Source organism: Cajanus cajan, chromosome 9 (genome assembly GCF_000230855.2).
Source record: "Cajanus cajan strain Asha chromosome 9, NIPB_CcT2T_4, whole genome shotgun sequence".
Taxonomy (NCBI): Eukaryota; Viridiplantae; Streptophyta; class Magnoliopsida; order Fabales; family Fabaceae; genus Cajanus; species Cajanus cajan.
In genome coordinates, this window is record NC_138525.1 from 34,200,892 (window position 1) to 34,262,632 (window position 61,741).

The 61,741-nt window shown below is 37.3% G+C and overlaps 1 protein-coding gene across 1 annotated transcript; it reads left to right on the plus strand.

The window, feature by feature from the left end:
• Positions 1-30,318: 30,318 nt before the first annotated feature.
• LOC109792566 (amino acid permease 8) lies at positions 30,319-38,927 on the plus strand. Its single transcript, XM_020351988.3, has 7 exons — positions 30,319-30,519; positions 31,553-31,786; positions 32,470-32,563; positions 32,856-33,073; positions 36,353-36,480; positions 36,605-36,826; positions 38,366-38,927. Exons 1-7 carry the CDS (start codon positions 30,456-30,458, stop codon positions 38,786-38,788), a joined length of 1,383 nt encoding a protein of 460 aa, XP_020207577.1. The 5' UTR covers positions 30,319-30,455; the 3' UTR covers positions 38,789-38,927.
• The last annotated feature ends 22,814 nt before the right edge of the window (positions 38,928-61,741 follow it).

The window sequence follows — 61,741 nt, forward strand, 5'->3', positions numbered from 1 at the left end:
ATTTGAATATCGTCCATACCCATAGGAGAACACACGAAGTCATTGAAATTGTGAGAAGACAATAAGAAAGAAAGAAAGTAAGCATAAACCGTCAAATCTCGAGTGTGTTAGAAACAGGACACCTACTTTTCTAATAAAGATAACGTCTCTACAACTAATCCCTAGGATTCTTTGAAAGTTAGAATCTGCAGATTCAGAACAATATACACATTGTTCATAAATAGGAAGCAACATTTAATGCAAGATCAAGTGCATTAAATAAAAGGATCAAACTAGTCATGAACGATCATATATATATATCACTACTTTAAACCTTGAAAGGTTGGCTTGTCGAATACAAACAAAAAAAGTGATATCAAGCCCATAAAGCAACGAAGGCAAAGACAGAGCATATAGAGTCAAATGTACCTTAGTGTATTCGTCTCTGTAAACTAATAAAACCTTAGTGAGTGTACCAACTTATGTATCCTCTCCATGAGAGTAAACTAAACACTCAATCGTTGTAAGACTAAGGTAGTGAAACCTTAGAAAGTGTAGATCATATATGTATCCTCTCTGTGAGAGTAACTCAAACACTCAAACTTGGTTATACGTCTATCATTTGTAAAGCTTGAAGAGGCTAGGGAAAGAATACTTGTAAAGCCTGAAGAGGCTAGGGAAAGAATACTTGTAAAGCCTCGAGAGGCTAGTCAAAGAATACTCACTATTAGCCAAAAGTGGCTGATAAGAATATACTAGCATCGACAAGTGAAGTCGACGGGCCAGGAGGTGGTCGAGAATAGTCACTACTAGCCAGAAGTGGCTGATAAGAAAATACTAGCACTGGTGAGTGAAGTTGGCGGGCCAGGAATGGTCGAGAATACTTGGGGAACCAAAAATGGTTTGAGAATACTAGAGCTGGTAAGTGAAGCTAGCCAACTAGGAGTGGTTGAGAATACTCGTGACTAGGAGTGGTCATGACCGGGATGGTATATAATACTCATGGCCTGAAGAGGTCGAGAATACTTGGACCAAGAGTGTTTCTAAGCTGGATGGTCCATAATACTCATTGCTAGCTTGAAGAGGCTGATAAGAAGATACTAGCGTTGACGAGTGAAGTCAATGGGCCAAAAGTGGTCGATAATACTTTCGTACTTGATTGCATATTTAGTGGAACCCTTTAGTTGAAGGAGACTGGACGTTGCTCAGTTGAGCGAACCAGTATAAAAATGATTGCATTATTTTATTTATATTTCAGATGCAAACTCTTCTTAATTGAAAAATCATGTTAAAAACTTCGTCTACTATCCACTCTTCATTAAAACCACTTTTCAGACGAAGACGCAAATTTTGTTTAACAAATATATTACACTGAAAAGTTTTATCTACTGCTTATCCTTAAATGAAACTATCTTGAAAAGGAGATGCAAGAACTTTAATCATTATTTTCATATGAAACATTTTCCTTTAGTAGATAAATCCTTCAGACGCAATGACCTTGTGTTAAGCACACTCTACATAACCGTCTGGTATCTAAAAGAGCATTGGTCGAAGAACATTACTTTTGGCAATATGGCTTTAAAAATACCTTTGGTCACACACACACATATTCAACCCCCCTTCTATGTGTTTTTCCGCTAACTTCAATTGGTATCAGAGCTTGACCCCTTGGGTTGAGCATCTAACAATTTAGGGGAATACAATCATCCATGGAAGAACAAGGATGAAGGAAAGCTGAAGAGCAAGGAAGACGAATGACTGGTATAGGTAAAACATGTATAATCTTATCTACTCAAATAAATTATGTTGTATATGATATAAGAGTATATCACATTTGATTCATTATAATACTTATACATGTACCACTTCGTATAACTAGAAACACAGTAGGAAAGTAAACGCAGTAAACCACTGCGTCTTAATATCTCTCAAAACACTGTAAGAAATGACAGCATCTGAAACTCTTCGTCCTATGAAGAATGTAAATTCTTTTTACATCTGAACATTCAGTTTGTCATTGTAACAACCTGTCGTGGCCGTCACACTACGAAAAAACACTACACACTACTAAAATATATATACTAAAATAGTATAATAAAATATTTACAACACAAGTTGTTAATCAAGCAACCAACAGCAACTAGTTATATACAACAAAATATGCTAGTATAAGGTAGCCTACAAAAAAAAATATCCATCTCCAGGCACCTCCTGTGGCCTCTAGCAGCTATCTCCCAGCCTATCCCTACCCTGCTCCCATACAACATATGATCATCGCAGTCCAAACCACATGGAAACATGCAAAGGTAAGCTAGAGACAATAAACAACTCATAAATATCAAATATGAAACACAACTACATAATCATCTTCACATCTGACACAAAAGATAAACAACACATGTATTATACATCTTAACATCATTTCAACTTGATTCCACATATCATCGCTGTATCAACACTTCAACGTAACTACTGTACAAACCATTGAAATAGTTATCATATTCATCATAACAACAAGCAACACATGTGTTACACACCTCTCAACAACACATGTTTAAAACAACTTACAACACAGGTAATCTAGCGACACTAGCATCATCATCAACTTGGATACAATTAAGCAACTTACAACATAACAACTGTAATACCCATTTTTTTTTATTATTATTTATTAATGGCATTTTCGTAATTTTTATAAAGGTATAAGGTGTTTTGGTAATTTGGAACGGGCTATTCCAAAAGCGGAACGGGTCGTTCCAAGCACCAAAAATGAACTAGTTAAGAAGTTGAGAACGGGCCTAGAACGGGCTGTTCCAAAAGGAGAATGGGCCGTTCTGATTTTGGAACGGGCCGTTCTGCAAGGAGTACGGGCCGTTCTGGAAGGAGAATGAGCCGTTCTGGATGAGTCCCAGAACAGGCCATTTTGGTTTTGGAACGGGTCGTTCCAGTTCAAAAATTTGCGTAGATTTAAAGGGCCCAGAACGGGCGTTCCACTTTTGGAACGGGCCGTTCCGGGTTAGGTCGGCAGAAGTCTATAAATAGGGGCCTGGGGGTGGAGAAATTGAGAATCTGAGAGAAGGACATCCTAGAGAGAGAAAGAGGAGAGAGAGAGAGAGAGAAAGAAAGAGAGAGGAGGAGAAAGAAAATAGGAGAGAGAGGAAGAGAAATCCAGAGAAGGAGGTTCTGCTAGGGGAAAGAAAAGAGAAGGGAGAGGGGGTGGTTCTGCCCTAGTTTCGATTCCTGTTTATCCAAGTAAGGGTAGTACTTATAAGACTTAATCTAGTATGTATGAGCATGATAAGGGGGTAATATAACTTTTACTATGCTATTTTGTTTATATGAAGATTGTCATTTGTTTAAGTTGATGGTTGTTTTAGATGTTTAATTATTTATGTTATTATATTGAATGATTTGGCATGGTTATGGAAAAGTTTGTATGTAATTATGGAATATGTTATGTGTGTGTGGTTTGGAAAGCTAATAGAACTTAGAGGAGTAAGGTTATGGTATGGATTAGATCTCTTGGTGAGATCAGGATATAATCTTTGAAAAATATGGAATTTGGGAATCCCATGGTGAGGATTCCAATATGGAACTTTTTCAAAGGTTATATAATAAACCACTTCAGATGTTAGGTGGATTCTGAAGTACTCCTCTAAGTATTCTATTTGCTACCGGTATGGGGGCAAGGCCGAGTCATACCAATGGATGAAGTGGCCACGATCACCAGGGTTACGTGACGACGTAATCCAACTGTATATTTTCCATGAGAGGTTAGGTGAGTGACATGGGTTGATGACATGTTTCACCGAATCAACACTTGGTTTGGATGTGTTGAGGCCAACATTTGGTTTGGATGTGTTGGTTACATCATGGGATTATATAGTGGTGTGACTTTGTTTTGGATGTGGAATATGTATACATATGGTATGGATTGTATACATTGGATTATGGATTCTTTATTATCATAAAATATGTATGCATTGGCATGGATGTGTATACATTAGATTTTGGATTGGTTTATATTTGGCATGGAAATGACTTGTTATAATGTTGTCATTCTCTTGGTATGGATACATATTGATGAATATCTAGTTTAATGATATTCTATTTTATTGTACTATGGTTGGTTTTATATGTGCTAACCCTTATATTTCCATGATGTGGACTGTGATGATCTCACTTGTAGACCCCTAAAATTGTCCGGGTCGGAAATAAGACTCGAAGACTCTCGAAGACTGAAGGAAAGTCAGCCAAAAGGACTCCTAGAAGACCCTGGAAGACTTTAGGATGATTGTCTGTAGGTTTAGAGGTCTTAGAGTAGCTTAAAATAAGAATGTGGGAGGATTGAAGATCAATACGGCCTCCTAGAGGTTCAGTACGGCCGTACTGAACATTTTGAACTACAATACGGCCGTACTGAACTCAATACGGCCGTATTGAAGTTTTTGAACTTCAGTACGGCCGTACCAAATTCAATACGGCCGTACCGTAGTTCAAAATTTTGGTACGGGCCGTATTGATGTCAGAGGCCGTATTGCGCCTCACTCCTATATATAGGACGTCATTTGGACGTTCCTCCACACTTTTTCACTCAGTTTTGACTCCCTCCTTGAGTATTCTGGGGTTTTTGAGCAGTGTTCTGCCCTAGAAATCTCTCTGGGAGTCGATCCGACAAAGTTCTTGAGCCCCGAGCCATTTTGCTTGAGGATCGAACCTAGTCGAGGGGAAATCTTTTTGATTCCCTTAGTTAAAATTTTGTTCTAGGAGAGCGAGGAACGGGCTTGTAGAGCGAGGGAACGCCAAAACGCTTCCCAGTTCTTTGCAATATATAAAAGCACGCTTCAAGAGGTTTCCCTTCAATCCTTCCTTTTACTGCTTTCTGTGTGCATATTTAAACTGTCATCATGTAGATAGTCAATTTATAATCGCTTAGAATAAATAGGGGTAATTTAGTAATTTTATACTGTTCTTTTAAAAATAATCTGTCATAGGGAACCCGAAAGGGGCGCCGTGGGGTGCTAACACCTTCCCCACGCGTAACCGACTCCCTTACCCAACTCTGGTTGTAATGGCCAAAGTTGATTTATAAAATCAATTGCCTTATCCCTTTTTCCAATGTTTTGAGTAAAACATTGGTGGCGACTCCACGAACCCCTCCTTTTGCGAAAACCACTAATCCATGGAGGGTCCCGCTTGGGATTAATATGGATTGGTGAGACGTTTTAATAAATAAATTGGATAGGATCGACAAGGTCTCAGTTTGAGAACAAGTCGTTCTAATAATCCAATACATTTTCGAAACTAAAATAAAAGCGAGCTCGACCGTCTTCGCGAATGCCGAAAGCCCGTTTGGGCCGGTGGCGACAGATGGCGACTCCGCTGGGGATGCCTCGAGAGTCAGTCCCATTTAGTGACAGATTATTTTTAACAAATAATAGTTAAAAATTACTTTATTACCCCTTCACTTGTATGATAACATGTTTATCTATTTGGCTTTAATAACTGTTGTTTGTTTAAATTCCGCAATTGTTTGAAATACAAACTGTACACAAACCTTTGCACACAACAGTTCCCTCTATACCCGGGGGCATGAGTGGTAATCCATAGGGAGTGGATGTTAGTACGGCCGGTTGATGGGTTTATAGGAGCCTATGAGACCGTTGTCGGAAAAACATCACTCAAGGTGATAACCATGAACTTGAGTCCGACGGTGCGTTGGAGCCTTCCATCGACCTACGACAAGAGGAATTGGGTCCCTATAATGGGGGCACCTTGGGGGCCTTTGACCAAGTGAGAACAGTTAGATCCTCCTTGAATATGCACTTTTCTGCAGGAGACCCCTACCTCGTAATTTGCTCGTGACTGTTCGTGGATGAGTGAATTGTTTGTGCATTGCTTATGTGACATTGTATGAGCATACATTGCATTTTTTTTAAACATACAACATTCCTATTCTTTTAAAATAAAAATAAATAGGAATAAGGATCTTCCATTGCATGGTGTTAACATCTACCTTCATCACATTCATATAGGTAGTTTCCCTTTTCACCCAAAAAATACAAAAAATATATAAAATAAAAAATACCCAAAAAAGAAAAAAGGGTCATTTATCCAAACCAAGCAATATCATGCATCATCTTAGGGACATCCTAAAAACATGATAATGCTTAGTTGAACAAACATAATGCATGCATATTCAACGTCATCATCTCATATCATGCATTCTTATCAAAAAATCATGGAGAGATCTAGGAGTCATTCATACATCTCTCCATTAATAAACATTAATAAAAAGAAAGAAATAATCGATGCGTATGTTCAAAGAATGGATCGCACGCCGTTCGTTATCAAGTGTAAGCCAACAACCGCGCCAAGCGAGCGCACATCAACTCCGTTGTTGGTAATCAAGACGAATAAAGGGGAAGGTCCGACACCATTAAGGATCACAGTTCCAAGGCCTTTCCCTTACAAATCAAATAAGGCTGTGCCGTGGATATACGACATCCACTCTTCTGCCGACAGCGATATCTCCAACATCGCTGGACTTGGGGGCATGACTAGGAGTGGCAGGATCTACACTCCCGAAGATCTTCATGACAAAACTCCCAGGAATAAAGGGAAAGAAAAAGAGGAAAAAACCGAGGAAAATAAGGAATCCGAGGAGGAGACAGACAAGCTGTTAAAATATATCCGACAGAGCGAGTATTCCATCATGGATCAACTTCATAAGACGCCAGCAAAGATTACTCTGTTGTCGTTGATCCTATGCTCCGAACCGCATCGGCAAGCTCTGTTGAAAGTCTTGAACGAGGCATATATGTCGCACACTATCTCCCAAGACGAGTTTGAGGGGATTGTTAGTCACATCAAGGCTAATGATCACCTCACCTTCATCGATGAAGAAATCCCCGCCGAGGGATCAAACCACAACAAGCCCTTGCACATCTCTATAAAGTGCAAGGAGTATCACATCACTAAAGTCTTGGTAGATAATGGATCTTCCTTGAACGTAATGCCAAAAAGAACGCTCAAGCAATTGGCAATCAAGGGAGTCCAAATGCGCCCGAGCAACATGATCGTTCGAGCCTTCGATGGCTCTAAAAGAGAAGTGGTGGGAGAGATCAATCTTCCAATCCAAATTGGACCCACTATCTTTAATGTCGAATTCCAAGTGATGGACATTACTCCCGCATACAGCTGTCTCCTCGGCCGACCTTGGATTCATGATGCGAAAGCTATTCCTTCTACGCTCCACCAGAAAGTCAAGTTCATAGTGGGTGACAAACTGGTGACCGTACAAGCTAAAGATGACATACTCATCAGCAAGCCATCCAACATACTTTATGTGGATGCAGCAGAGGAAGCTTTAGAAACCGCCTTCCAAGCATTGGAGATCGCCAATGTTGAAACATTTCCCCGAAAAATGAAGAAGGTAGCTCATACGCTCACAAAGAAAGGATACTTGCCAAGACAAGAATTAGGCAAGGACTCCCAAGGAATCCCGGAGCTACCCATTATCAAAGACAATCCAGGGAAACAAGGGTTAAGATACAACCCTAACAAAGATCAAAGGACGAAAAGGAACCAAGATCCTTCTCAACGTTCTTTAAGCCAGATCTTTAGGAAGGCTGGTTCACAAACGTCAAGGCCAGCTGTTGTCATCAAGTATCCTTCTCCTTCCGATAGGGATGTATAGACTCAGTGACTATTAGAGATCACTCCTCGGGGACAGCCCGACCCCCGAGCCTCGATAGGGCACATGTTCCCATTATGATTATAATAAAATCATTCTTCATTAATTCTTTATTGCTTCTTTTCTCGCTTGCAATAAAATTCTAGACCACATTATTTTAACCCTGTTTGAATAAACATGAATGAGGTTAAAATCATCTTAATAATAATAAACCCACATCATTTTTATGTGGAAGTGTGTGTGTCAACTTGGAGCACCTTTTCTTGGCCTCAATAAGTGCCATCATGGATAAAGAAATCCTAAAGAGCAAAAGACCCGCTAGGAATCCCACAAAAGGGTGACCTAGGCAAAAGTTAGGGTTACAAAATAAGACCAAAAGACCCGCTAGGAATCCCACAAAAGGGTGACCTAGGCAAAAGTTAGGGTTACAAAATAAGACCAAAAGACCCGCTAGGAATCCCACAAAAGGGTGACCTAGGCAAAAATTAGGGTTACAAAAATAATGAATAAAAACAAAAGCCCGCTAAGACATCACAAATGGGTGTTTTAGGCAAAAGTAAGGGTCATCAAAAAGAAAAAGAATAATAATAAATCCATGATGGTACCATCAACAAGGGGCTCAAGAAAAGCTATCCAAGTTGTCAAAGCACAATCATTAATAACAAAGATGTGCTTAACCTCATAAGTGTTTAATCGAACAAGCCTAAACACATAAGCCTACCATGGCCAGCCATTCTTACAAAAACCATTTTTTAAAAAAATAAAATAATCCCCTCTAAAACACAAACCTTTGAAAATATATCCTTTCCTTCTTTTCTCTCTTGTCCCAAACGATTTTTGAATAATCTTGTGGAAACATGGAGATATAGTGGTCAATAGGAGGGTTGACACATCTTCTAAAGAAAGGGAAGAATCATTTGGTTGATGACACCAAAATCAAATATGCATCATTCCTCGGTAACAGAAATCGGCAGAGCACAGTCCGTCTGGAGGAATGGCAAAATCCAAACACAAAAACGCATCGGTTAATTCTTTTGAAAAAAGAATCAAATAGAATTAGGTGCATCATACTGCATACATGCATACAGATGATAGGTGTACTGGAAGATCACTTATTCTCTGTTTATTGAAAAAACAAAAAAATAATAAAAAATATAAATTTCAGAAAAATGCGCCCGTACCATGTTCAGTACACCCATACTAAAATCAGGGTTATGAACAAAATTTCAACTCAACATGGGCGTACTGAAATGAATGCGGCCGTATTGGCCATAAAGAAATTTTCAAAGACCTCGTCACGAGGCAATTGCATAAAAATAGAAAAAAAATAGAAAATTGCTTGTGTATGACAGCAGTCAACAAAAGCCGAAAATGAAAAAAGGCACGGATATAGAAAATCCAACAAACAAGATTGCACAGAATAACTGAGCCTGGAGAGGCTTGCCGAAAGAATACTCTCAGAATAACTGAGCCTGGAGAGGCTTGCCGAAAGAATACTCTCAGAATAACTGGGCCTGGAGAGGCTTGCCGAAAGAATACTCTCAGAATAACTGAGCCTGGAGAGGCTTGCCGAAAGAATACTCTCAGAATAACTGAGCCTGGAGAGGCTTGCCGAAACAATACTCTCACAGAATAACTGAGCCTGGAGAGGCTTGTCGAAATAATACTCTCTCAAAATAACTGAGCCTGGAGAGGCTTGCCGAAATAATACTCTTTCAGAATAACTGAGCCTGGAGAGGCTCGCCGAAATAATACTCTCTCAAAATAATTGAGCCTGGAGAGGCTCGCCGAAATAATACTCTCTCATAATAACTGAGACATTTCTGTACAGAAAAAGCCAAAACCAATAAAGAAAAGGCAAAACATAGAAAAATCCGAAAACGAAAAAGGCAAAAATACAGAAAATCCAACAAATAGCTTGTACAGAATAATCGAGCCTGGAGAGGCTCGCAGAAATAATACTCCCCAAAGGGAACCTCAGCTCATGAAGCCAATATCCAACAAGAGCTTTCAAAGCAAGATCGTCAAAATCTCCCAAAGGAAGTACGATCATCCAAGTAATATATCCAAGTCAAAGGACTTCAGACTTCCTCAGTGGAAAGTAGCTCTCCGACTCAGGCATTGAGTGAGGCTAAGCCTGTAGAGGCTTCCTAAATAATACTCTCCCGATCCTTCAGAATAATCGAGCCTGGAGAGGCTCGCAGAAAGAATACTCCCTTCAGAATAATTGAGCCTGGAGAGGCTCGCAGAAATAATACTCCTTCAGAATAATTGAGCCTGGAGAGGCTCGCAGAAAGAATACTCCCTTTAGAATAACTGAGCCTGGAGAGGCTCGCAGAAAGAATACTCCCTCAGAATAATTGAGCCTGGAGAGGCTCGCAGAAAGAATACTCCCTTCAGAATAATTGAGCCTGGAGAGGCTCGCAGAAATAATACTCCTTCAGAATAATTGAGCCTGGAGAGGCTCGCAGAAAGAATACTCCCTCAGAATAATTGAGCCTGGAGAGGCTCGCAGAAACAATACTCTTCCTTCAGAATAGTTGAGCCTAGAAAGGCTCGATTCCCCAGAGATATCTCAAGCTTACACTCACGGGCCAAATTCCCCAGTGAAAGCTATCAAAATGCGATCAGCGAAATCCCCAAAGGAGGCCTGATCATCCAAGAAAAATGTCTAAAGGACTTTAAACTTCCCCAATGGAGGATAGCTTTCCAACTCAAAAGCGATGAGTGAAGCTAAGCCTGAAGAGGCTTTCTAAATAATACTCTGGGATGAATAAAAACTTCAAATCCCCAATCGCCTACTAAAGAAGCATCTCTTCAAAAGGAAGACCAATAAACTATTCCCCAAGAGGAATTTGGCTCTCAGCCTAACAAATGAACGTCAAGATGATCTGCCTAACAAAAGAGGCCAATCAACATCAATCCCCAGTGGATGATCGCCTATCCAAGAGGCATCCCCACAAAAGGGGAAGAAAATCAAAAAGATTAATAAAATTCCCCAAGCGGAATTTGGCATCCCGCCAAAACATCGAACATCAAGACTATCTGCCTAACAGAAGAGGCCAGTCAAAAAAATCAACATGTCAACATCCCTAGCGGATAACAGCCTACACAGAGGCTACAAAACCAGAAAAGTCAAAAAGAGTCACCCGAATAAGGATAACCGGGATACTCCACCAACGTCGACAGGACGTCAGCCAAACATAAGGCATCGCTCATTTCAAAAAGAGCATCTTTGTGTCTACACCCCAAGGAAACAGAAATTCCTCAATGGGCACCAACCATACAATGCAAAGTTGGGACACAAGAACCTATGAGTAACTGCATATCCCCGAGACGGATCCCTGCGTTATCCAGCCCTCAGCGGCATCAAAATCAAAATCAAACCGTCGAAACAGCATCGTGGACTGTGGAGACAAATCAATCACAGATCCCTGGAGAGGGCAAACTCGCCATGCCGAAGTGATCAGAAACACGGAGGCAGACCCTGGAGAGGGCAAACTCGCCATGCTGAAGTGAACAGAAACACGGAGGCAGACCCTGGAGAGGGCAAACTCACTTTGCCAAAGTGATCAGAAACACGGAGGCAGACCCTGGAGAGGGCAAACTCAGTACCGAAGTGTTCAGAAAGCACGGAGGTATGCAACTTTCGGCTCGGGCGGCGAGTAAAGTTGTATCTGGAGAGACAGTACTCACAGCTTCCGGCTAGGGCGTCTAGTGAAGCTACCCTGGAGAGGGCAAACTCAGTACCGAAGTGTTCAGAAAGCACGGAGGTATGCAACTTTCGGCTCGGGCGGCGAGTAAAGTTGTATCTGGAGAGACGGTACTCACCCTGGAGAGGGCAAACTCAGTACCAAAGTGTTCAGAAAGCACGGAGGTATGCAACTTTCGGCTCGGGCGGCGAGTAAAGTTGTATCTGGAGAGACGGTACTCACCCTGGAGAGGGCAAACTCAGTACCAAAGTGTTCAGAAAGCACGGAGGTATGCAACTTTCGGCTCGGGCGGCGAGTAAAGTTGTATCTGGAGAGACGGTACTCACCCTGGAGAGGGCAAACTCAGTACCGAAGTGTTCAGAAAGCACGGAGGTATGCAACTTTCGGCTCGGGCGGCGAGTAAAGTTGTATCTGGAGAGACGGTACTCGCCCTGGAGAGGGCAAACTCTGTACCAAAGTGTTCAGAAAACACGGAGGTACGCAACTTCCGACTCGGGCAGCGAGTGAAGTTGTACTCACAGCTTCCAGCTAGGGCGTCTAGCGAGGCTAACCTGGAGAGGCTACTCAACCAATTTTCCACCGGAAGACGCTACAAGTCAGAAGGTTGGCATATCACCCGGACAATTGGGTCAACTCCTTTACTTGTCAACCGGTAAACTAAAAGGCCGTTTGACCAAGTAAAGGGGGGGGGCAGCTGTAGACCCCTAAAATTGTCCGGGTCGGAAATAAGACTCGAAGACTCTCGAAGACTGAAGGAAAGTCAGCCAAAAGGACTCCTAGAAGACCCTGGAAGACTTTAGGATGATTGTCTGTAGGTTTAGAGGTCTTAGAGTAGCTTAAAATAAGAATGTGGGAGGATTGAAGATCAATACGGCCTCCTAGAGGTTCAGTACGGCCGTACTGAACATTTTGAACTACAATACGGCCGTACTGAACTCAATACGGCCGTATTGAAGTTTTTGAACTTCAGTACGGCCGTACCAAATTCAATACGGCCGTACCGTAGTTCAAAATTTTGGTACGGGCCGTATTGATGTCAGAGGCCGTATTGCGCCTCACTCCTATATATAGGACGTCATTTGGACGTTCCTCCACACTTTTTCACTCAGTTTTGACTCCCTCCTTGAGTATTCTGGGGTTTTTGAGCAGTGTTCTGCCCTAGAAATCTCTCTGGGAGTCGATCCGACGAAGTTCTTGAGCCCCGAGCCATTTTGCTTGAGGATCGAACCTAGTCGAGGGGAAATCTTTTTGATTCCCTTAGTTAAAATTTTGTTCTAGGAGAGCGAGGAGCGGGCTTGTAGAGCGAGGGAACGCCAAAACGCTTCCCAGTTCTTTGCAATATATAAAAGCACGCTTCAAGAGGTTTCCCTTCAATCCTTCCTTTTACTGCTTTCTGTGTGCATATTTAAACTGTCATCATGTAGATAGTCAATTTATAATCGCTTAGAATAAATAGGGGTAATTTAGTAATTTTATACTGTTCTTTTAAAAATAATCTGTCATAGGGAACCCGAAAGGGGCGCCGTGGGGTGCTAACACCTTCCCCACGCGTAACCGACTCCCTTACCCAACTCTGGTTGTAATGGCCAAAGTTGATTTATAAAATCAATTGCCTTATCCCTTTTTCCAATGTTTTGAGTAAAACATTGGTGGCGACTCCACGAACCCCTCCTTTTGCGAAAACCACTAATCCATGGAGGGTCCCGCTTGGGATTAATATGGATTGGTGAGACGTTTTAATAAATAAATTGGATAGGATCGACAAGGTCTCAGTTTGAGAACAAGTCGTTCTAATAATCCAATACATTTTCGAAACTAAAATAAAAGCGAGCTCGACCGTCTTCGCGAATGCCGAAAGCCCGTTTGGGCCGGTGGCGACATCACTATGTGAGCAGATCAGGTGTGAGGCTTTGCGATAGCAAGGAGTCTTTTTGGGTAACTGCTTTAGGAAGCGGCTAGACTTAGAGCTTGACCAACACCTAGGGTGTCTTATTTTGATACTTTCATGATATTGTAATTATATTATCTTTTTGGATTACTGTATAATCATTATTGAGGATGATGACTCTACTTTAAAAATATGTTATATATTTTGGAAACAATTTATATGTTATTGTATATTTACACTCTAGCGTAGCTGGCCCTTGCTCTATTTTCTTTATTATATATTATTTTATTTTGGTTGGTTCTGGATGTGATGGCCTAGGGTGGATCGTTACAACAACACTATCATCATCCTCAACAGGATCAACATACAACACAATCACAGCTTAACAACACAACAAGATAGATACAACTCTTATCAACAAAAAATCAACTCATCAACAACTTATGCGTAAGTAGTCTAAGTGGTTAGGTCCTACCGAACCAACAACACAGAACCTTTTTGGGCTTGCTAGGTAAACAGAAAATTTGGATAGAAATCCACAACACGATAACGATTTCTCAGACTTTGCCACTTAAACAAGGAAGTATAGTACTCGGTTAGGAACTAAGTTCTCGACTTCGTACTATACTCAAATTGGTCGCTTTGTAATCGGTATAGCTCGACCTTGCCCCTATACTGTGGTCGCTTTGTAATCGGTATAGCTCGACCTTGCCCCTATACCATGGTCGCTTTGTACAGTGTGCCTCGACCTTACCCACACACGGGACCAACTAAGTCTTAGAGGAGAACAACACAAAGTCCACTCCAAGGGACAACTTCCCAAGGAGGGTTTTCAAAAAATTAGGCTCTCAGAGTACCACAACTATCTCAATCCGCACAATGGGATGAGCAACTTCGAAAACATCTCCTCTAATCCTAGTGATCAACAACTTATCATCACAACTGAATCATCTTACAACTCAACAGCACAACTCAGCTTAACAACTTAAACAACACACAACTTTCAACTCATCATCTTAATCAACTTTCAACTCATCATCTTAATCAACTTTCAACTTAAACAACACACAACTTTCAACTCATCATCTCAATCAACTTTCAACTTAAACAACACACAACTTTCAACTTATCATCTCAATCAACTTTCAACTTAAACAACACACAACTTTCAACTCATCATCTCAATCAACTTTCAACTTAAACAACACACAACTTTCAACTCATCATCTCAATCAACTTTCAACTTAAACAACACACAACTTTCAACTCATCATCTCAACCAACTTTCCACTTAAACAACACGGTATATCAGCACAACAACTCATCAACATTGTTTAACAACACATTTTAACAACACAACATCTCATTTCAACTTTAAACAACACAATCAACTCAACAACTTATTAGCTTAACTCATAATTTACAACTCAATCATCATAAAATAATATCTTTTCAATACATGGCACAACATACAACTCTTCTCTAACAACTTAACAACATGGTCTACTAATAAATTTTGTATAAATCTCACCACGTCTACACATTTCACATCATGCTTCTCACAACTCACAACATTATCATTTCATCATATTTTACGACATATAAATAATCCACACATAAATATAGCAACTTTAGCAACATACCATGTATTCAACGTATTTTCTATTTGGCACGACTACTCATTTGGTTTACAACACTATACTCAACATGCATCTCTTCATTTCACTTTCTACTCATCATACATCTCAATGTAATTTTACAACTTCATATGAGTTCCTAAACTCACATACAACCAAACAACATACAATGTAGCTTTCCTTACCTGAAGATTGGCTCAGAATAGCCAAGAACTAAGAAGAAATGGAATTTCCTTTTCGAAACTCAACCCAGGACTTCAATCCACCCAAAGCAAGCTTCATAGTCCAGACTCTTTCTCTCTAAAACTTCTCTCTAAAAACCTCACCTTCTCCTCAACTGCAGAACTTCTATTTATAGAAGTCTGAAGTGGCCAGAATGGCTCGTTATGGGCTCCTTCATCATGTGTAAAATTCACATACAGAACGGCCTGTTATGAAATCGGAATGGCCCATTCTAGCACGTCCAGAACGGCCCGTTCTAAAATCAGAACGGCCCGTTCCAGTCCAAGATTCATAGGCCTATTTAGTAGTTTGGAATGGCCCGTTCTAGTTTAGGAACAGCCCATTCTAGGCTACTAAATCACCCTTATTTTAGTAGTTTGAAACGACCCGTTCCAATCTGGGAACGCCCCGTTCCAGTCGACTAACTACGTTACAGTCATACTCTCATGAAACAATCCTCATTAATAAACTAAGAAGAGTCAGAGACAAACATTCTCCACACCTAAAAGTGTACAACGATTAAATTATTAAATGACAAAACCGTCGTTTGGGATTTTCTCTTGAAAAGACAAATCCTCTAACCTAAAATTAATGCGAGTTGTACGACACTCTACATAAGGAAGGAAAAAGGGCGCCATGTCATGCGAATCATAAGGAAATAAAAACAGAAACTATCCTTCTGTTTCAAAAACCTTATATCTTCCCTCGTATTCAAAAACGTACTCCCTACACTTCATATCTTTGAAACTCAAAACTCTTCATTTTTATCTCAAATCTCTAAACCCTAATCTCTCATCTCAGAAATCCTTCTCTTCCACTGCAATGGTCGCACAAACTAGAAACACCGTAAATGTGAACATTCCTGTAGAAATGCGTGAAGCTACTGACTGTGCTTATACCTTCTCTACAAAGATAAAGCCAGTTATGTACTTAGAGCATCACTTCGACATTAACAAAATGCAGGAGTGGGGTATACCTATCTTTGAGGATTTGGCCAACTGCGGAATACTTGGGTACTTCAACATTAAGGGAGTTGTTTATCCTGGGCTGATAAATACGTTTTACGAATCTTTGAGGATAAATCAAAGATACCTTGAAGGAATAGTGCTCGGGGTAAGAGTCAAAATCTCTCCTTCCACCATCGCTTGAGCAGTAGGATGCAGGAGAGCCTGAAATGTCTACTGGGAAGAGTGGATGTCTAATGCTGGTGGGCTGACAAAAATCACCAAAGCTCTTCACAAAGAAGGTGAAAAAGGACCAATAGTTTACAACAAGCTTGATGACAAGGCTAAGATTTATCAACAAATTCTGAACAAATCAATCCTCCATAAGATAGGTGGCAAAGACAACATATCAGATATGCATAAATTTTGTTTATTCCATATGATGACAAGAGCTGCCTTTGACCTGCCTCAAACACTATTTCAGCATTGGAAAAGGTGCTTGAAAGACTGCAAGAATTTCATAGTTCATACCATGATTCTAAATAAAATCCTCTGGGATCAAAACGTCTATCACACGTTTCACTTACTTAAAAACAAGGAAGAAAAATAGAAGATCATAGTTATGGGGTCAAATAAACGGCTACAGCCTATCATCTTCGGAAAGGCTAATTTGGAGAAAATTCTTGTCAACTAGACCATTCCTGATCTCACCAAAGCAATAGAAATAAAGAAGGAAATTGGAGAAGGGCAGCATATGACACGTTCAACAAGGAAGCGTCAATCATCTACATCTCCCATGAAGGTTGAACCTTTAGCTGCCGCAGCACCAACAGATAAAAGGAAAATGGTTCTTCAATTAGATGAAGAATTTACGTCTGATGATGAGGACAGCCAACCCATCGGAAAGACTGTAAAAAGAAAAGCCTTGTTACCACCTTTTGCACCACTTCAATCCATAAAGAAAATGATCATAAAGCTTGGATAAAAAATGGTGGTTAAACCAATGTCTGAAGTTCTTACTACTTCAACCAGATGAAAATACCCGCAAATGTTCCTTCTCCTCCCGTCACTATACATTCCTCTTTCGTTGTTTCTACAAATACCTTGGCTATGAGAAAAAGGAAGATTACTGTCAAGAACGATCTAATGATCATGCCCTCAAGGCCTCCTTCCTTTCCATCATTTTCCCTCAAGGAACCAACAACCTCGTTAATACTAGAAGGACATTAGGAAAAGAAATAGAATTGGTCTGAGATCAAAGCCACGTTTCTACATTATTGACAAAATGTTTAGTGTGCTTTGTGGATGCTATCCCATCAACTAGCATGGGCGATATGTCTTACAGAAGCCAACCACACACGCCTTAGGGTACTACAGACCAGTGTACTCTTGGCTTCAGGAAGGCTCAACCATATTGGATGCTTCAGGGAATCCTCTGCATAACTCGCGAGGGAACACTCACAAGTATAAAGCCATCTTGCCCAACAAGCCTACATATGGGCCAGAGTACTACTACCTGGAGAACCCACCTCCTCCGGCTCCATTCTCCATTCTTGTTCGTCCACCCGCCTTTAGACTTAAACAAGAATCTCCTTCATCCTCTCTATTCTCTTCACCGCCACCAGATCAGGCCAGACATCCTCTGTCTGTGAATTCTCTACTAAAGCACTTTCCTGCACTTACTGTCATTGACCTTCACAGCCAAACAGTTAAAGACTCCTCTCCACCGTACCAAAATGCTCTTCTCGTACCCGTATATGAATATGAGGAAGGAGTGTACAAGTGCACACCATACTACCCAAACATACCTTTCTCTCCGTCTGAGGCCTATCTAGCTCTTCCACCAGGTGCCATAACTGCTCTTCCTCCCCCAACCTTCAAGAGGAAGATCTATCCAGGAGGGGTGATCAAGTCCAAGTCTGCCTGGACTCCACCACAAGGAACTCCTCGAAGCATACATCCCATGCATCAACAAAAATCATCATCCATATCACCCAAAAAGAAAACATCATCCTCCAGCCATCCAAGAAAGCCTCCATCTTCTCTACCAAAGGTAGAACTTTTCAATCCACCAACCAAATTCCTTTCTGTACATATAGGTCACTATTGCTCCCTCTCTGCATCGGACCGAGCAATAATAGGTTATCTGCGCCTATGTATAGATACACCCTTACAATTGTACATACCTCCCTCTTTATACACTCCAGTATAAGCGTAAATTTATGTCTATCCTGACCGAATCTGCCCTTGTCTTCCTATAATTGATGAAAACAAGATGAAGGATGTTGTACTTTATCTCGAATCTATGCACAAGATCCTACCAGAGCACTAAACTACACTAAAGATGATGCTGAGAAGTTTTATCAGAACTTCATGCACAAATGCAGTCAGGAAGCTAGTTCGTTTGGTCTCTCAGACGATGAAAAGGCTAAGACACTCATGCTACATGGTTATCGTTGGATGACCCCATGCAAAGTGATGCACTTTAGCGACACATTTGCTACCTTTCTTCATAGACGATGTGGGTCTGATCTTGACGCTCTTAGCAAGAGATACTTCATCCATTCCTCCCTTTTCAATCTCGACCTATACAAAGATGAGTGGAAGGTGGTCACAGACACATGACATAAGGTTGAGTATAAGTGGTGCAAGGACATTCGGCCATGGAAACTAGGTATGCCTATGCCTTGGGATGCTTCTTTCGAAGTTGCACAATTTGAATCACAAATGCCGGAGCCTATCTCTACTGAACCAATCTCTGTGTCTACTTCTCTAGAGGTACTTCCATTTGCTTCTGAACCGACACAACAATACGTCTCAGTTGAGGAGTTCAACAAGTTCCGAATAAACATAGATAACAAGTTTGACAGCTTGTTTAATCTGATTGCATCCAAGCTACCCAAGGATCCACCTTCGTCTTGATGATCAAAGTGGAGAGAATAGAATAGGGTGTATTTTTTCTTAGAGAAAATGAAATTATTTGTACTATCTTCTCTGATGAACATTTTGTTTATATACATTCAATACACCTTCCTAATTCAAATTTTCATTTCGGTTGTTCTTTTATTTCAACCTGTATCTGCTTCTTATATCTACATCTTTTTGATGATCACAAAGGGGTAGAAACAGAAACAAAATTAATCAAACTATATACGAACTGATACAATTAGAAATATTAAACTGGAAGAAAAGTAATGTGCAATCTAGTCAGGGGGAGAGTATAGACTCAGGGGGAGAGTTATAACAATCTAGTCAGGGGGAGAGTTATGTCTCATAAGTAACATAATGATCAACAAGGTTATAACTGAAATACAGCACTTCAAGTCTTCAAGTTTTTGCTTCAAGTTTCCATGGTTTATCTGAAACAAAATTGATTAATTATATTTGTCATCATCAAAAAAGGGGATATTGTTAAGACAGACGAAGAAATTCCCAAAAAGGTTTTAAGTGTGACAAATATAATGTACGTGGTTATCTCTAACAAGTTTGTTAGTGTTTCAGAAGAACATAAGTACAGGAAAAGTGAAGAACAAGCATAGTGACCAAACGATACAAGACGATAGACAAAAGGCCAACACAAGCATCCAACAAGATAAATAAAGAACAAGACAAAAGCACGTCAAGCACAACCTAAAGCGAAACATAAAGACTCAAACAAAGGTTAGTCAAAGATAATTTGAAAGTCTGACCATATACAAGTTGACCAGACGAAAAGAAAAGTCAATACGTTAATAACAAATGCTCAGAAAAAGGTCAAGACTTGAGCTACATATAGACTACTAGACACAGACAAAAATTGTCACGCAATCACCTGAGGAATCAACTTTCAAAGGACAATTTGAATATCATCCACCCACAAGAGAACACACGAAGTCATTGAAATTGTGAGAAGATAAGAAGAAAGAAGGAAAGTAAGTAGAAACCGTCAAATCCCGGGTGTGTCAAGAAAAGGAAACCTACTTTTTTGATAAAGATAACGTCTCTACAGCTAATCCCTAGGATTCTGTGAAAGTTAGAATCTGCAGATTCAGAATAGTATACGCATTGTTCATAAACAGGAAGCAACATTTAATGCAAGATCAAGTGCATTAAATGAAAGGATCAAACTAGTCTTGAACGACTATATCAGCTTCAACGGACACTTGCAACGGGCACATTTCTATGAGACCATATATATATCACTACTTCAAACCTTGAGAGGTTGGCTTTTCGAATATGAACAAAAAAAGTGATATCAAGCTCATATAGCAACGAAGGCAAAGAGAGAGCATATAGAGTCAAATGTACCTTATTTTATTTGTCTCTGTAAACTAAGAAGTTCCAAAAGTGTACATCTTAGGAACAAAACCTTAGTGAGTGTACCAACTTATGTATCATCTCCATGAGAGTAAACTAAACACTCAATCATTGTAAGACTAAGGTAGTGAAACCTTAGAGAGTGTAGATCATATATGTATCCTCTCTGTGAGAGTAACCCAAACACTCAAACCTGATTGTACGTCTATCATTTGTAAAGCCTAAAGAGGCTAGGGAAAGAATACTTGTAAAGCCTAAAGAGCCTAGGGAAAGAATACTTGTAAAGCCTAGAGAGGCTAGTCAAATAATACTCCTTGCTAGCCAGAAGTGGCTGATAAGAATATACTAGCATCGACAAGTGAAGCCGATGGGCCAGGAGGTGGTCGAGAATACTAACTGCTAGCCAGAAGTGGTTGATAAGAAAATACTAGCGCTGGTGTGTGAAGCTGGTGAGCCAAGAGTGGTCGAGAATACTTGGGAAACTAGAAGTGGTTTAAGAATACTAGAGCTGGTGAGTGAAGCTAGCCAACCAGGAATGGTTGAGAATACTCATGACCAGGAGTGGTCGTGACCGGGATGGTCTAGAATACTCAAGGCCTGAAGAGGTTGAGAATACTTGGACCAAGATTGGTTCTGACCTATGTGGTCCATAATACTCATTGCTAGCTTGAAGAGGCTGATAAGAAGATACTAGCATTGACGAGTGAAGTCAACGGGACAGAAGTGGTCGACAATACTTTTGTACTTGATTGCTTATTTAGTGGAGCCCTTCAGTTGAAGGAGACTGGACGTAGCTTAGTTGAGTGAACTAGTATAAAAATGATTGCATTATTTTATTTAGATTTCAGATGCAAACTCTCCTTAATTGACAAATCATGTTAAAAACTTCGTCTACTATCTACTCTTCATTAAAAACATTTTTCAGAAGAAGACACAAATTTTGTTTAACAAATATATTACACTAAAAAGTTTTATCTACTGCTTATCCTTAAATGAAACTATCTTGAAAAGGAAATGCAAGAACTTTAATCATTATTGTCATATGAAACATTTTCCTTCAGCAGACGATAAATCTTTTAGACGCAATGACCTTATGTTAAGAAAACTCTGCATAACCGTTTGGTATTTAAAAGTGCATTGGTCGAAGAACATTACTTTTGGCAAAATGGATTTAAAAATACCTTTGTTCACACACACATATTCAACCCCCCTTCTATGTGTTTTTTTGCTAACTTCAATTAGGATATTTTTTCCCTTGTATTTTAGGTCAAGTTGTGTAGGTAATTTTGTCCTTATTATATTATTTGAGGGTGTAATTAGTAGATTAAGGGAGGATTAACTAGCAAAATCTTTTTAGACTTATTTGGGCTATCATGGCCTAAATCTCTTTATGGTCCATAGGTTTGGATGTCCACTTGCTCATGCAAGTGATTTGGACATCCAAATGATGCAAAACTTGCAATCCAAGCTACAAATTAAGTCATATGGCTTTGATAGTGGCATCTCAACAAAATTGTTAAAAGTAATTATTACTCTAGTAGTTGATGATTAGGTTAGGTAGATGGAGTTAATTTAAGCTAATCTAGGTTATTATTAAACGATGATTAGCTTAGTTTGCTCCAAAGACTTCTAGACAACTAACTAGACTTGTAGAAATTTAACTAGAGTTAGTTAGTTTAAGTACAAGATAGCTAACCATGATTACACTTTATCATGGTTAGTCTAGCTTTCATTATATTCAACTAAACTCTATATATTGTAGTTTTGTCCATTGTGTAGGAACTTTTGATGTATATTTAGATTTTGGCTTATAATTTCTCACTAAATTCTCTCTCTCAAAAGTCTAAATTCTCTCTTTGATTTTTTTCAATTCTCTTATCTTCTTCCTAAGAATGCGGGGTTTTTCAAATTAATGCGATTCTCAATTTTGATAAGACTCAACAGTCATTCAAAAATTCAAATCATTATATATAAATATGGGAATCAATAAGTTTATTCCACGACTTTTTCTTAGTTGGACGAATCTATCTTCAACAAAGGGTTTGTGAAGAAGCCAGCTAATTGATCCTCAATATTTATAAACTGATATCTATCACTTTATTCTAAATATAGTATCTTATAAAGTGATGTTTAATTCCAATATGTTTTTCTTTATAAGAATGCATTATGGGATTTTTAGACAGACTTATATCTACAGTATTATTACAAAGAATAGGAATTTTACTCTCGTAAATACTATACTTTTCAAGTTAATGTTTAATCCAATGATATTGAGAGCAACAATATGTTGTTGAAACATATTCAACTTCACAAGTTGAAAGTGCAATTGTCCTTTGTCTTTTGCTCATCCAAGAGACTATATTGCATCCAATGAAATACTTTTTTTGTTCAAAAACATCCAAGAGCAAAGTGCAATTGACATCCCCAATTGGTGCCTTTTTCTTTCTATTTGATCTCTAATGTTTAGGGTTTAGATGAAGTTGTAATTAAAGAATACAAGAAAATGCAAACATACCTAGGTTGAGATGAAGTTGGACGATGCACAACAAGAAGAGATTCATTGATGGTGGTGGTCAAAGTTGATTCGTCAATATTGCCTGTCGCAACCCGAAAATTTCTAATCTTGCGACCTATGGTTTAGACATCCTTTTAAAAATCTCATCAATTAAGGAATGCCCGGACGCCAGACTAATCCTTAATCAATGGTTTTGAAAATAGGTTCTTAGGAGTCTCCACCTATGTTTTACTCAAAACATTGGAAAAAGAAAAGGTTTTTTAAAGTCCAATAATGGCCTTAATAACCAGAATTGGGTTCGGGGGTCGGTTATGTGTAGGGAAGGTATTAAGCACCCCTACAACGCCCTTAATCGGTACCCTATGACAAAGTTAACATTATAAGCAATAATAATATAAATATTAAATCCCCTTTTATTAATGACTATTTACATGCTTGAAATTTAAATTAAACAATTAACTCTAAAATATCTACATGATTAATTTTATTATAACAATACTTATCAAAAATAAGAAATAAACGGGAGAGAAGAAGATTGATTGAAATACCTCGTAGCAAGCTTTGTGAAATCTTCCGATATCGAAATTTTAGGTGCTTTGTGGCAACCTTTCACACTACACAAATGCCTCACAAATCTCAAGAAATACAATAGGAGGGAGAGAGAGAGAGAGAAATTTTGAGCTCTAAGGAGTCTTGGACAAAATTTTGAGGCCTTGAGAACTGTGCCCGAGTTGTCTATTTAAAGACATCAAAAAGTTTCCAGAACGGCTCGTTCCAAAATCAGAACGACCCGTTCTGGATCAGACCATTCTATGTTAATTTTGTAACTAGAATGAGCCGTTCTGAAATTAGAACAGTCTGTAACAGAGATGAGATTATCACATTATTAGCTAGGCTGGAATGATCATTCCAAACAAGGGTTTTTATGCCTTTTTCATAACTTGGAACTACCCGTTCCAGGTTAGGAACGGCCCGTTCCAGTTTAGGAACAGCCCGTTCCAGTTTAGGAACGACCCGTTCCAGTTAAGGTTTTAACCCTTTTTTAGGAGCTTGGAACGACCCGTTCCATTTTAGGAACGACCCGTTCAAGTTTAGGAACGGCCCGTTCCAAGTTAGGGTTTTAGGCCCTTTTAGGATCTTGGAACGGCCTGTTCCAAATTGGGAATGGCCCGTTCTGGTTTTGCAACAACCCGTTACAGGCTGCTAAAACCAGCTTGTTTGGGCTTTTAGGCCTCTTGATGTCTTGTCCTATTATTTTCATGCTTCGAGAACTCCTTTCATTGATAATAGATGTCCATTTCATTACTTTTGTGGGTCCGGACGAAATTGGGTGTCTACAGCTGCCCCTCTTTACTTGTCCTTTAGAATAGCTATGTGTTGCTTTTCCAAAGGCAAGTAAAGACGTAGACATTTCGTTCGGGTCTTCTCTCCGTATCTTTGTGCTGGCACTTCTATGTTTCTTCCCTTGGATAGGTATATTTGCTTGTATTATCGCCCTTTAGAGCAGCTGAGTGTTGCGTTGCGTACTCTATTGGGTAACAAGGGTGACAAACTATACACCTGATCTTTAGTTTTCGAGTACATGCTCCATGCCATGGATCTAATTTCTTCTCTTGCGATAGTGAGATGGAGATCCGGTTCTTCAGCCTGCTAATGTTGAGTATTGTTGTGTTGGCCTCTCTAGGCCGGTTGCTGATGGTGAGTATTGTTGTGCCAGCCTCTCTAGGCCAATTACTGATATTGTGAGTATTATTATGTCAGCCTCTCCAGGCTTCCTGCTGATATTGTGAGTATTATTGTGCCGACCTCTCCAGGCCGTCTGCTAATGTTATGAGTATTGTTGTGCCAGCCTCTCTAGGCCGCCTGCTGATGTTGTGAGTATTGTTATGCCAGCCTCTCCAGGTCGCCTGTTGATGGTGAGTATTGTTGTGCCAGCCTCTCCAGGTCGCCTGCTAATGTTGTGAGTATTGTTGTGCCAGACTCTCCAAGCTGCCTGCTAATGTTGTGAGTATTGTTGTGCCAGCCTCTCCAGGCTGCCTACTGATATTGTGAGTATTGTTGTACTGGCCTCTCTAGGCCGCCTACTGATGGTGAGTATTGTTGTGCCAACCTCTCCAAGCTGTCTACTAATGTTGTGATTTGCTTGCCCTTTTTCTTTGGCGAGGATGTGTGATAAAGACGAGGATTGCTCGTAGGTGGTGCCCTTGTGCTGGTGGGCAAAGGAGTAGATGGGTGACAGGAATTCTGGTGTTGCCCTTGCCATGTGAGTATTATGATGCCTCTTTAGGCGTCTGCTTGTGATAGAGTTTTTTTTTTCTTCTGAATTTCATTTTTGTTTAGCTTTGGCTCTTTCATGTTTGAAGCTTGCCTTTTTTTTGCTATTTTTCTAAATGCTTCGGCTTTTTCAACATTTACAAAGCTTTCCTTTTTATGTTTTATCTTGTGTTGTCATCGTTGGTGGAAGGATCCATCCCATGATGATGTTATTTGCTGAATCTTTATTAATGAGTATTATTTGGGAAGCCACTCCTGGCTTTTGTGAGGAAACCATTCCTGGTCTAGCATTCTCTTGGATCATCTTTCATTTGGTGAAGAAGTAATGCGTGGTGGCCTCTTTATGCTTATAGACTTGCTTGTTTGGTCGATTCCATTCTATTCCACTATTGATATGTCTTTGCTCAGTGGGCACATAGAATTACTTGGGGTTGCCATTTGACACCACTTTGGCTCATGCTCGGCTATTTTGCTTTTACGAGTACTTTGTCCTGATGACTCCTTCTGACCCATAGCAAGTAGAATGCATGGACGTATGGATGCAATGAAAATGCAAGACAGGAATGATTCTTTTATTTATTCCATTTTTTTTTGTGTAACGCCCTTCCATATGTCCCTATCTCATATGCATGTGATGCAGTTTATGATCATGTGTTTAGTCCTAAACATGCAATTCAATTTTTTTTTAATGTCGGGAAATTAACCTGTGCGCATTAAGGTTAATGTTGGCGATTCCTTTTTATCCATGCCGTTTGTGATTATCGCCGGGATATGTTCTTTTGAACTCAAGGTTTCAATGGCTCCTTGATTATCTAGTCGATGTATAGTCAAGCGTCTTCAAACTCCTTTCAGGGACGTCTCGGCCTTCCCTCTGCGAGTATTCACTGTGCATTTTCCGTGTATCTTTTCGGTACCATTTTAATGCCATAAGGGTCAAGAGAAAAGAAGAAAGGGGATGTTTGTATTTTTTCAGAAGGGTTGTTAGAATGGATGCTTTTTCCAAAAGGGCTTTTTAGAAGAATGGCTGGCCAAGGTGGACTTTGGTGTTTAGGGTTATTAAACAAAACATATTTACTACAAGGAAGTTATCGTTGTGTTTTAATCTTTTTGGAAAGTGGAGTGATGACTTGGGCTTGTTCTCTGATTGAATGATCCCTCCTGAGTTGCCATTCGGTTTTCAACTCAGGTTGCTGCTTTAACGTCTTAACTTTTGCCTAGGTTACTTTGGATGTGTTTCCTAGCAGACATTTTTCTTTTGATCCTTACTTTTGCGTAGGTTGCCCTTTTCGATTGTGAGCCCCTAGCGAATCTTGCCCTAATTTTGCGTAGCCCCCCTTAGTGGATTTCTACCAGGCTTTCATTTTTGCAACGTTTGTATGGGACGCCCTATTTTTATTAACCCTAGTCATGTTTGGATTCTTGATTGTTCCTTTGTTATCCTTTCCATGCTATTATTGAGTAACATCTTTGTCGTAAATACATCTTGTTTATTAAGGGTTAATGGATGATGCCTAGAGTGAATATTTAAAGGGAGAAGAGAAATGAAAGAATGTTATGGAATTTAAAACAGTAATTCCAATTTACACGTGCCCCTTTAGCAAAGCTCAGAGGCTCAGGCATGCCCCGAGTTTGTGATTCGTACACAAAGAGATTAACCAAGGTTGCCCCCTAGAGAGTCATGGATAATTTGATAATTTCAAAAAAACCGTTCCACTTGCTTAAACGCCGGTGTTTTGAATATGGAGTGAAACCTTTATGAATTCTTGCTTTCGAAGGGAATACTCGAGCCACCTTTCGATTACAACTCAGATAGACATTTCTTATTTTTATATGTCCCTAACTTTTGCATAGGACGTATCCTATCGGGATTTTGATTTTTTTTTCTTCACCCTAATTTTTGCCTAGGACGCCCTTTACGGGTTTTCATCCTAGCGGGTTTCTGTCATGCAATGCCTTTATTCTTTAATTGGGTTTTGTCTTGTAATTCCCTAGAAGCAAGGATTCGTCCATTCTTGGTCATTCCTCCTATCCTGGCAATTGTCCTTTTCGCATGGGAAAGTCTCGGTGTTTGAATCGTCGATTTAGGCGTGTGATGCCCCCAATTACTGACAAGTGTTCCTCGATTTGATGTGTCGGGTTCGCATTTGATTATAGTAATTTTCATTATCCGGTTAACATGCACATATTAGGCTTCCCTTTTTATTCTTATTTATTATTTACAAAGAAGGCGTTCTATCTATATGAAACGTAAAATAGGATGCAAAGACACTTGAGAAATTCAATGAATATCATTCACATTGATTTTTGTTTAGAGAACATTCTTTGCATACTATTATATGTGCCTTCCGTCTCTAATGGATGCATGCTAATATATTATCCTAGGAGATGCATGATATTTATTTTCTACCTAAATTTTATCATGTTTTTTTATATTTTACTATAGGTTATGATGCATGATTTTTGCTATATTTTTTTTTTCTTTGAAACAAACTATCCTATATGATGCTTTAGAGCTAGGGTATACAGAAGAGTGTTAGTTTTTTTATTGATATCTATTTATTTGTCTATAATTCCTCTCTATTTGAAATGAACAAAAAGAGAACACAATAAATGCAACACACATATGCTCAAACAAATGTACACCCGCGGACAGTCACGTTCAAATCTTTGGTCTATGGTCCCTGTAAGAAAAGTGCATTGTATAGGATGGTTCTAATCTCACTAGTTTTAAGGCCTCCAAGGTGCCCCCATTATAGGGACCTAGTATCACTGTCGCCGTCACCTGACAAACTCTAAGATCTGTCATAGTATTTCGGGCAAGACTAACCAGTTATCACCTTGAGTGTGATTTTCGACAAGGCTCACATGCTCCAAGGCCAAACTTGGGCTAGTCGTACGTCAATCACTCCCTATGTTTAATACCCTCATGCCCCCATGTGTAGGGGGAACTATTGTGTGCAAAGGTTTGTGTACAATTTGTATTCAAGCATGTGTAGAATTTAAACAAGCAAACAGATATCAAAGCCAAACAAATAAAGCAAACAATGTAAAGGAGAAAAATATTTAAATTTTTATTTTTATTTTATTAACTTCATCAATTAAATGGGCCTAACCCTCTTTAAACTTCCCCAGCGGAGTCGCCATCTATCGCAACCCAAAAATTTCTGATCTTGCGACCTATGGTTTAGACATCCTTTTGAAAATCTCATCAATTAAGGAATGTCCGAACGCCAGACTAATCCTTAATCAATGGTTTTGAAAATAGGTTCTTAGGAGTCGCCACCAATGTTTTACTCAAAATATTGAAAAAAGAAAAGGTTTTTTTTAAAGTCCAATAATGGCCTTAATAACCAGAATTGGGTTTGGGGGCCGGTTACATGTAGGGAAGGTATTAAGCACCCCTACAACGCCCTTAATCGGTACCTTATGATGAAGTTAACATTATAAGCAATAATAATATAAATATTAAATCCTTTTTATTGATGACTATTTACATGCTTGAACTTTAAATTAAACAATTGACTCTAAAATATCTACATGATTGCTTTTATTATAACAATACTTATCAAAAATAAGAAATAAAAGGGAGAGAAGAAGATTGATTGAAATACCTCGTAGCAAGCTTTGTTAAATCTTCCGATATGGAAATTTTAGGTGCTTTGTGGCAACCTTTCACACTACACAAATGCCTCACAAATCTCAAAAAATACAATAGGAGGGAGAGAGAGGGAGAAATTTCGAGCTCTAAGGAGTCTTGCACGAAATTTTGAGGCCGTGAGAACTGTGCCCGAGCTGTCTATTTAAAGACATCAAAAAGTTTCTAGAACGGCCCGTTCCAAAATCGGAACGGCCTGTTCTGGATCCGACCATTCTGTGTTAATTTTGTAACTAGAACGACCCATTCTAAAACTAGAACGGTCTGTTCCAGAGATGAGATTAACACATAATTGGCTAGGCTGGAACGGCCGTTCCAAACAAGGGTTTTTAGGCCTTTTTCATAACTTAGAACAGCCCGCTCCAGTTTAGGAACGACCCGTTCCAAACTAGGGTTTTATGCCCTTTTAGGAACTTGGAATAGCCCGTTCCAAATTGGGAACGGCCCGTTCTGGTTTTGCAACAATCCATTCCAGGCTACTAAGCTTGTTTGGGCTTTTAGGCCTCCTGATGTCTTGTCCTGTTGTTTCCATGTTTCGAGAGCTCCTTTCATTAATAATAAACGTCCATTTCATTGTTTTTATGGGTCCGGATGAAATTGGGTGTCTACATTGCCTAAAAAGGACAAAACATGGGAGAAGGTTTAGTGGTCACCAAATAGAACAAATCAGGGGAGAGGAGAAGCGTTCTCTTCATGTGTAAGGAAGAAAATGAACAATATTTACCTCTTAAGCTCATTAACAACCTTTCTATCTCGATTGTTACTTTACTCGACATAAAAAGAAGTTTTATGTTGGGTGATGCTTTGCTCGTCATAAAAATCAAAATATTTTATGATAGATTGTTAACCTCACAAACACTTTTTATGATGAGTGAAATTACTATCATCATATAATATGCTTTCCGTAATAGGTAAATCATCACCTAGCATAGATAATTTTCCCTTATTTTTAGTTGTCACCATAAATAACTTTCTATAACTTTCTAATAGGTCAATCTCTTAAATAAGAAATTATTGAATGTTATTATTTTATTATTGTAGTTTAGTAGTAGTTTGATTAATTATTTATAGTAGTTTCTCAATTATTTACCCATTTAGTATTTTAGGCCAAGAACAAATAATAGATGCCCCTAATAGAGATTGACACTGTCAAATTTTCCACTCACATTAATCATGATTTGAATTTACTTCTTAAAATTATATTTACTATAAATCTTCATTGAAAATTTGTGATCTTCCCAAGTCAAGAAAACATACTTATTTTCTTCTAATTAAAACTTTTATTTCATCTTAAATAAACCGAACAAATAATACATGCCGCGTAAAAATATTTTACATTCATCTAATCATTAGCAGCTATTTATAATAATAATTAATTTTTCAATAAATTCATCTTACGAAATATTAAATAAATACGATTTTGTGGCTAGGCTTCATTCTAGATCTGATATAAGTTCCCGTGTGTAAAGAAGCGTTGGGTCTATTAATTATTTATCTTTTTTATTTTTATTTTACCTGATTATTTGCCTCAATTAATATAGAGAAGATATCATTTCCTTCCACAAACAGACCCATGAAGTCAAATGGTGCAGCGTTTTGTGAGAGTTGATACTTGACCAACGGAAAGGGGATCTCAATGGACAACACCAAGTCTCTTTTGGCACTCGAACCAGACGATGATGGCAGAGTCAAAAGAACCGGTTCGTTCTCTTTCTTAATTTCTCCGAATTGGGTTCTCACTTTATATTCTGTTTTCCTCCAAATTTTTCATGTCCAACTTTTATGGGTTATAAAAACATTATCTCTGTAGTTCAGTACAACGTTTGCTTCGTATTTTAGTTGGATAATAATACCAAACATATTATTCCGATTTTCATAATTTTTTTCAGAGTTCTAGTGAAGTATTTAATATTTTTGAGAATTTAAAATTAGACAGTTTGTATTTACTTCTCCTCATGCCTGATTAGAGATCGATATTATTAACCTTTCTTCTTAATCTTCAATTCTTTTGAATTAACACACAATTTCATCCCTAAAAGTGCTGTTTTCATTCTCGAAAACAATTATCCTCATTCTCTAAATTATTTTTGAAGGACGCAATTGTTCTTGAGTTGATTATTTTGTGGGAGTAAGTTTATCTGACTTTTTTAGAGATCAATTTTATGATTTTATAACATCACATGTGCTTCCATAAATTAAAACAAGTTACCACTTTCAAGAATGCGTATTAACTCATTTATAACCAAAACTGAATGTATATAAAAACTGAGTGTGTTTAACTAATTAAATAATCATTTATGAGAATCTAAAGTTAGGCATGTATTATTTCAATATTTGTAACTCATTTATACTACGTTGTGAATGATTTTTGAAATTTTTCTCACTTAATTTTTGAAGTTGTATATCTTGAAACTCAACTTTCAAAATTTTGTATATTTTGTCACCATGTTAGAGGATCGCTGATGTAACATGTTAATTGATGACGAGAGTTTCTGATGTAACACTCATATGCAACATAGTATAATGTGTTACATTGGTAATCAATGGATTACATCAACTGTCAATGTGTTGTATTAATGATCAGTTGATCACTAAGTTATCAAAACACGTGAAAATTTGAAAGTTGAATGACAAAATGTATAATTTGCAAAGTTTGGTTGACTAAACATATTGAACTTATTTGTCATAAGTATATAGCAGACATTTGAGTTGTTGTTTGAGTTTGGTTTGCAGGGAATGCATTAACGGCTAGCATACACATTATAACGGTGGTGGTTGGGGCAGGGGTGCTGTCTCTGGCATGGGCCATGGCCCAACTAGGGTGGATTGCTGGTGTAGCCTGTATCCTTGCCTTTGCAGGTGTTTCCATTTTCACATACAATCTTGTAGCTGATTGTTACAGATATCCACACCCTGTTACTGGCACCAGAAATTACACTTATATGCAGGCTGTCAAGGCTTACTTAGGTATCAGTTCCACTCTTACATGATTTAATTACTTCCTCTGCCCAATTTCTCCTTCTAAGTATTAATTTTCACTGATTATGTGTTGTTTGTGAGAATTGCATATCATCAATTGATGGTGAAAGATTGGTGGGCACTTTAGGTGCCTTGGGGTGGTTCTATATTGAGAAAGAGATATAGGAAGAGAAGAAGGATAAGTAAATTGGTAATGATATAATTGGTGTTGTGGTGGGGAGACAGAGAAAAAGTAAAAGTATTAAGTGTGAAGTGTTTATACTGTTTGAGTGTGTAAATATATAACAGCAAAGAATACAGAGCAACACTGCTCTGTAATGAAGTTGTGGAGAGGTATTTTAGAGAACAAAATATTATACCTGTTGATTGAATAATTAATCTATGGTAAAGTAAATGTATATTATTGAGAATAAAAAGTATTATTTACTATTTTATTTATGTATAAAACTTAATAGTGTTGAATTTTAGAATTTAAGAGTAATTTTCATTTTATAAGTTGGATTTTGTTGAATTGAGTTATGTTTGAATCCACTTTTTAAGATATATATTAAAATAATTATCAAAACTTATTTATATTTTTAACCAATAATTATAACTTCATACTTTATTCTCTGAAATGCTTCACTTTAATGGAATCAAATGACCAAGTCCATATTGCTATTTGATAATAGGTGGAACAATGCATGTGCTTTGTGGATTAGTTCAATATACGAAGCTCGCTGGGATCACAGTGGGCTACACAATAACTTCGTCCACAAGCTTGATGTACGTAAAATAATTACTACTAAACCTTATCACAATGTGCAAATGGGATATGATCAAGTCTAATTTTTACCATGCCCAACATTTTAGCCTGATGTTATTTGTAAACCTTTATATTTTAAAACTTTACCATTTGTTATTTAGAATATTAAAAAAAAAATCTGTAGATTCTTATGAAAGGACCAAGGAGCATCATTTTTAATGTTAAGAGTACAATTATAAACTTTTAGACTATAAAATATAAGCTTTTTATGCTTTTGTTTTATGGTTTATGATGATGAGTATGATATGGCAGAGCAATAAGGAAAGCAATTTGCATCCACAATGGAGGAGATTCAGCTTCGTGCAAGTTTTCGAATAATGCCTTTGCGATTGGTTTTGGAATCTTGCAAATTTTCTTGTCTCAAATCCCAAACTTCCACGAGCTCACATGGCTCTCAACTCTTGCAGCTATAACCTCTTTTGGTTATGTATTCATTGGTAGTGGGTTATGTCTCGCGGTTATCCTCTCAGGTAACTTCAGTTTTCACCATATTAATCTTATATTTATAATAAATGTATAAATTAGAATAATTATTTTCAGGACTGATTTTTCAACAAGGATATTTTTAGTGATTTTTTTAAATATTTTATCTCTTTAGTTTATCAAATTTGTTTTTCAATTAAATTTTAATATTTTTTAATTAAGAAAAATTATCAATAGTTAAGAATATTTTTGTATTACAATGTAAATTATTTACCATAAATCTAAAATATAATTTATATAGTAACAATATTTATTTATTATAAATTTTACTGATAATATAATTTAAATATTCAAAAGTATTTATTTATTATAAATTTTGTTTATATAAAATAAAAAATTATCTTGTACATTACACTAGTCAAAATACTAGTTTGTATATTAAAGGAACTTACTATTAATTACCAAATTTTACTCTTATAAGTATTTGATTATTTAGTTTATTCATTTTGTTCATTTGTTGTTTTTAACCTTTTATTTTATTTTATTTTTTATTTCTTCTGTTTTATAATAAGTGTCGTCTTAAGTTATTTGACACTGACAAAAAGTAAAAATTAATAAATAGGAGAAAGGTGATGATTTTATAAATTAATCTTATGATTAATCTTCTTTATTATAAATGATGTTTCTAAATTTTATTATGAAGAATATAAATAAAAATAAGTAATAAATATTATATTATAATGATACTTATTATTTTTTTTAACACAACACTTATTATAACAAGGAATTAGTACTTATTTATCGTCCTAGATAATGTATATATTTTAAGAATGGTAACAATATCATTTTTTTACTAGAATATTATTACTGAAAGAATTAAAATTTAATTACGAATTATTAAGCACTTAAATTAGATGTTTAGCAAATAAGTTAATACTTTTAAAATAAGAAAAAAGTTTAAAATAAACCAAAACTCCTAATATAACTGATAATTTGAAATAGAGGTACTTAGGAGTATAGATTAAGGTTCAGTTCTCTTCAATGGGCTTGCTCAGTCAACTAACTATTCACGGACTAGGCGACTTTAGCTATATTGTGGTAGTTGAAAAAGAGTCTGTAACAAATAAGAAAACAGGTGGTGGTTACACAGGTCTGTCATGTGAGGAGTGTGTATTTTTATCTCTTAATTATAAATGTACTAAAATAGTACATATGAAATAAAAATTATTATTGTAATAAATTTATATGTTAATATTTTTGAAGAAATTATTCAAAGAAAAAGAAAAAAGAATGCAATAATATAAAATTTAAATTTTAAAAATGCAATAACATACTATCAATTTTTGGAAAGATAACAAATGAATTGTAAGATGTCACATTATATCACATACTGACTTGCAAGTAAAATTTGTTACTCTAATATAAATTTTGAATTAAAAGATAAAAAATTGTATTCGTCTGAAACTTTTAGTTTTAGAATTTAAAAATAATAAATGTTGCATTAATTATAATTTACATATCTCATTATGTTTTTTCTTTTTTATAAAGTACATAAAATTAAATATTGATTTGAGAAGTTAAGAAAGCAACTTTTTTTTTTAATTAAATAACTGATTTTTTTTTAAAAAAAACAAAATGCAATTCTTATTAAACACTTGACATGACCATAAAATGTGATTTGTCAAACAAAATTACAAGAGAATGCAATATGTCAGTACAGGCAAAACATACAAGAATATAAATCATCTATCTAGTAGCTTTCCAACAACCAAATTTTGACCAAAAAGAACCTCGCATCAAAAGAATGTTATATGCTAGCACTAGACAAAACATACCCAAAATAAAATCAATTATCTAGTAGCATTCCAGCAAACAAATTTTGGCCAACAAAAACCTCATATCAAGCGAAACCCTATATCTTTTAAATCCCCAAAAGTGTCACACCTGTATCTGCTATATTTTAAGTCAACAACCATATAATTCCACACATAAAAAAGTGAAAACACAAGAACGTGTAGAAGATAGACTCACGTTACCACATACAGAAACACAGTGGATTAAGAGACCAATAGGAAAATGCATAGTTGAGTCCACCAGAAATAGTTAACCATTGTCATGATAATATCTCTACCATTTCTTCCATTTCCTCAACTGAGTGAGTTTTATGGGAGAACACCACTGCATTTCTGCTCTTCCAAATCACCTATATTCTTGCAAACCAAATCACGTTCCATATATATGCTATTTTTTTTTTTGGATACTTTAACCAAACCTCTGAATTGTGACATATGAGTAATCAAATCAAAATGAGAAGGTGCCTGAATTCCCCCACCAAAGAGTTGCATGATCTGAACACTCTAGCATGAGTTGACCCCTCCTTCAACTTACATCTGTTACACATAATTTGATCAGGTTGTAGCCAAATTTTAAAGTGATGGTATACAATTCTGTAGACCTTCTAAACAAATCCTTGTATTTTTAGCGATTAATAAAAAATGTTAATCTATTTCATATAAAAGCTGAAAAATGTATAACAAAATGAAAATGTCAAATATACATAAGGTTAATTAATTTTACTTTTTTCTTTTTTTCTTTTTTTGCAAAAGATTATTGATAATCAAACTTATGATAAGGTTATGGATTATTTATTGTGGTTTCTCATATGCCTAGTTACATATTGTGACCCAATAAAGATAGGCCGCCAGATTTTGTGGAAAGGCCCAGTTACTATTTTTGGTCAATGGCCCACTTAGCCTATGCCCCCCACCCCATGAACTATCAGGATTAAAATTCATGAAAGTGTAGCAATACACTCCTTCAACCACCCACCCTTTAAATTTTCCAAACGGGAGCACAACACATTTTATTCTTTGATCTCATCATAGATAACATGTTTAAGCAACCCAAACATAATAAGTTGTATGCATTTAATATAAAAGAAATTAATAGGATAAAGATTTTTCAAAAAAAAAATAATAATAATAATTATACAAAGGTCATATATTGGGTCATTGAACTACCAAGTTTGTGGATCAATTGACCAATAACTGTTCCAGTTTACTAAATAGTTTCGAATTCGAGTCTTTAATTTGCAGTCATGTTAAATACTCGGATAAAGAGCTTTCTTGTCTACAATAATCTTATCCAGTTGCATCAGAATAATCTCTAATAGATGATATCTATGCTATAGACAAAAAAATACCGGATCATTGAACCATGATTTAGTTTCTTTAATTTTTAGATTGGTTTGGTTTTTAAATACTTACATTTACATGCTCATTTTGGCAACTTTTAAATACTTGTTCTAAAAGAAGTTATATGTACAGGAAAAGGAGCAGCAACCAGCATAATAGGAACTAAACTACCTATTGAAGACAAACTTTTGAGGGTTTTCACTTCAATGGGAAACATAGCACTTGCATGCACGTACGCTACCGTTGTTTATGATATAATGGTAAAACACACAATTCACTTATTACATATGCACACTGTTTGAAGAAATTAATAAAAGCAAATAAGTGATGGGTGCTAGCAAATTGGAATTATGAGTTGTTACAATGAATCCAATTATTGTTTAGGACACATTGAAGGCACATCCACCAGAAAATAAACAAATGAAAAGAGCTAATGTGATGGGAGTCACAGCAATGGCAGTATTGTTCTTGCTGTGCAGTGGCCTTGGCTATGCTGGGTTTGGTGACAACACACCTGGAAACATCTTAACCGGATTTACCGAACCTTTCTGGTTGGTTGCATTGGGGAATGGGTTCATCGTAATCCACATGATTGGAGCGTATCAGGTTTTTTATCATTATTCTTTTTTTCTTCCATCAAGATGCTTTTCATCTCTAAATAGTTAGTCACTTTTAGTTTTGATCGTCATAATATTTTTTTTTTCAATCTAGAATATATTGACATAATGTTTTCAGTCCATCTTAGATTTGTTTTATGATGACATGATATAATGAGATTATAGGTCGTTTGGATAAATATTTTATTTAATATATTATATAATAATTTTTTTATGTAATAAGAATTTATGTTATAATTGTTTAAAATTAAATAAGTTGTTCCTATGTTAATAAGTAATTAAATAATTTTAAAGTGTATTCACGTATCATTATTTAAGTGTTTATAAAAAAGGATATCTCCTTTTGAAAATTTAACAAATTACAAATTAAATTTTAACTAAAAATAAAATAAGATTATAAAAGTAACTAAAGAATTTTTAAAAATGACATTATGCATCATAATAATAATAAAAATGATAAAAAAAAAAAAAAAAAACACTAGTCACCATTCACCTAATTTTAGTTTATAAAAATTAAATTAAAATTAATAACAAAATATGAGAAATCAATTATATCTATAACCATGATTAAAAGTCAAAAGTCGTAAATCTTAAAAATTAAAAATCAATTCATAAAATAATGATAAAAAGTTATTGCATAAATATCAACAACAAAATTATTCCAAATGTCCTATTTTAGAAAAAAAATTACAAGATTGTTTTTTTTATTTATATATATACAGGGGAATGTGGATTTCAGGGAGAAGAGATGTAAAACAAAAAATTGGATAAGAGAAAAAAGTAATAAAAAAAATTAGAGAGAGAAACAAATTGGAAGAAGTAATGAAAAAAATATAAAATTGAATTTGGTGAAAGAATGAAAATATAAAAATTAAATTATTTACGTCAACGATTGAATTCAAACTTGAGTATTTTTCAATAAATTTCTACATAAGCTGAATAATAAGTTATATTAAACAAATATCCAGATAAGTTCAAAACATCCTATGGGATTACTCATAAGATATTTGATTAGTTTATCTAAACACTCCTATAAACATTTATAGAATAAGATAAGTACAAATATATTGTTCATAAACTCTTTTAAATGAGGTCTATGTTACTTGTTAGAGACTTGTTTACCACGTGATGCTAATGAGATTTATCTTATGATAAAGATTATACTTATAATAATTTAATTAGAATGCATTTATAGTTAAATATTTTTTACTCTAATATACTATTATATATGATAAGATTATTAACTTTCATAATAGCTGCTTTAAAAGTTGTATGGTGAGTGATTTATAATAAGTTTGATACTATAAAAAATTATACTAACATATGAAAATTAAACTTATTATATAATTCAATAAAATCAAGGACCAAGTGATTTTTTTTTTCTCAGAATGATGAAAATTAAAATTAACTAATTTTTAAGGACAAAAAGAAGTATACATTATTTATTTTTAAATTTGAAAGTTATTAGTGTTATTAACATATGGTTGAACTTTGGTGCCTGATTTGAGAAATCAATATTTTATTACAGGTGATGGGTCAACCATTCTTTCGATTAATTGAAATGGGTGCTAACATGGCGTGGCCACATTCGGATTTCGTAAACAAAGAACATCCATTCATGATAGGTGGTGTAATGGTTCGTTTCAACTTGTTTAGGTTAATTTGGAGGACAGTTTTTGTGATATTGGGCACAATTCTTGCCATGGTAATGCCATTTTTCAGTGAGATTCTTTCTTTTCTTGGAGCAATTGGGTTCGGGCCACTAGTTGTCTTTTTTCCCATACAAATGCACATTGCCCAAAAGCACATTAGAAAACTATCACTTAGGTGGTGCTGCCTCCAACTCTTAAGTGGCTTAGGCTTCATTGTTTCATTGGCCGCTGTAGTTGGTTCAGTTCATGGAATGATCAAGAATTTCCATAAATACAACCTTTTTATGTATAAACAATAGTCCCTTGGAAATCAAAATCTAAAATGAATGCAACTAATTACAACCTTTTTCTGCATAATACTTCTTCTACTTCTACTTTTATGTCGACCTTGGAGGAAAGACATCAATGGCAATTATATATATAGGTCACATTGGCTAACTAATATCTTGTTATTCCATTTACTTTTACTTTTCAAGTTCAATATGTTGTTGATTTGACATACTTTTCAAGAATGATCATATTTTATATGTTGTTGAACGTTGAAATAATATACCCTTCCAAACTCAGGAAGAAGTTTATCATTTGTTTAATATAGTAGGTTGCTTCAAGCTGGAGTTGGCTCTTGCAACTAATAAAGAGAACGTTTTTTTTTTTTTTTCATAAGTACATTGATTTTAACCAAATAATTAATATAAATATCATTAGTACGAGGTTTGTTAATAATTTTATATTTTGTTATAAGTTTTAACTATTTAAACAAACATATCGAATGTGTGACAAATATTTCTACTCATCATCTTTAATATCGTACGTGTTGCAAAAAAGCTTTTAAGAGAAAAATGAAAATTTCAAAACTTTTCTCAAATAAATAAATGTTATTACATGCTCAATTCAAGGTTCAAGTACAAAATTTAAATGGAACAAAAAAGTAACACAATTTGATAAATATTTAACCCTTAAGTTCCAATGTAACATCCTTTCAAAGTAAGCTATAGTCATAATGACAGTAAACATTGAGGTCTAAGTTTTTTCTCTAACATCAACATCTAATTGATCCTCACTAGTAAATATTGTTTAATTCAAACACAAACTAAACAAATACAAGGGAATGATACACATCTTCCTGCATGCGTTGATGTGAACCAAGTGTTGGAAAACTTTCAAACATCTAAACATACATAGCAATAAGCACGTTATATAATAAACATTACAAGATAATGATTCATGCCATGCGATGTTTAGGGATGAACATTATTCCTCTAATTAAGGAAGAAAAACTAGAGCATATTTTTCAACCCTTACAAAGTGAGCTTTCCAATGCACATGTTTGATTCTTTCAAACATTTCTAAAACTATTAAACTACAATATCATGCATTTGGATTAGGTGTGACAAGTGTCTTGTTGTAGGGTGTGCACCCTATTACTTCTGATGGAGGCCCATGGGCCAAAGGTCCAACTACTAAGGCCATGACTAAAAGGATGCATGAAGAATGAGCCAATGCTAAAGAAAAGCGCATAGTTCTTTTTAGTTGCCCTATACTCTAAAAGCCCATGTAGTGTAGATTTGGGCCATTGGGCTTGTATTTTTGTGGGGCTTGTATTTTGGCCAAGTAGAGTAGGAATTTCATTTCCTTGTAATTTTGAATTTAGGTTTATAGGAAGTGTCATGTGCATCTCAATTTAAATGTAATTAGCATTACATTTAAAGTGAATTACGGTCACACCATGTGCATGAAGCACATGCACCGAAATTCACTTTCAAATGCATGCCTAATTACATCTAAATTAAGTAGCACACGGGAGAGGGACGGTTGGCTCCAAAATTTGAATTCAAACATTCAAACTTTGACGCCTAAGGTTTAATTAACCATACCATGGTTTAATTAAACCTTAGGCTAAGCCTAGCTTCCCTAGCACACTTCCTAAGTCTATATAAACACTTTGGCCGTGTATGTGTGATACTTTTGACATTAATGAGATTCAATTTTCTGAATTTGACTCTCCCTCTGAAAGTCCTCTAAGGAGAATTCTCTCCAATTGATTCCTTGAGACTTCTTCTTTGGAGCCTTGGATCATCCAAGTTCTAATCCGGAAGCTTAGTGTAACTTGAATCAACATTGAATCTTCCAACCTTGTTCCGTCCTTGAAGCTTCTTAAGGATTTTGGCTAGAAGAGTTTTGAAGAATTGATCATGAAGCTTGAAGAATTAGGAGCTTCATCAACTTCTTTGAAAGTAACTCTTTATGGTGTCACTTTCAACTATCCAACCTTACTTAACTTGACCTTGATCAACATAACTTGCATCACAAGTTACCAAATTCTATATATTGGATCTACTGTAACACCCTAAAATTTCAAAAGTAGAAAATAAAATAGAAAATATTATTTTCTAATAGTTGCTTATTTTATATGTCATAATTAATTGTACAAAATGGTAAAATAGGATTAAATAAATAACTTTCAATAAGGAAAAAAAATAAAGAATACAAATGTTATGTCAATAAGTGGTGAAATAGGATTAAATAAATAACTTTCAATAAGGAAAAAAAATAAGGAATACAAATGTTATGTCAATAAGTAATAGAGAATAGAGAATTTAAAGGTGGTTAACGAAGTTTAAATTATCCAAAATTAAGTGAGACCATGTGGGTCTCACTCAAATCGTAGGTTGGCTCACTATATAAGCAAACTTGAGACCCCAGTCTCCTTCCATTCCTGTCCATTGGCCATCACCTTGGGGAGAAGAGGAGTTTCAAAAAAAAAAAAAAACTATTCTCTTTGTTCTTGTAGCTAAGTTCCCCCACACCTATCCATATTATTCTTTTGCTTTTTTTTAATCTTCTAATTCCTTTCTTCTTCTCCATAAAAGCATTCTGGAGTTTGTAAGGAGAATTTTTTCTTGATACCCATAATAAGAGCTTTAAGGAGGTAAGGGAGGGGGTTAGACTCATTTCTTGGGTTTATTTTACTATTTGTTCTTGCTTGTGATTTTGAGTTGGATGAAATTTCTTTTCTACCTTTTGCTGATAAAACAGGGCTAGTGTCCAACATTTTTTTGGAGGAGCTAAAACCTTATTATAATGCTTCAAAATGATGTATAATACATAGGAAATGGTATTGGAGTGATATGTTATCTATTGGGACTTGTTTGCACATGAAAATGACTTTAAAATAGGGTTGAAAATGCTGTCAAAAAATTGCATAACAGGGGCCTGCGGGTTGAACGATATAAATTAGGAATCATGCTTTAAATTGTGTTTTGAGACTTGAAATATGTATAATGTAAATCATAAAGATGTTAGACTTAATTTGATTGAATTTGGAATTGATTTAAGTAGTGTTTAACCCTAAAAGAATGACTTTTGACTCAAATAAATGATTATTCTCATGACAAGCCTATTTTTTCTTTGTTGGACAAGGATCAAAGTTTAAATTGTGTTTGAAGACTTGAAATGTGTATATTATGAATTGTAATGATATTGGAATTAATTTGGTTAAGTTTGGAGTTGATTTGAGTTTGAATGTGATTTGAAAGTGTGATCTAGACATATTATAGTTGATTGTGATATGATGGTTTCGATTCATGACTCTAAATATAGATGCTTCGTATGATATTTAATGTACTTTCATGCTCTAAGTGAGGTACCAAGGTTGTATGTGAATTCATAAGTTGAGGTGTGATGTTAGGATTCTCAAATTGATGATGTGATTTGTGTGAAATGGTTTGTATATATATGAAATATTTACTTCAGAATTATGCAGAAAAATTAATCTCATTTTAGTGTGAAAAATGAACGATTTTATGTGTGGAATGATAGATACAAGTGTTGGCATGGTTTGGTAAATTATTATAGTAATTTAGACTTGTTATGATGATTAGTGTAGGAAACTAAAAAAGAAATAAAATTGGCTGATTTTCCTGCATCTTAAAGTGGGAAAAATGTGTTTTAAAACTTATAAAAGTGTCCCAAATTGCTAAGAATATGTACCTGAGAGGTAGTGTAAGTAACCTAAGGAGTTTGGGATGATTTAGTGCTCAAAATAATGAGTTATAACTCTTGAAAATTGAATTACATACCTTGAGCGAAAATAACATTTTCATACTCTAAAATTTATCTAAAACTAGGTTAAAGGATATTGAAGAATGAAGTCATAAAGTTATTTTATTTAAGTATATTCAATTTAAGAATTCTTAGAGGTGATTTAGGTTACTAAACCCTAAACCCTAAATCCTAAACCCTAAACTCATGACTTAACTATAATAGACTTTATTGATTAATGTTCATAAAATACTTAAATAGTTTATTATGTGGAGTGACATTAAATTTCATATAAGATATAAGGTCAATAGGATTAACTAAGAGGAGAAGTGTAAATTAGTAAAGTCAAATTAAGACATTACTTCCTCTACATAGCTTTGGGTCTTGAGGAAAATGAACTAATTTTTAAGTTAAATCTTTAACCATCATTAATTCTTGAAATTTCTATATGTGCAATGTTGATGTGGTTGATTATAAGAAATGTACATACATATAAAATGAAATATGTTGATGAATCATTGTGTATGATAAGGAGATGATCCATTTTTATTCCTAAATAGTCACCAAGTGATGGAAATCTAGTTCCCAAGAATCCCTTTGAAAGATATAATTCTAAGAAGGGTGAAAGTTGATAAAGTTAATTTGAAGAATTATAGGGTACTTACTCTTATTTTGTAAGGTACCCTACCTTTGGATGCTTATTCTGCCTTAAAAGACTTCTATTGTTGATATACATTTTTCTTGTAATTCATTTTAGTAGTGATTGTATTAGGATATTTTTTGGCCTTGTATTTTGGGTCAAGTAGTAGAGATAATTTTATTCTTGTATTACTTTAGGGTGTAATTAGTAGATTAGGGGAGGTGTAACTGGCAAAGTATTGTTAGACTTATTTGAGATTGGATGACCCAAATATTTTTATGGCCCATATGTTTGGATGTCCACTTGCTCATGCAAGTGGTTTGGATGTCCAAACCATGCCAAGCTTGTCATCCATGCTACATATTAAGTCACATGGATTTGATAGTAACATCTCAACAACTTGTTAAAAGTAATCATTAGTGTAGTAGTTGTAATGATTATGTTAGGTAGTTGGAGTTAACTTAAGCTAACATAGGTTGTTCTTAAACTAAGATTAGCTTAGCTCGCTCTAATAGCTTTTAGACAACTAACTAGACTTGTAGACATTTAATTAGAGTTAGTTAGCTTAAGTGCAAGATAGTTAACCATGGTTACATTTAACCATAGTTAATCTAGCTTTCACCATAAGCCAACTAAACTCTATATATTATATCTTTGTACCCGTTTTGTAATAGTTTGAGTATTATACATGATTTGGACAAAATTCCTCTCCAAATTCTCTTTTAAAGCTTGTTTCTCTCTTTGAAATTCTTTTTTTTTTCCTCTTATCCTCTCTTGAGTGTGGTGAAAATTTGAAGAGACTTATCACTCTTCAAGAGTGTGGTTGTTAGAAAAGAATGGCTTAATCCAAGAGGGGGGTGAATTGGATTCTATGACACTTAGAGTTCTTAGGATCTTTATTTCAATTCAAACTTTTCTAATATGAATTCTCAAAGAAGTTCCTTGAAAGACTTGCTAATGGGAATGAGTCCTATATGCTTTCTTGATTAATCTTTGATAAAGTTCAAAGTTAAGAACAATTAATATGCAACACTTTGATTCAGTTTAAAGCAATGTTGTGCATACAAACATATTAATCAAGATCATTCCCTTTAACACACAACCAAGATATTACTCAAATTAAAAGATAAGGGTAAGAGAAGAATGCACAAGTCTTTTATCCTGGTTCAGCCACTCCACATGTGACCTACATCCAGTCCTCAATCATAACTTGATTAAGATTTGTTCCACTATCTCAATGAAGAAGTTTTACAAGCATACCACACATGCATATACTCCTACATTCAAGATAACCACTTTCTTGACCCCAAGAAAGCACCTCTTGTAGAAACCCACTACAAGAATTCCTTACCACTTGAGACACCTACTCAAGATTTACAATTATTCACAAAGAATTAAAGGAACGAATTCACTTGGAAGATGAACAAATCAGACTGTGAATTCAGAAGCAAATCTCAATCTTTCTCTTCCAAGAATGTGATGATGATGATGATCTTTTTCAAAGCATGTAAAAAAAATGTTTTACTTCTTGGTTTCACAAAGAAAACACTCCAAGAAGGTCACAAAGACTTCACAATAATGTTTTTCTCTTTTTGATTGTTAACTCATTCTCTGTTCTGAAGTTTCAAGATGTGATAAATATCTATAACATTTTAAGAACCAGATAATCGATTATTTTAAGGGATAATCGATTATTTTGTTCTTCATGATTTCTGGAAATCAACCAAGAATAGAATAATCAATTATTTTGCAGGATAATCGATTATTCCAGAGAGTGCTTCCTGGGATAATCGATTATTTCACAAATAATCGATTATTATAGCAAGGCATCCTTTTCACCTGTTACTAGAATAATCGATTATATTTAATGATAATCGATTATTTTGAGTCAGTTTTCAAAAACTCTGTTTTATATCTCAAAATAACTTTTCAAGTATCTAACTCATCATCATATTCACTCTTAGTCAAATTAGATTAAGATTGACTAATGCACAAAGAACACACATGCAAAATAAGCTAAAAATAATACAACTTATGAGCTATCCCTATTACAGATCATAATAGCCATATTTTCTTCTTGACTTTATTTTTGACTTGTTGATGTCCTTGGTCAGCTTTGATTCTCAGAATCCACATTTTGTTATCATCAAAACCTTCATTCTCCAAGTTTGAGTTGATTCACCACTCCATGAATCTCATGAATCTCAACAGTGGTGTCACTTGAGGATGCTACTACCTTTCCTTGTATGTTAGAAATGGCTTCTATCATCTTTGGTAGCCATGAAGGAGCTTGAAGGATTCGAAGACATTAAAGATCCATCCAAGAAACTTTAAGGAGAAAGTACATCAATCATGTCTCTCCTAAGGTTTCCATCATTTGGTATCAAAAGCAAGGTCTTCTTGGCACACACTTTCCATAGCTTTTTTGAATCTCATATGTTTGTTCCTTGATTGTATTGTGTTTGTATGGATTAAAATTGTTCTTGTGTCACATATATAAATCTATAGAGCAATTCACTTTATCATGTAGTTTTTTATTCATGCATATATTCATGAATCAATCTCCATTGTGTGCTTTAGGTATTCTAGGAACTAGCATTTTCTTTTTAGGCCTTGCTTATATATTGATTTAATCTATTAATTTTCATGCAAAAAAAATCCAAAACAAAAGTGTATGATTAAATGTTTTTTCAATTTTCTATTCCATGTAGTTTTTTCTAGTTGTCTTGTTTAGCCCTTATATGTCATTACTCCATTGTGTGCCTTTTTCTTTTAAATCTTTGAACATTACTCTTTGTTTTAGTGTCATAAACATTGTTGGTTGCATCTAATGAAATTCTTAGAAGTTCTCATTATATGAATCTTATGCATGTTATTAGATCTAGCATGTTCTAATGTTATATTTTTGTGAAACTCACTTGCTAACTCTTACCAATTTAAGGCCAAAAATTCCTCGAATATTTTTTTCTTTAATTGAACATTAAAACCTCAATATAAAGTGTGAAGAAATAATAAAAATAGTTGTGCAAAACCTAGAGAAACCTAGAACCAAAACTAGTCTTAAATATCTTTAAAACTTCTCTAGTACACTCACACTTTGTAACACCTCAGTTTTTATACTTTTAATAAGGATAATTTAGTAATTCTCATAAATTTATAGGGGTGATTTAGTAGCCCAGAACGGGTCGTTCTCAACATGGAACGGGCCGTTTCAAACTACTAAAACGAGGGAGTTTATACAAAATACAGGGTTGTAAAAATTTTTACATTCATCAATAATATATGTAATTACTTCAACTCTCTGTATTTATTTTTTTTGCTCCCTTTTCTCATGCCATAAATTCTAAAAGCAATTACAGAACCTAAAACAATCATGAGTGAAGATAATGAAATTAATCAAACTCTGAACATCCATGATGCATTGTCTAAATCTGAGACAGATGAAAAGGTCATTTCTCTGAACATACAAAGACTATTGGATAGAAAAAGGCTGAATACTCTAGCCTCATCAGGAGGAAGTTGAGAAACTCAATCTTAGAAAAGGAGAGAATAAGAAAGAAATCAGTATCGGTACGATGATTGATGAAAATGTCAGATGTTAGCTAAAGAATATGTCGATGTTTTCGCTTGGTCATACCAAGATATGCTAGGATTGGACCCTGGGATCATTGAACATAAGTTGCCCCTATAAAAAGGATTCTTGATGGAAACATGCGAAGGCTAAGGAATCCAAGAGGTGATACATTAAAGGAACCAAGACGAATGGAATGATTTTGAAGACCTTTCAAATGTTTGTAAATATAGTAGTTATTTGTATAGGTTTATTTTGCCTTTGTATTTGTGAGGAACTTTATTTTCTTGTTATAAACCATTGTATATTGTTTTTAGGGTAGGTTCTTTAGATACTTTTACTCCAATTGACCTTGTATTAAAGGTCACTCTTTTTCTATTTTTCAGTAGTAGAAGTGGGGTGGCAATTATCAAGGCTTGAGGGTGTGTTTAGCAATTGGGCCAGAATTGGGCCTAGACAAAATTTTATATATTGGACTTGTTTTGCTCCATATTTCTCAAGGATTTTATTTAGCTAGGTATCACCATTTTTGGATAGACCTAACTAAACCAAATCAATCATTTTTGAAAGACTAAGTGAGCAAACAAGCCTAAGGCTGCCTAGCCTATTTCCTTGGCCGGATTTGCTTCTACCTTTAGTGTCTTTGGGAAGTTTGTGTTACAAGCTTCTAACTTAGCTTGTTTTCCAAGTAACCTAAGATAGAATCTTGCTCCACAAGCCTCCTAAACTAAGGTGGACGGTCAAGCTAAGCCTACCATGGTTCACTTGAACCATGGTTAAGCTTAGCTTCCTCCACAAGCCACTTACTTCTATAGATTCCTAAATCTCTCACTTGAAGACACTTTTGAGTATATGAATTCAGAATTTTCACTAAAATTCTCTCTCTCAAGAGTCATAAATTTGTGGAGAAGAAGCTTCTCCCCTAAGCTTCTCAAGAAAGGATTTCCTCCTTTGTTTTTTGGTTTCACAAGTTTCTTCCTCTTCAAGGAAGAAACTGAACCTCCTTAAATTGCTTCTACAAGCTTTTGAGCTTGTTTATCCTTCATCAATGGTGTGTTGAATACCTCAAGAGAAGAAAGGGAATTTCAAGGTGGAGCTTGGAGAGGAACATCAATCACCTCCTCAAGTATTTCCATCATTTTTGGTATCTAGAGCCTTGGTGCTCTTGAGGTTATGTGTCTCTAATTCTTGTTCTCAATCCATGTTGTCTCTTTATCCTTTATATGTCAGTTTTTACCATATAACTCCAGCAACGTAAGGTGTGTTGAGTGCTTCTTGAAGGTGTAGAAGGCCAAGTTACAAAGGTAGCTTGTTGAAATGTTTGTGGTGGCCTAGGAGACCTTGCTTCTCCATTGAAGGAAAGCTTTGGGAGACTAAACACCTAGGGATAACCAACATCAAGGTTATTCCTAAGAGAGGAGTGACACACTTGGAGAGGTTGCTGTAACTGGAAGAAACTTTGAAGGACACCAAAGAATTTTTCAAGAAAAATTTTGTAAAGAAAGAAGTTAGTGACTAATTTAGTGACGGAAATTTTTGCTTCCAAAATTTCTAACACTAAATCCATCTCTAAATTTGTCACTAATTAATGGCTGAATTTTTTTTCAATTTTAGTGCAGCCACTACATTTCATTAGTTGTGAATTTGCATTTCATTTCTTGTAAATTTTCATTTCAAGTGTACAAGGCCTTTAGGAGTGTCTTGGAGTGCCTTTGGTGCATTTCCATCTCTCCTTAGTTGTTTCCATTTGGGTATTTTCGTTTAGCATTCTTAGTGAGAGTGGTCCTTGAAATCCATTGGTGCTTTTTAAGCTCTCACATAGGTTTAAAGTTTTACACGACTAGTTTAAGTTTTCATGCAATTTATCTTTTAAGAAATTTATGTTTTCATGCAATTTATGTTTTCAAGCCATTTATGTTTTCAAGCATTTATGTTTTAAGTTTCCTTGAATAATTGTACACATTAGGAACTTGTTTGTTATTTTTTTTTTTGAAAAGTTCTTTGTGAAAATTGTTTTGTGCAAGGCAAAGTATAAGGGGGTTTAGAGATTTTTACTTGAAGAGACTTGGTTATTAAGTGGCTATTTGTAGCTCACCTCCCTCCATAGTTCAATTTGTACTTTTAGACCTCTAAGTGTCAAGTCTAAGCACTTCAAAAAAAATTATTTTCTTTAAAAACTATTTTTGTTTGAAAAGACTTTTTGTTTAAAAGTATCTCAAAACTATGACTATAGTGGAAGTGATAGCTCTCCAAAAAGCATTTCTTACTTAACTAAAGAGCTAAAATCACTTAAACTTTGGAGGAATCAAGAGGCCATTCAAAAAGAGAAAGAGAAAATTGAAAGAGAGGCCCAACTTGCTATCCTAGAAGAGGAAATGAGAATTATTAAACAAGAAGAAGAAAAGCTTAAAGAAGAAATGAGAAAACAAAAGAGAAGGAGTAGGAGCACCCACTCACAATACTCATCTCTTAATGAAAGCCTTAATGTGGGTGACCATTATCAACCTTCCCCTAGAAGAACTATTAACCCTAGGGAATCCAAGGTGGATCTCCCTCAAATTTTGGAAAGGATGATGTGGAAGCCTACCTTGATTGATGATGAAGGTAGAGCAACTTTTTACTTGCCATAGGGTAAGTGAAGATAGAAAGGTGTCACTTGCAACCCTTAGCTTTCAAGGGCATGCAATGTATTGGTGGACCTCTTAGGGAAGAGAGAGGCGCCTCCACAATGATCCTCCTATCTAATATTGGAATGATCTTAAGAGTGTATTGAGGAGGAGACACATTCCCTCCTACTATGGAAGAGAGCTTATGAATAAGCTTCAAAGGCTCCAACAAAAAGATATGACTATTGAGCAATATAGGCAACAAATGGAGCTATACATGATGAGGGCATGTATTAGAGAAGAGGAAGCCAGCATTGTAGCTAGATTCCTAAGTGGTCTTAACTTACAGATTAGAGACCAAGTGGAGCTACTACCCTACAGGGACCTAAAGGACTTGGTCCAACTTTGTGTAAGGGTAGAACAACAAATATTGAGAAAATCTTCTTCTAAAAGAGAAATCTCCCACTCCAGATCTCATAAGAAAGACTACATGGAGGAGGAAAATTCTTTTGAAAAGAAAAATATTTTAGAATCCTCCAAGGAATTAGCTAAAAAGAAAGAAAAGACTATATATAAGGGTAAAGGTGCCAACACTCCACACATTAGCACAAAGACTAGTGATATAAAATGTTTCAAGTGTCTAGGGAGAGGCCACATTGCTTCTCAATTCCCAAAAAATAAAGTCATGATCTTAAGGGGGCATGACACTTATAGTAGTTAAGAAGAGACTACTACCTCCTCTTCAACTGAGAGTGAGGATGAAACAAGGCCCCAAACATCTAATGTGGAGTCAGTTTATCCTTATGAAGGAGAACTCTTAATGCTTAGGAGAATCCTTAATAGTCAACCTAGTGGTACTCTATCTCAAAGAGATAACATTTTTCATACTAGATGTAAAGTTTTAAATAAAGCATGTTCTCTCATTGTAGATAGTGGTTCATGGTGCAACTGTTGTAGCACTAGGTTGGTTAAAAAGTTGAGTCTAATTACTATGCCACATCCTCAACCTTATCATTTACAATGGCTTAATAAGGATGGAGACATACTAGTTAACCAACAAGTGAAGGTCAAGTTTTCCATTGGGAAGTATGGAGACCAAGTTTTATGTGATATAGTACCAATGGAAGCTTGTCATATTTTGTTAGGAAGACCATGACAATTTGAAAAGAAAACTATACACAATGGTCTTACTAATGAAATCACCTTCACTTATAAGGAAAAGAAATTTGTGCTTTATCCTCTCTCACCTCAACATGTGGTTGAGGATCAAGCACAAATGAAAATCAAGGGAAAGGAAGAAAAAAGAAAAAAGAAAACATTTTGTTTAGGGAAGAGTAAAGAGGAAGATGTATCCTCTAAGGGATTTGTGATTAAAGAGAATTGTTTTATTACTAAAAATCCTATGAAGAATATTCTCTTTATTCATAAAGATCTTAACTTTTTCCCTCATGCTGCCACTAGTCTTGAAGTGGAGATTCACAAATCAATTATTTTTAAAGAAAAAAGAATCTCAACTTCAAGATTTAGTGAAGAAGAAGTGGACTTCACTTAGTCTTACTTCTTGTGCTACTTCCTTGGTGGTACCTAAGGTAACTTAGGCCTCTTTTGTGTAGGACTCCTCCTACTTTAGTTGTTTTAATAAAGCACCCAATTCTTGGAATATATTATTTGATGGATACAACATTTGAGCCTTCAAGGCTCCTTCTGACACCTTCTTCTAATAACTATCCAAAAAATAATATACTCCATGTCGCCACCGGCCCGAAACGGGCTTTCGGCATTCGCGATGGATGGTTGGACTCTTTTATTGTTTAAAAATGTGGATTACTAGAATGACTTATTCTCAAACTGAGACCTCGTCAAACGAGCAATTTTATTAAAATGGTTCACCAATCCATGTTAATCCCAAGCGGGACCCTCCATGGATTAGTGGTTTTCGTAGTAAAAGGGTTCATGGAGTCGCCACCAATGTTTTACTCAAAACATTGGAAAAAGAAGTTTAAGGCAATCGATTCAAAAATCGACTTCGGCCATTACAACCAGAGTCGGGTAAGGGAGTCGGTTACGTGTGGGGAAGGTGTTAGCACCCCACAACGCCCCTTTCGGGTTCCCTATGACAGATTATTTCTAAAATAATAGTGCAAAATTACTAAATTACCCCTATTTATTCTAAGCAATTATAAATTAACTATCTACATGATGACAGTTTAAATATGCACACAGAAAGCAGTAAAAGGAAGGACTTTAAGAAGAAACCTTTGAAGCGTGCTTTTATATATTTCGTAAAACTGGGAAGCTTTTTGGCGTTCCCTCGCTCTACAAGCCCGCTCGCTCCCTCCTATAAAATTTTGACTATGGAAATCCGGAGGATTTCCCTTCGACTAGGTTCGAATCTCCAAGCTAAGTGCTCGGAATTCCAGAACTTCGTCGGATCGACTCCTAGAGAGATTTCTAGGGCAGAACACTGCTCAAAAACCCCAGAATACTCAAGGAGGGAGTCAAAACTGAGTGTGAAAGTGTGGAATGACGTCCAATTGACGTCATATTTATAGGGAATAGGCGCAATACGGGCTACAGAATCAATACGGCCGTATTGAAATTTTTGAACTTCAATACGGTCGTATTGAAGTTCAATACGGCCGTATTGAAATTCAGAAATTTCAATGCGCCCGTATTGAGTTCACTGCGGTTGTATTGAAGCTTCAATACGGCCGTATTGATTTCAGTACGGCCGTATTGAAGTTTCAGAAACTTCAATACGCCGTATTGAGTTCACTGCGGCCGTGTTGAAGCTTCAATACGGCCGTATTAAGTTTAGTACGGCCGTATTGGGCTTCATTCCCTCCACTTCCTTATTTTAAGCTACTCTAAGACCTCTAAATCTACAGATAGCCATCCTATGGTCTTCTAGGAGTCCTTCTGGCTGACTTTCCTTCGATCTTTGAGGGTCTTCGAGTTTTATTTCCGACCCGGACAATTTTAGGGGTCTACAGCTGCCCCCCCTTTACTTAGTCGGACGGCCTTTTGGTGTACCGGCTGACAAGTAAAGGAGTTGACCCAATTGTCCGGGTGATGCGCCGACCTTCTGACTTGTAGCGTCTTCCGGTGGAAAATTGTCGAGTAGCCTCTCCAGGTTTTGCTTTGCTTGCTGCCCAAGCTGGAAGCTGTGAGTACCGCCTCTCCAGGCTTAGCTTCACTCTTTGTTCGAGCCGGAAGCTAAGTACCCTTGTGACAACGGTAGCAGTGTGAGTTTCGCCTCTCCAGGCTTAGTCTCGCTCTTTGTTCGAGCCGGAAACTAAGCACCTTTGTGACGACGGTGAGCAGTGTGAGTTTCGCCTCTCCAGGCTTTGCTTTGCTTGCTGCCCAAGCTGGAAGCTGTGAGTACCGCCTCTCCAGGCTTAGCTTCACTCTTTGTTCGAGCCGGAAGCTAAGTACCCTTGTGACAACGGTAAGCAGTGAGTACCTCCTTTCCAGAGATAGCTTCGCTCATTGCTCGAGCCGGAAGCTGCATACCTCCGTGTTTGTGACGACGGGGTAGCGTGAATATCTCCTTTTCAGGGATTTGTGATGATTTTGTCTCCACAGTCCACGATGCTGCTTCGACGGTTGTTTTTCGATTTTTGTGCCACTGAGGGCTGGATAACGCAGGGATCCGTCTAGGGGATGTGCAGTTACTCATAGGTTCTTGTGTCCCAACTTTCCATTGCGTAGTTGGTGCCCACTGGGGAATTTCTGATTCCTTTGGGGTGCAGACACAAAGATGCTCTTTCTGATGTGAGCGGTGCCTTATGATTGGCTGACGTCCTTTCGACGTTTGGTGGAGTATCCCGGTTATCCTTATTCGGGTGACTCTTTTTGATTTTCTGATTTTGCTGCCTCTGTGTAGGCTGTTATCCACTGGGGGATTTTGTCGTTGATTTTGATTAGCCTCTTCTGTTAGGCATATCACCTTGATGTTCAATGATTGGCTGAGAGCCAGATTCCACTTGGGGAATGATTATTGATCTTTTTATGATTTTTCCTTTTGAAGGAGTGCCTCTTATGTAGGCGACTGGGGAATGGGGTTCAGTGTTCGGCTGAGTGCCGGATTCCGCTTGGGGAATATTTATTGATATTTTTTTTGATTTTTCTCCTTTTGCAGGGATGCCTTTTGAGTAGGCGACTGGGGATTTGGGGATCTTATGTATCCCAGAGTATCATTTAGGAAGCCTCTGCAGGCTTAGCCTCACTCAACGCCTGAGTTGAAGAGCTATCTTCACTGAGGAAGTTTTAAAGTCCTTTGACTTGGATATTCTTCTTGGGCGATCGTGTTTCCATTAGGGACTTTGACGATCTTGCTTGATAGCTCTTGCTGGGGATTTTGAGTCCAAGAGCGTGAGTTGAGGTTTCTCTGGGGAGTATTATTTCTGCGAGCCTCTCCAGGCTCAATTATTCTGAGAGAGTATTATTTCGGCAAGCCTCTCCAGGCTCAGTTATTCTGTACAAACTGATGAGTATTGTTTCGGCAAGCCTCTCCAGGCTCGGTTATTCTGCGGGAGTATTATTTCGGCAAGCCTCTCCAGGCTCAGTTATTCTGTGCAATCTTTTTGTTGGATTTTCTATATCCTTGCCTTTTTTCATTTTCGGCTTTTTCTGTATTTTGCCTTTTCTTCTGATTTGGCTTTTTCTGTATTTTGCCTTTTTTATGTTTTTGGCTTTTGCTGTACAGAATTTAAATTGCTAGAGAATTTAAAATCAAACAGTGGAAATTTTCATTAAATAGAAAATAAGTTTGTACGAGAGAAATCAAAAGAAATCAAAAGATGGGACACAACCCAAACAAACTAAATACATAAAAATTAAAGGAAGCAATCCGGTCTTCACTCATCGGCCGGCGGATCCTGAGGAGGACTGGGGTAGTGGCTATGGAGCCAGACTGAGAGGTTGTCGAAACCCTGCACCAAGCTGTCTAGTCGAGTATCGGTACACTGCTACCATGTACCGACACTATGCTGAAAAGCATCGAATCGCGTGTCGATGCTCTGCTGAAAAGCATCGAATCGCGTGTCAATGCTTTGCTGTAGTGTGTCGAAGCGGGCGTTAAAGTATCCCCTGTCCGACCGTGATGTGATGGCCTCTGGCTGCGGGGCGTCGCCTCCCTCAAAGTCGAGGTTGTTGAGGAGGTCGTCGAAGGTCTCGAGGCCATCTACTCGCACAAACCCCCCTCCTGGCGATCTAGCGATGATCTTCATGTTAATCAGGGTGGAGGCACCAATCAGTTTCGGCGCCAATGCCCCTGGCTCTGCACCATCGGGACATCCCCATGTCTCCGCCAGCTGTGAGAGGAGTGGGGCAACCAAGATGTACCCCTGTCTGGACTCTCCTCCCTCTCGTACCCCAAGCTTCTTCACGTGCTCGAGGAAGAAATATCCAGGATTGGCCTTCCGGCCGGTGGCCATGCAATATAAGGCCAGCAGATCCGGCCGTGTAATCGACTCCGGACTCTTGGACCTGCCATGAATAGTACTGGTGAGGATCTTGTGACAGATCCTAAGAGCAGTCGGGAGCCGGGAGCCCTTCACTCCTGAATGATAATCCCGTCGGCCAGTGAGCAAACTCCACATCTCAACCGGAGTCCACTGATCAGGCCACTCGCATATGGCATCTCGGAATGCCAGCTGATCAGTGCGGCTGAAAAACCCTGCCTGGACGTTGAACTCGTCCAACGTCAGCGAGCGGTATCCTTCATTCATCCAGAAATCCACCGCGCAAACATCCTCCCCATAGCTGTTAGTCGACTCCGTGACGCCGACTGTAGCCAAGAATTCCTTCGTGGCCGTCAAATATAGCTGGGATGGTGGATTAAGGACAAATCCCCATCCTATGGCGTCGAAGTAGTTCCTGACATCATTCTCCAAGCCCACTGCTTGGAGAAGCTCAAAGTCGAGCACTCTTGACGGCTCGATGGTGAACGTCTCTATAAGCTGTAGCCGGTCCCGGTGTCGATCTGTCATTACACGTCTGGCCGGGGCTCTCTGCCTTTTGCGAGAAGATTCTGCCATTTCCGATAATCTTTGTAGGAATGCACTCACAAGCAAGGAATGTGGAGAATGAAGAAAGGTATGCAAAATGAGGGAGGGGAGGTCTTATTTATAGGCAAAATTCTGCCAATACGGCCCGTATTGGATTCAATACGGCCGTATTGGCCTTTCCGTTGATGTACAAAGTTTACAATCAATATGGACCGTATTGGATTCAATACGACCGTATTGGGGTTCAGTACGGGCGTACTGGATTTTAATACGCCCGTATTGGAGTTGAAACGTTGTACTTAACGTTAACTCCAATACGACCGTATTAATACCAATACGGGCGTATTGGATTTTTCTGATTTTTGATTTTTGGTTTTTTCTTTTTTTTTTTTTTTTTTTTTTTTTTTTTTAAATATAAACAGAGAATAAGTGATCTTCTAGTACACCTATCATCTGTATGCATGTATGCAAATGAGATGCACCTAATTCTATTTGATTCAGTTTTTCAAAAGAATTAATCGATGCGTTCTTTGTTTGGATCTTGCCATTCCTCCAGACAGACTGTGCTTTGCCGATTTCTGTAACCGAGGAATGATGCGTATTTGATTTTGGGATTTGGTGTCATCAACCAAATGATCCTTCCCTTCCTTTAGAAGATGTGTCAACCCTCCTATTGACCACTATATCTCCATGTTTCCACTAGATTATTCAAAAATCGTTGGGACAAGAGAGAAAAGAAGGAAAAGATATATTTTCAAAAGTTTGTGTTTTAGAGGGGATTGTTTTATTTTTTGAAAAATGGATTTTGTAAGAATGGCGGGCCAATGGTAGGCTTAAGTGTTTAGGCTTGTTCGATTAAACACTTATGAAGTTAAGCACATCTTTGTTATTAATGATTGTGCTTTGACAACTTGGATAGCTTTTCTTGAGCTCCTTGTTGAATTCAATTGATGGTACCATCATGGATTTATTTTGTTTTTCTTTTTTTTGACGGCCCTAACTTTTGCCTAAAACACCCATTTGTGATGTCTTAGCGGGCTTTTGTTTTTGTTCATTATTTTGTAACCCTAATTTTTGCCTAGGTCACCCTTTTGTGGGATTCCTAGCGGGTCTTTTGCTCTTATTTTTGTGCAGCCCCCTTTTTGGGTTTCCTGCCGAGCTTTTTGTTTTTTAGGATTTTTGTCCTGAATGGATTTCTTTTATCCATGACGGCACTTATTGAGGCCAAGAAAAGGTGCTCCAAGTCGTTATGCACATTTCCACATAAAAATGATGCGGGTTTATTATTATCAAGATGATTTTAACCTCATTCATGTTTATTCAAACAGGGTTAAATAACGTGGTTTAGATTTTTATTGTGAGCAAGAAAAGAAGCAATAAAGAAATAATGAAGAATGATTTTATTATAATCATAGTGGAAACATGTGCCCTATCGAGGCTCGGGGGTCGGGCTGTCCCCGAGGAGTAATCTCTAATAGTCATCGAGTTTATACATCCCTATCGGAAGAAGAAAAACACTTGATGACGACAGCCGGCCTTGATATTTGTGAACCAGCCTTCCTAAAGATCTGGCTTAAAGAACGTCGAGAAGGATCTTGATTCCTCTTCATTCTTTGATCTTTAACAGGGTTGTATCCTAACCCTTGTTTCCCCGGATTGTCCTTGATAATGGGTAGCTCCGGGATTCCTTGGGAGTACTTGCCTAATCCTTGTCCTGGCAAGTATCCGTTCTTGATGAGCATATGGGCTACCTTCTTCATTTCTCGGGGAAATGTTTCAACATTGGCGATCTCCAATGCTTGGAAGACGGTTTCTAAAGCTTCCTCCACTGCATCCACGTAAGGTATGGTGGATGGTTTGCTGATGAGTATGTCATCTTCAGCTTGTACAGTCACCAGTTTGTCACCCACTATGAACTTGACTTTCTGGTGGAGCGTAGAGGGTACAGCTTTTGCATCATGAATCCAAGGTCGGCCGAGGAGACAGCTGTATGCAGGAGTAATATCCATTACTTGAAATTCGACATTAAAGATAGTGGGCCCAATTTGGATTGGAAGACTGATTTCTCCCACCACTTCTCTTTTAGAGCCGTCGAAAGCTCGAACGATCATGTTGCTCGGGCGCATTTGGACTCCCTTGATTGCCAATTGCTTGAGCGTTCTTTTTGGCATCACATTCAAGGAAGATCCGTTGTCTACCAAGACTTTAGCGATGTGATACTCCTTGCACTTTACAGAGATGTGCAAGGGCTTGTTGTGGTTCGGTCCCTCAGCGGGGATTTCTTCATCGGTGAAGGTGAGGTGATCACTAGCCGTGATGTGACTAACAATCCCCTCAAACTTGTCTTGGGAGATAGTATGCGACACGTATGCCTCGTTCAAGACTTTCAACAGAGCTTGCCGATGCGGTTCGGAGCATAGGATCAACGACAACAGTGTAATCTTTACTGGCGTCCTATGAAGTTGATCCACGATGGAGTACTCGCTCTGTCGGATATACTTTAACAGCTCGTCTGTCTCCTCCTCGGATTCTTTGTTTTCCTCGGTTTTCTTTTCTTTTTCTTTCCCTTTATTCTTGGGAGCTTTATCGTGAAGATCTTTGGGAGTGTAGATCCTGCCACTCCTAGTCATGCCCCCAAGTCCAGCGATGTTGGAGATATCGCTGTTGGCAGAAAAGTGGACGTCGTATATCCATGGCACAGCCTTATTTGTTTTGTAGGGGAAAGGCCTTGGAGCGATGATCCTTAACGGTGTCGGACCTTCCCTTTCGTCTGTCTTGATTACCAACAACGGAGTCGCCGTGTGTTCGCTTTGCGCAGTTGTTGGTTTGCATTTTATCACAAATGGTGTGCGATCCATTCTGAACATACGCATCGATTAATTCTTTCTTTTTATTAATCTTTATTATTAATTACCAGGAGAGATAAATGCAAAATGAATGACTAATGAGATGCAAAGGCAATAAATCTCAAAAATACGATTTTATTCATTAAAGAAAGTGTACAACTTTTATACAATGCTTTGAAGCAATTTTTTACAATAAGAGAAAAGCCGGTAAAAACCCACAGGCGGGTTCATATTTCTTTGCCATTCATCTTCGGCTTCCTCGACATGACGACCCATTGCTTCAATCTGCGTATGGACCGCTTGGCTCATATCGTCACTAATTTTCTGAGCCTCCTTCGCTTTCTGAGTATAGTAGTTGATCATGGCCTGTAGCTCATTAAGCTCGTCTTCGGCTCGATCCTTCTCCTCTTGGAGTTTGGCCATTTGTGCCAATCCTTCCCTTTCCTTTCTGCGGAAATCGGAAAGGTTTGCGGCTTGTCGTTGAGCGACTTCCCGCCATTGCTGTGCGTCGGATCGAGTCAGAAACAAATCATCTTGCATGTCCTTGATCAACTGTGCCTGCTTTGCATGCTCGGCTTCAAGGCGTGCTATCTTCTCATTGACTTCTTGGAGTTGACTACTCGGTTCAACCTTTGGCATTTTGGATGCCCGAGTAGTCTCCTCGTTGAGGTTAGCACACTCATCCTTGAGCCGCTCTATCTCATGGTCCTTCTTCTTGCATTGCCTTTGAAGACCATCAATGGTGAAACTGGATTCTTCGTTTTTCTCTTCAAGAACTCTCATCTGAGCTCCCATGATTTCCAGTTTCTTGGTCAAGGCGTCGACCTGTTCTTGCAACACCCTCCTTGTAGTCGTGGTTGCACAAGAGGTGGATGGTTGTGACACCCCCCTCTCATTCCTCCATTTCTCGTAATCAATGGAAACGGACACCCGAGGCTTTTCAAGCTCGAGATCTCCCTCATAGGTTGGTCTCTCCCACGCTCTTATAACAGCGTGCATATCTCTTTGATGCTCGGGATCGAAAGAGAAACACAACCCTCCCAGCTCCTCTATGGTAGGAATGATTTGGGACCTCATTAGTTGCCTCATAACCAATTTAGGTGAGTAGGTTATGCAACCTCTGAGGCCCATCAATGGTATGCTCGAATAACTGCCGCATCTTGTCAATACATGGCTCGGACGGAACCAAGGGCAAACCCACGTGAAGTGCTCGATACTCCACTGTTCCATCTCATCCTTCCACTCGGAAGCATATCGGCGGCAGACGGGGATCTTTGAGAAGCTTCTCAACGGATCGGGCAAAGTCCCCATGTGACTAGAGGCGTAGAAATGTGTGATGCCCCACACATATAACAAGGAGGTGCAGCATCGGATGACCTTCCCTTGCTTCTGTTGAGATAGATGAACAGATAGCAAGGTGTCGGCAAGAATAGCGGGCACGGGACTCTTCAAATGCACGTCCCAAGCAAAGAAAGCGTCCATCGCAGCATGGTCCACTGTGTTAGCGTGGAAGGGGAATAGGATCGTCCCAAACACGGCTAACGCAAGAGTCTTGTTGAAAGCTAACCAATCTCCCTCACCAGCCAAGGAAGAAAGGTGGTCTTCGATCATAGCAAGCTTCCAACCCTTGATACTGCCGTTCCCTACTAAGGCAGCTGATCGTAGTGGTAGTTTGACCTGAGTGGCTATTCTCTCTACGGCCACATAGTTCCCCTGAAAAAGGCAGACCCCAGCTGATTTAGGCCACCGTAACATGAGCTCGTACTCCTCTAGAGTAGGAACCAGGTCAAACTGGGGGAACTCAAAACAGTGCAGATCGGGACTCCAGAAGTGAACCAATGCCCTCAGAAAAGCTGGATCCACACAAATCCTCATCAAATCGAGAACTCGCCCATAAGATTTCTCAAACTCGACGCGAGCCTCTCTTGACATCAAGGTACAGAGGTGATCCAACCTCTCAGCACGGTATAATAGGAAGTCCACTTTCTTTAATGGCCTTTGCACCTCCCTAGACCTCTCCATAATCTACAATACAATGCATGATATGAGATGATGGCGATGAATATGCATGCATAGTGTTTATTCGACTAAGCATTATCATGTTTTTCGGGATATTCCTAAGATGATGCATGATATTGCTTGGTTTGGATAAATACGTATTTTTTTTCTTTTTGAGTATTTTGTATTTTTTGTATATTTTGGGTGAAAAGGGAAACTACCTATATGAATGCAATGGAGGCAGATGTTAACACCATGTACTAGAAAATCTTTATTTCTATTTATTCTTATTTTTTATTGTAAACAAGAATGTTGTATGTTTAAAAGGTGCAAATATATGCTCATACAATGTCACATAAAAAATGCACACACAATTCACTCATCCACGAACAGTCACGAGCGAATCACGAGGTAGGGGTATCCTGCAGAAATGGTGCATATTCAAGGTGGTTCTAACTGTTCTCACCAGTCCAAGGCCCCCAAGGTGCCCCCATTATAGGGACCCAATTCCTCTCATCGTAGGTCGATGGAAAGCTCCAACGCACCGTCGGACTCAAGTTCATGGTTATCACCTTGAGTGATGTTTTCCGACAACGGTCTACGGGCACCTATAGACCCATTCGACAACCGGCCGTACTAACATCCACTCCCTATGGTTAATCACTCATGCCCCCGGGTATAGAGGGAACTGTTGTGTGCAAAGGTTTGTGTGCAGTTTGTATTTCAAACAATTGCGTAAATTTAAAAATACAACAGTTATTTAAAGCCATATAATAAATCATGTTATCATACAAGCAAGGGGTAACGAAGTAATTTTTAACTATTATTTGTTAAAAATAATCTGTCACTAAATGGGACTGACTCTCGAAGCTTCCCTAGTGGAGTCGCCATCTGTCGCCACCGGCCCGAAACGGGCTTTCGGCATTCGCGATGGATGGTTGGACTCTTTTATTGTTTAAAAATGTGGATTACTAGAATGACTTATTCTCAAACTGAGACCTCGTCAAACGAGCAATTTTATTAAAATGGTTCACCAATCCATGTTAATCCCAAGCGGGACCCTCCATGGATTAGTGGTTTTCGTAGTAAAAGGGTTCATGGAGTCGCCACCAATGTTTTACTCAAAACATTGGAAAAAGAAGTTTAAGGCAATCGATTCAAAAATCGACTTCGGCCATTACAACCAGAGTCGGGTAAGGGAGTCGGTTACGTGTGGGGAAGGTGTTAGCACCCCACAACGCCCCTTTCGGGTTCCCTATGACAGATTATTTCTAAAATAATAGTGCAAAATTACTAAATTACCCCTATTTATTCTAAGCAATTATAAATTAACTATCTACATGATGACAGTTTAAATATGCACACAGAAAGCAGTAAAAGGAAGGACTTTAAGAAGAAACCTTTGAAGCGTGCTTTTATATATTTCGTAAAACTGGGAAGCTTTTTGGCGTTCCCTCGCTCTACAAGCCCGCTCGCTCCCTCCTATAAAATTTTGACTATGGAAATCCGGAGGATTTCCCTTCGACTAGGTTCGAATCT

Bases quoted from the DNA above. Each gene is read 5' to 3' on its own strand.
- LOC109792566 (XM_020351988.3), top strand. From the start codon at position 30,456: ATGGACAACACCAAGTCTCTTTTGGCACTCGAACCAGACGATGATGGC. The intron at 36,481-36,604 runs GTAAAACACACA...ATTATTGTTTAG, and splicing joins CCGTTGTTTATGATATAATG to GACACATTGAAGGCACATCC. The intron at 36,827-38,365 runs GTTTTTTATCAT...ATTTTATTACAG, and splicing joins ACATGATTGGAGCGTATCAG to GTGATGGGTCAACCATTCTT.